The sequence below is a fragment of the Cibotium barometz genome, chromosome 31, assembly GCF_041138505.1.
Source record: "Cibotium barometz isolate CiBa-2024 chromosome 31, ASM4113850v1, whole genome shotgun sequence".
Lineage (NCBI taxonomy): Eukaryota > Viridiplantae > Streptophyta > Polypodiopsida > Cyatheales > Cibotiaceae > Cibotium > Cibotium barometz.
In genome coordinates, this window is record NC_141076.1 from 55,153,013 (window position 1) to 55,225,101 (window position 72,089).

The window sequence follows — 72,089 nt, forward strand, 5'->3', positions numbered from 1 at the left end:
TCTGGCACTGCTCTCCTAGCCACTCAGGATCATTTTTGATGCATTTATAATGAAGTTGAGTAAGCTTTAATCATGTATAAAATTACATTGTTTATCATCCAATGCATCAGAATTGCTCTTGGAGGACTGGGGGGAAGCTATGCCAGAACAGTGCGAATTTAGGCTCTGCAGCGGCGGCGGTGTAGGCTCAAAATTTACACTATTCTGGCACTGCTCCCCCAGCCACTCAAGATCATTTAATTATAAAAAACACTAATTTACAAGATAAAAATACCTTTAATCATGTGTAAAAATACATTATTTGTCATCCAATGCATCAGAATTGCTCCAGGAGGGCTGGGGAAGCTATGCAAGAACAGTGCGAATTTGGGCTCTACAGTAACGGTGCAGGCTCAAAATTTACACTGTTCTGGTACTACTCCCCCAGCCACTCAGAATCATTTCTGATGCATTTATAATGAAGTTGAGTACATTGATTATAAAAAATAGTAATTTACAAGATAAAAATACCTTTAATCATGTGTAAAAATACATTATTTGTCATCCAATGCATTAGAATTGCTCTTGAAGGGCTGGGGAAGCTGTGCCAAAACAGTGCAAATTTGGGCTCTATAACAGCGGTGCAGGCTCAAAATTCGCACTACTCCCCCAGGCTCCCAGGGTCATTTCTGATGCATTCACAAAAACATTGATGGTACAAACTAGAAAAAACAATGATATACTTGATGAAAATAAGTTTGCAAAAACTGTATTGTATTCATAATAAGAAGTGATACATCATCTTTACAAAAGATTTCTTAAATATTGAGCTTCCTTCTCTTGTTATTGGGTAGTGACCCCTATTTTTTGCCTTGCCACATCAGCCATACCCCCCTAGTTTCACTTTTTAAAGGGAATATTCTCATACACTCTCTCTCTTACTTTTTGACTTTTCGCATACTTTCTCTCTTACTTTTTGAATTTTTTATCTTCACTCTCTCTACAAATTGAATCTTTCTTATCAGTTTGAAATCTCTTTTCTCATTAACTCCCACCATATCTCCCTTCCACATCAGCAAAACATTCTTGTATTTAGATGGGCCCCAAAAAGTAAAAAAAATTATTTATTTTTTATTTTTTTATATTTTGAGGTGAAAAAAACACCACCTAACCAATATGTATGATGAAAATAAATTTTTCCCTCCAAAAAGCTTGTAATTCAAGTGTCATGTCGTCCTCAGAAGCCTGTCAGGAGCCAGTACATCCATAACTAACTGTCAAGTCCCCACAATCCCATAAACATAACTAACTGTCTCAGGAACCACTACATCCATGAGATCCCAAAATTGTGGGGACCCCAAAAATTATTTTTTTAAATTTTTCTCATAAATATAATTTATTGATGAAAAACTCCATTTTAGTATATTTGTATATCAGAAATATCATTTTCTACTTAGAAAAATGGATTTGTGTTAAACCTGCAATAGCAAAGTTTTAACGGTCTCTCTCTCTCTCTCTCTCTCTCTCTCTCTCTCTCTCTCTCTCTCTCTCTCTCTCTCTCTCTCTCTCTCTCTCTCTGAGGATCTTTCTGCTTTAGCTATGGAGCGTTTGCAAGCTGTGTAAGTAGCCCCTTGTGAAGCTAGAAAACGGAAGGTTGATTTACACATTCGTATTCCTTGCGCAAGAGGCACGCAAGGCTGCAAAAAGTCAAGCTCGGCTTGAATGGTTGCAGACCAATGCTCCCCATAGGCATGGTGCTTGGCGTGCACGAATGAGGAGACAAGGGAGGCATTGGGTTGTGCACGTACCAGCATAAATCTAGATGTAATAAGGCTAAGAAAATAAGTTTACTTAGGTTTTTTTTCCCTTAAAAAAAACTATTAATAGTTCCTTCTCTCACTTCATTTTCATTTCACTTTTTAGAGAGCTTGAGCTCAAGATCTACGTAGACACCCACGTAAGGACACCAGCACATCACAACATTAGCATAGTCGTACATGGATATGGCATGCACCAAGAACACCGCACGTGTTACCATGCCTTCACAAAACACAGTGCAAGGCACCCAACAACCACATATTGGCGACACCACGGAAGAGAGTGACCCCTTGGATTCTTGGACACGCCCAGTGGGATCACCAGAGTCCAACCCTCCTCCCACAGCAACACCAGTGCACACACATGCAGGAGTGTGAAGAAGACCCCACAATGCAGCCACCCCAGAGATCAAGATAGAGAGGCCGATGATGAGCAGTTCAACTGGGTTGGTGAAAACATTCCTACATTGCACAGCACCATAGGTGGCAAGACCCTCGCAAGACCCTACTATCAGGACAGGGTCCCCCACCTACCCGGGAGGAACTTGATACACATGTACCACAACAACAGGAGGAGGAGGATTCAGACTATGAGAGAGACCACGAGGAGGTTCCTACAAGTGCGCGCAAGCGTAGAAAGGTCAAGCTCTTCAAGCCAAGGAAGTCCCAACCTCGCCAATGCACTAACACAACACAGAGAGCTCCAAGGAGAAGGATGCATCAAGGGCAAAGGGCTCTACAAGAAATCAAGTTTTATCGGCGGAGGAACATTGAGTTGCTGATAATAAGAAGAGCCCCTTTCGCTCGCACAGTGAAGGAGATTCTCCAACGATATAGAACAGAGTTCCATGTGCAGAGGATTGCCCTTGAAGCATTGCAAGAAGCCTCCGAGGCTTACCTTGCTGCGCTTTTTGAAGACACCAACCTCCTTGCAATACATGCAAAGAGGATTACCATATCTACCACCACAAGGACATGCAACTAGCTCGGCACATTCTAGCGAGCGAGACACGATCTAGAAATCTTAGATATTAACCTTCTTTTTGAAGTAACTCTTTTGTTTCAAACCCCCCTTTTTGAAGTAACTCTTTTGTTTCAAACCCCCCTTTGTAACAAGCCTATCTGGCTTTCATTTGTAACCTTTTGATAATTAAAATTTTAAGTTTCTCTTACAATGTCTCGGTGTCATCATGTTTGTTTAACATGGAGTGTCTATCATGTGCCAGTTTGTCACCCAAGGCATTAGAAATGCTCCTGGTGGAGGACTAAGGAAGCTGTGCCAGAACAGTGCGAATTTGGCCTCTGCAAACGGATGTAGGCTCAAAATTTGCATTGTTCTGGCACTTCTCCCCTAGCCACTCAGGATCATTTTTGATGCATTTATAATAACGTTGAGAACATTAATTGTGACAAATAGTAGTTTACAAGATAAAAACACCTTTAATTATGTGTAAAAATATAGTGTTTATTATCCAATGCATTAGAATTGATCCTGGAGGACTGGGGAAGCTATGCTAGAACAGTGCAAATTTAGGCTCTGCAGGCTCAAAATTTACACTGTTCTGGCACTGCCCTCCTAGCCACTCAGGATCATTTCTGATGCATTTATAATGAAGTTGAGTATACTAATTGTGAGAAACAGTAGTTTATAAGATAAAACAGCCTATATCATGTGTAAAATTACATTGTTTGTCATCCAATGCATCAGAATTGCTCCTGGAGGACTGAGGAAGCTATGCCAGAACAGTGCGAATTTAGGTTGCTCTACAGCGACGGTGCAGGATCAAAATTTACACTATTCTAGCACTGCTCCCCCAGCCACTCAGGATCATTTCTGATGCATTTATAATGAAGTTGAGTATATCAATTATAAAAAACACTAATTTATAAGATAAAAATATCTTTAATCATGTGTAAAAATACATTATTTGTCATCCAATGCATCAGAATTGCTCCTGGAGGGCTGGGGAAGCTATGCCAGAATAGTGCGAATTTGGGCTCTACAGCAACGATGCAGGCTCAAAATTTACACAGTTCTGGCACTACTCTCCCAACCACTCAGAATCATTTCTGATGCATGTATAATGAAGTTGAGTACATTGATTATAAAAACAGTAATTTACAAGATAAAAATACCTTTAATCACGTGTAAAAATACATTATTTGTTATCCAATGCATTAGAATTGCTCTTGAAGGGCTAGGGAAGCTGTGCCAAAACAGTGCGAATTTGGGCTCTACAACAGCGGTGCAAGCTCAAAATTCGCACTGTTCTGGCACTGCTCCCCTAGGCTCCCAGGGTCATTTCTGATGCATTCACAACATACTACCTCAAGACTGTCACCATAGTAGTAACCCAACAAATCACAAAATAAATCTTAATGTAGTGTAATAAAAGTGTAACCCATTTGCTTTGTGATATTAGGTTGTCTTTCACATTGATCAAATTAGGTTGTGTTTCACACTGATCAAATTAGGTTGTGTTTCACACTGATCAAATTCATTAGGGAGAATTTGTGCATAAAAAGGGCCCTGTAAGGATCCCTAATTTTAAGAAATTAAAACTAATTTTATTGAGGCTTAAGGAGACAAACCTCATAGTGACGCCTACTTTTGGGCCTAAAAGTAGGGGATCTCTCTAATTTTTGAACTAGGATTCTCTGAAGGATTCTCTTTCTAGCTATTAAAACCCCCTACTAGGATCATTGATATCTACACTTTCAATCTTATTTTCTCCACTTTAATAGTCATATTTATAATTCGCCCCACATTTCGCTTCTTTCAATCATTACTATTATTCATCACGTTTCCTATCAACCACTGCAATAAGATTCTCTCTCTCTCTCTCTCTCTCTCTCTCTCTCTCTCTCTCTCTCTGTTTTTCCCAAGCTCTCTTCTCCTATTGAGAATACAATAGCTCTCTCTCTCTCTCTCTCTCTCTCTCTCTCTCTCTCTCTCTCTCTCTCTCTCTCCGTTTTTCCCAAGCTCTCTTCTCCTATTGCGAATACAATAGGTCTCTCTCTCTCTCTCTCTCTCTCTCTCTCTCTCTCTCTCTCTCTCTCTCTCTCTCTCTCTCTCTCTTCTCCTATTGCGAATACAATAGGTCTCTCTCTCTCTCTCTCTCTCTCTCTCTCTCTCTCTCTCTCTCTCTCTCTCTTCTCCTATTGCGAATACAATAGGTCTCTCTCTCTCTCTCTCTCTCTCTCTCTCTCTCTCTCTCTCTCTCTCTCTCTCTCTCTCTCTCTCTCTCTCTCTCTCTCTCTCTCTCTCTCTCTCTCCATCTTCACAATAGAATAGCCCTATTGTGAATACAATAGGACAGCCCTGAGTCACTTTAGAATAGTCTCTTCCATTTTTCGAACGGCAAAAATTTGAGATTCAACAAGAGTGTGGAAGGTGAACATGCATATTCGCATATTGAATGAATATGCACCACTCAAGAAAGAACGTCTGAATCCAAAGAAGCATGCAAGAAGACAATAGGGTCGGACTAATGTGGATCTTTGGGTTGATGGATATTTATATCCTAATGACCCTTCTTCGCATTGTCCTCCACCCTTCACTGATCTCCCTTCATTTATTCAGTTTGGTGGAGAGGGTGAGAATGGGCTCCTTGGGTATTGTAGAAGGTTAAGCATGAGCGATGCATGGAGAGTCCAATTTCTCCACTCACAAACACAAAGCTTAAAAAGCACTTTGAGTAGTGCGCAACATGCACTACAAGATGCACAAAATAATATTGTAGAGCTAGAGAAAAGAGACAAAGAGAAAGAGGCTCGCGTTATGAAGCTACAAGACACAATCTCTCGCATGAAGAGCCCCCCGTGTGGGAGCAAGAGAGCGAAAGAGGACAATCAACAACATTCAAAAACTCGTAGTTATGGTGGTGCTCGCAAGCGAAGAATCCATGCAACAAGGTTTATTTTTTGTTCTTTGGCTATTATTGCTGTAAGTAATTTTGATCAAGGTATTTTTGGTTGTTGTGGTTGTTATAAGCAATAGATTAAGGTGTTTTTGGTAATCTTTATTGGTTTGTGATAGGAAATTTTTAAAAGAAGCATGTGGTGATAATGGTCCTCAAGGTTTTGGAGAAATATTACGTAGTTGTGTGAGGAGGCGTGATATTCTTTCCATCAGTCAAGATTCACGCCACAAGAAGATACGTCAGGTACTCACAAATGAGAAAATGGATGACATTACCAATCTTCTAAGCATTGAGGAGGTTCAGAATGCATACGATGAGGTGGGTACGATGAGGTGGGCATTAGCACAAAAGGATATCAAACCCTCCATTAATTGCTAATAGATACACTCCGCAAACAAGGCATCACAAGGACTATTTTTCTTGTCCCCAAAAAGATAAGATTAGCAAAGAGGACATGTAATGATGATGTGTAACGCAAAATTGGAGAATACTATTGCATCAATGATACATTAACCATTGGAGCTTGGGGGAAAAAGCGAGGCACAAATGGTAAGATCATGTATCCCTACAGCGATATGTTACCAATATACATAATCTTATGTACTGTATCATCCCCAGTGGCAACAAACTCATCTGACTGTAGCTCTTGTTTTTTATCAAACCACTCACCATGATACATCATGTGGTTTGTTACACCCGAATCCAAGAACCAATCATCACTGTGATGTTGTTCTAACATGCTTCTCAGCACATGCTCCATAGCAAAGAGACAGCCACTGGACCTGTTAGCAAATACGTTTTCTCTATACCCTGAGCCACCCTCATATCCAACATAATGACCGTACTGTTATCATCCTTTGGCGACCTCTGTGACTCTAGTTCTGCTTTTGATGGTAATATCTGTCTCAAAGTTTCTGTACTTGCCGTGAAATAAGCACCCTCCGTCCCTCTGCATAGACCCTATACGGCCTCTTCCATGGGGTTGTGCTCTCCCCCTGCCTCTAGGTGCCTCTAGGCATGTAGTTGCCTCCTTTAGGCATAAACTCATGTCGAACTACATGATGCCCATATCTATGACTATCACATCCACAGCCTCTATTATAGCCTCCACATCCTTTGTGATTACCACCTTGGCCACGACTATGATAGAAAACTTGATCTCTGTTGGATCCACTACTAGATGTACCCATACCCAGCTTGACCTCCTCCTCACTCATGCACAAGGCTACTAGTTCCTCAAAATCTGGCATAGATCCACGTACAAATATGGACGTGTCTAAGGACTTGTACTGTGGCCCAAGTTCTTTCAATGTCATTGCTGACACCAAATTGTCATCTTTGACAACATAGTTTATAGACGCCAGATCCTCCACAATTTGCCTGATCTCAGCCGCCACATAGTCTACAATGCTACGCAACTGCCTCTCTACGTGCCGTGCAATCTCTGTTTTAGCTAATTTTCCTCACTTTCGTACTCATACCATACAACTTTACGATGATATCCCAGGTATCTTTAGGCATACTTGCCTTCTTTATGTGCGGTATGAGGCTCTCTAATATGCAAATAGAGATCCAATGCAACACTTTTATTGACTTTTCAACCCACATTTTGTAGGCCTTCTTTTCATCTTCTAATGGATCCTCCTCAGGCAAATTCAGGCACTTGTCATTTCCCATGACAAGCTCCAAGACTCCTTTTCCCATCAAGAAATTCTCCATCCCTACAGGACCACATGCTGAAATTGATCCACCATAGCTCATCACATTGCTGTAATTTTAACATTGTATCAGAGCCTAGCCTAGAATCCATCAATTTGTGAGCCCATTATTTTGCTAATCACCTAGCTAATTAGGATTAGTAGCTAATTAATATTTTTACCTCTTTTTTCAACTAACCTCTGCACCCCCAGCCCAGTGGAGGGGCTTTATCTCCCTCCAGGGAGCAACATTAGCTCAAGCCACTTTAGCCAATCATAGCTAACACCCTTGTGCTCCATCCCATTCAAACAATGCGCTAAACCACCACTTATAGTAGCTACATAAATTCGCGATTTAGCAGGTGCCTTTTTTTCGAGAAATTGAAATATCTGCTTCATCACATGCAATGGGTCTGATTTCTCTTGGCCCTAGGGGTTTTCAAGGGTGCTCTACAAGCTGGTGAAGTCAAAATTTGATTTGATCAAGTCTATAGTGACATCCAAGCTCTTCATCAAATCTATAGGTGACTTTGGTAAAACAGAGATTAAGCATCCAATGTTTGGTCAAATCTTGTGTTTTTTGGCTTAATCCTCTACTAGACTAATTGCTATTGATGGCCTTGAAAGCATTTGAGCTCATTTGAACTCTAAGGCCTCAGATCTGGGCTCCCCGCATACTCTATTTTTTGCACACAAAACAGAGGATTAATTTGCTAATAAATGATTATTAGTACTAATCACTATTTTTTGGTACAATTGAGGGTTTAAATTAACCATTAGGTATCTGATACAGATCTTTATAACTTCATATTGTAATTCAGAGATGGTTTGATACTCCAACCATTCCGTACAAACTGGTTACCCTTGATTTAATGTATTTTTTAGTAAATTATGCTTATAAATTTGTGGTAATCATCATTTTAAATTTAACCCTTGGCTAATGCCTGTAAAACACACTCAAATTCAAGATTATTCACAGCTAGAGTTGCATTTGGGAATGTGTATAAGAATGAATGCTATATGCATTGGGCACATTACATCAGTGGTGGGGGTAAAAATGGGATCAGACACTGCCCTTGTCCAGAATAAGGCAAGAGGTAAGACCTCCCGCATAGATTTGGGTTTGCATTGCATAATGACACAAGATAAACATCAAAGGCCTAAAAGAACTGTCAACAAAACATTAAAACATGTTGCTCACATGTTTTAATGGAGCAACATGTTTTAAACATCGGTTCTTGCTCCATGTTGCTCACATGGAGCAAGAACCGACGGTCAAGCTCATGGCCCCAGCCATGAAAGAAGAAGAAGATCTCTTTCCAAGAGGAGGATCCACACCGAGGAGAAGAGCTAGACGAAGAATTGAAGGAAGACATGGACGCGTGAAGAGAAGCTGCCACGACAAAAAGACTGAAGACAAGAGAAGATATTAGGCTCCAAGAAGTGAGGAGCCATGTGAAAATCTTTTCTGAGAGAGAGAGAGAGAGAGAGAGAGAGAGAGAGAGAGAGAGAGAGAGAGAGAGAGAGAGAGAGAGAGAACCCCACAACCCAATGTAACCTGCCCCAATAGAGTAAAACCACCTCTGAGCCACCGATGGTGTAGGCCATGTGGTAGATGTATGTGTGAGCACTTTAGTTAAGGTCATGTGCACTTGTAGTAGCCTTGGACAACACATAGAGAGAGAGAGTGTGTGTCAAGGACTATAAGTTTAGGGACTTGAGGCACTGGTTGAAGTAAGAGGGAAACCTGGTATAGGGTCTAGGTGTGCTAGGAGTATTCACTTGAGGGGAGGTGCTGAAATATACAAGTGAATAGGGTGTGTGCGGCGGGAACAAGCCCTTAGCTAGAGGCTGTAAAAGAGAATCTGTAAATATGAGAGAACCTGTGAAAAGGTGAGAAGAATCTACTGGGAGAGAATAAAGGGTAGCATGAGGAGATTTAGGAGGTGTGGAGATATTCTGGGAGAGGTGGAGAGAATCAAGCAAAAGAGGTGGAGTGAATCAAGGAGAAATCAGTGGGATTAAATGCTTGGATGTAAACTCTATAAATTGAGGTATTAGCCTAATGAGAATTTGCTGGTTTTTGATTATCCATGCCTACGTTAAGCTATCAGTTAATTGCTCACTAATCACGTCTTAATTATCATCTAATCTCTTTGTTAATGATGTTGATTCTAGCATTTGATCTACCATAGCTCATCACATTGCTCTAATTTTAACATGGTATCAGAGCCTAGCCTAGAATCCATCAATTTGTGAGCCGATTATCTTGCTAATCACCTGGCTAATTAGGATTAGTAGCTAATTAATATTTTTACCTCTTTTTTCAACTAACCTCTGCACCCCCAGCCAGTGGAGGGGCTTGATCTCCCTCCAGGAGCAACATTAGCTCAAGCCACTTTAGCCAATCAAAGCTAACACCCTTGTGCTCCAGCCCATTTACACAATGCGCTAAACCGCCACTCGTAGCTACAGAAATTTACGATTTAGCAAGCGCCGTTTTTTCTGAGGAGAAATTGAAATATCTACTTCATCACATGCAATGAGTCTAATTTGTCTTTGCCCTAGGGGTTTTCAAGGGTGCTATACAAGCTGGTGAAGTCAGAATTTGATTTGATCAAGTCTACAATGAGATCCAAGCTCTTCATCAAATCTATAGGTGACTTTGATAAAACAAAGATTAAGCATTTAATGTTTGGTCAAATCTTGTGTTTTTTGGCTTAATCCTCTACTAGACTAATTGCTATTGATGGCCTTGAAAGCATTTGAGCTCATTTGAACTCTAAGGCCTCAGATCTGGGCTCCTCACATATTCTGTTTTTTGCACACAAGATAGAGGATTAATTTGCTAATCAATGATTAATCAGTGTGCTAATCACTATTTTTTGGTGCAATTGAGGGTTCAAATTAACAATTAGGTATCTGATACATATCCTTATGACTTCAAATTGCAATTCGGAGATGGTTTGATACTCCAACCATTCCGTACAAATTGGTTACCCTTGATTTAATGTAATTTCTGGTAAAATTATGCTTATAAATTTGTGGTAATCATCATTTTGCATTTAACCCTTGGTTAATGCCTGCAAATCACACTCAAATTCTAGATTATTCACAATCAGAGTTGCATTTGGGAATGTGCATAAGAATGAATGCTATATGCATTATGTATTGGGCACATTACATCAGTGGGTAAAAATGGGATCAGACACTGCCCTTGTCCAGAGTAAGGCAAGAGGTAAGACCTCCCGCATAGATTTGGGCTTGCATTGCATAATGACACAAGATAAACCTCAAAAGCCCAAAAGAACTGTCAACAAAATATTAAAACATGTTGCTCACATGGAGCAAGAACTGACCGTCAAGCTCATGGCCCCAGCCATGAAAGAAGAAGAACATCTCTTTCTAAGAGGAGGATCCACACCGAGAAGAATAGCTAGATGAAGCATTGAAGGAAGACATGGACACGTGCAAAGAGAAGCTGCCACATGACAAAAAGACTGAAGACAAGAGAAGATGTGAGGCTCCAAGAAGTGAGGAGCCATGTGAAAATCTTTTCTGAGAGAGAGAGAGAGAGAGAGAGAGAGAGAGAGAGAGAGAGAGAGAGAGAGAGAGACCCCACAACCCAATGTAACCTGTCCCAACAGAGTAAAACCACCTCTGAGCCACCGATGATGTAGGCCATGTGTGGTAGATGTATGTGTGAGCACTTTAGTCAAGGTCACGGGCACTTGTAGTAGCCTTGGACACATAGAGAGAGAGAGTGTCAAGGACAATTAGTTTAGGGACTTGAGGCACTGGTCGCAGACTATCAAGTAAGAGGGAAACTTGGTATAGGGTCCAAGTGTGCTAGGAGTATTCACTTGAGGAGAGGTGTTGAATTGATCTCCCTCCAAGAGCAACATTAGCTCAAGCCACTTTAGCCAATCATAGCTAACACCCTTGTGCTCTAGCCAATTCAAACAATGCACCAAACCGCCACTTGTAGTAGCTACATAAATTCGTGATTAAGCAGGCGCCATTTTTTCTTAGGAGAAATTGAAATATCTTCTTGGTGATCTTGTGCTCCACCTTCTTCTATGACTAGATATACAGATGTGAAACATATGTTCACCGATTTCTCTAAGCAACTCTACTCCAAGGGGGGAGAAGTCAGTGCTACTCCAAAAAAGCTTGTGGACTTTTGTGGCCTTCCTCTTCTTAGTGCGTATGAACAGCACAATGTCAACAAACGAGGTTTTTGTAACACTTACTAAGGCTATTGCCATGATGGTGGTAGGGGAGAGGAATGGATAGAGCATTAAAGGGGGCTATAAATGTGTGGGTGATTTCTGAATAAAAATGGCAAGAGTTTAGCTAGTAGGAGAGTGAATAGTGAAAAATGAGAGGAGGGTCCCAACAAACCATATGTATGAAAAACATTCTTGGAAATGTGCATACGTAGAGCAACATATGTGCATTCGCCAACATTGAACATGCATACGTAAATCATGGAATGTGCATGTGGAGCATGGAACATACATGCATAGACTCAGATAAATGTGAGAACGTGTGTGCACATATTAGAATGTGTGTGTGCAGATTGAACATGCTTATGCAAGTTGAATGTACGTGGGGAGCATGGAACATGCATGCACAACTTAAGTAGGCAATGTTTTTTAGATTTGCATGCATCCAGACATGGTGAATTGGGTGCCAACAAGGGTGTGTGCTTGACTTTACATGTACAAAAGCCCTTAGTAAATATGTATGTGCAGTGTTAGGTCGTGCATGTGAAAGTGTGTTTAATTATGATGTTTTAATCATTAGTAATCTCGGAGATGGGCTATACCATGGACCAAGTTTTCACCCTGTCCTCAGATGTACCTAGAAAGCTAATGATGAGAGAACCACATATGTGATTAGTTTTGACTTTTGGGGAACTCTCCTTTGTAGTCCTCCGTCACTCCTCCTTTCGTCTATTTTTGCTTTCCTCCTTGCTCCATCTTCACTGCTTTCCTCCTCTTTTTACTACTTTCTTCAACATTTAATTATTGGATGGGTACCCTTCTTATCTGACAAGGGTGAGGTACTTGTGTTTGTCCTATCTAGCTAGGCGAGAGAGAGATGCCAAGTATTATGGTAGGGAAATGGATGGTTCTTGCCAACTTTCTACTCTAGCATAAGCTTCTGAGGTGGATCCTAAAGGAATCTCTTGTTCATAGTGTGTTTGGCGATAGTCTCAGGGTTCCATAATTTTTTAATCTTTTCCTTACCATTTACTAAGGTCAACCTAAGGTGCCAATAGCATTGGTAGCTTTTGCCATTTTGTCTCGATACATTTCCTTGGTGGAGCCGAAGAACTTGGGGTAGTGATGGTATGAATTTAGGTACCCACATTTTTGTGTTACGTTTGTTTTGTAACCTTGGGCCACTAGAAGGGTGTTGGGCACCCACCATCTTTGAGTATCACTCCTTCGTCGAGGTTTCTCTTTGACGTGATGGTTTTGACTATGCTGCTAATAGGTAGTAAGCTTTTTTTTTTGGACCTGCATAGTATTCTTAGGCTTCTAACTCACGAACCATATCTTTGGTTTAGGGTTTGATTCCGTTACCTTACATTGTGGTTCGCCTTATGGTATGGCCCCCCCTGTCTCACTAGCTTATGCTGCTCCTTTCTCTTAGGTATCCGGATTTTCTTTTGTCCTTTATAGTATCATTGTGCCCAAAGGATTTCCTTTAGCACCCACCATTTGTTACCTTTATTATGGAAATTTTGATGTTTTTGGGAACTCGTGGGCTTGGGTACCTATGCATCTAATTTGGAGAGATGTGAGTAGCAAGAATGTTAGAGGCCACTTGTGTTGGGGGTACATGACAATGAGGGTTGATCTGGCTTGGGTGAGCCTGGCTTGGGTGAGGCTTTTAAAGGAACTTGGTTACTTACCTCTGTGGGGTAAGTAAATAATCAAAGTCTTTTCGAGTGCGGCATGGTCGGAGTATGGGTTCCCTTTGGGGGCTTGATTGGCTTGAGGACTTCTTTACTTAGAGAATGGGTATTTGGTGTTGAGGCTTTCCAAGACATGGGCTCTTCTTCTTTATCTCATCAGAACGGCTACCTGGCTATCCCGAGGTTTGTTTTAAGAATATTCGGCTCTAGGAAATGGCTATGGAAGCTTACTAACCCTAAATTCATAAACACGATTAACTTAATCTATGGTGGGTGATACCTAGATGAACACATGGTGTGTGTGTGTGTGTGTGTGTGTGTATACTAACTAAGAATTGCACTTAAGCTAATTAGGTTGCAAGATAGACTAACTTGTATTCATAGAGAATCTTAAGATGCCTCTGTACTTCCATTGCTTGAAATGATTCCTTTTATAGGTGAGTACAACATTGGCTTTGCTAGCTCATGTGGGATAATTTAGCTTTACTCATGTGGCTTCTTGTTGGACAATGTCTTCTTTGGCTTACTTAACTCACTCCCTACCAACTCCTACGCTCAATGGCACCACATTTCTCAACACCCCCCTGGTGCCATTTTTTTTAAGGCTGCTGCAAGGTGGTCAGATGCAAGGTTTACAAATATGTCACCCCTACTTAATGTAGGTGGTAGGTGGATTGACATTTGGACTTGGACAGGGGACATCTCCCCCTGGGTGCTTGACTAGCTACTCTGAGGTGGTTAGGAGTGTTTACATTTGCATCACTTCCCCTAGGTGCTCTTTAGCTAGTCTCAATCACTTCCCCTATGTGCTCTTTGGCTACTCTCAGGTGGTCACATTTACATCATTTATGTGAAGTCAATAATTGCAGTTAATAAACTCATTAAAAAGTATCTTAGATGGGATAAGAATAATCCCATTAGTGGCATTGTAATGTGCAGAGCATTAAGACAGAAAAATATGCACACATTTCATGGTATGATAGACTATTTTATGATGAAAGTTCTTGATAAGCCTCATTATAAGAATGTGTCACATAATATTAGTGCAGACGATATTTCTATGGGAATAGAAATTTACATGCAATATGGTGCATATGATCTCAAGAACAAAGTTTGTCTTACTCCAATAAACATTTTTGATAAAGCATTGATGTTTTAGAAGCTCTATTTAAAGCATCCTTTAGGCAATAAATTCTGCACAACAATTCACATAATGATCAAGACAGGAAAGTACTACCCATCTTCTATTTGGATAATTCCATATCAAGGAAGAGGAATGGAGCTACAAAAAGTGGATGCTTTATGAAGAACAATGGTATATCCATCCAACACAACAATGAAAGATATATTTGATATTTTTATTAACAAACAAAATTTTGATGCTTCACATCCAAGATTAGATTGGTTCATGAATAGATGGAAAAGTAATGAGACTTAAGTTGACGATTTGAGCTATGCCTTTAATAAAGATGAAATAGTAGAGAATGTATATAAGACAAATAAGCAAACAATCCAAATAATGGAGGAAGAGAATGCATATAAGACAAATAAGCAAACAATAGAAATAATGGCGAAAGAGCAAACACATAGACAAGGTAAAGAGATAGTAAAAGAGAATAACATTACTATTGATACGAAAGGTGATGATAGTGACAATGAGGATAACATCCACCACAAGCTAGAATATATTCCTTTATGCCAAATAAAGAAAAAATAAATAACATTTTTAATATGTTTCTCTCAATTTTTAAACCATAGGATTTTTTGTCATGATAAATAAAAAATATCTACGGTTTTATTTTTATCTTCCTCTTTCTAAATTGAGAGTAGTGATTTTTTCCTAATAGTAGAGTAAATAAATAATGAAGATATGTGGTCATCATTTCATTACTTTTTCAAGCATCAATCATTACATACTAAAAAGAAACCTTATAAAATTCTTGAAAATCTCACATAATATATTTAATAATGGAAATGCAAAAAAACATTTTCCAACCGTACGAAATTCTGTCAAAGTCAAAGATGAAAATAGCACGGTATTTTTAATACCCGTGAGTTTTTTTTGTCTTTGACCTCCGGACTCTCAAACTGCACTCTCCCTCGTTTGCTTGCTGCGAGCGTAGGAGCAAACCCTTACAGAAGATCTCGCTCGCTCTTTCGTTTTCAGCCTGCTCACAAACTTCTCTCTCACTCTCTCTCGTTTGCTTGCAGGGGATCCTCACAAACTTCTCTCTCTCTCTCTCTCTCTCTTTCGTTTGCTTGCAGGGAGCCTGTCTAGGAGCAAACCCTAACAAACTCTCTCTTTCTCTCCAACTGCAGGCAAGAGTTTTTTTTTTCGTGCTGTGGGCTGTATATCCCAATCCGTCGAAGCACAACCATGTCAATTTCATGACTGTTCATTACTAGCCTTGGGAGCAAGGGTTTTCTGTAGGAAAAGAGTAAAATGTCCAATTGCAGGATTTGTGCGCGTCGACAAACAATGGAACAGGTGTGCTGCTGTTTTTGCATCGACCAGGCTAGCGTGGGGGTGGTGGAGGAGTGGGGCAAGTTCCTCTACGCGGCTCAGCCAGGTCTCCACTTTGTCAATCCCTTCTGTGGGCGATGGCTCGCAGGCACCCTTTCCACTCGTGTTCAGTATCTCGACGTCCGGGCTGAGACCAAGACCAAGGTAAGTGCACCAACGCCCCCATCTTAAACTGTATGCGTCTTCTTTTTGTGATGACTTCTTCCAATTAAGTTAACGTAGTGTAGATCTTTTTAAGGTGCTCGTGTTGTACCATTTTTGTTTAATTGAAAGCTTCTTTAAACAACCTACGATCAAATCAGCTGTAATGTGTTGTGATTTGAGGCTGGGAGGGCATCACCCGACTGTCCATTTCGCCCAGCTGCCCACTCTCGCCCAGCTGCTCTCTGTCCTGCACGACAGACACTTCTTCTCGAGCATCAAGGGGTTCTGTCGAGGGTCTACAAGTCTGCATCTCTTTGAATCTCTAAATTTTATGAAGCTTTCACCTTGCAACACTCTTGGGTCACAAATTTTGGGGCTTTTTTGAACAAATTGGGGCCAAAATTGTATGGAAAATTTGGGGCTTTTCTGCTTGGAGCATGCATCAGGGTTACAGAGCAGAGTTTAGAAACATGTCTGGACATTACAAAGAATCTGCAAGAATTCTCTTGCTTGAGGCTACATTTTTTTTGCAGTTAGAAAATTTCCACAGGAACATTGGGTTGCTTGGCACGGAAGTGCTTCTTGGTTTGCCTGCAGGTATTAAAGTGTGGATTCTCATGGCTCAAAATGCTACAAATGCATTTGGTGTGCTATCCCAGGAGGATAAGCTAGATGGATTGTGGAGTTTCATGATTCGGAATCTACTGGTAGGCCAAAGGGCTTTGGGGCATTGTGTGTGGTGATGACACATGCCCACCTACCTTGGAGCCAGCAACATCTCAAAGGGGAGTTGCTCAAAGAGCTCTAGGAGCTGAGGTAGAACATCTTGCTCCTACACATGAGCAGAGAAGATGGGATTCCAGGGATGCATAGGCCATGCCCTGATAGCCCTTTCTGTCAAAAGGTCTATCATTCCGCACATTCGGTGTTGCATGCATGGAAGCTTTATTGTACTGATCCACAATCCTAAGCCTGATTAAGAAAATGATGTTGATTAAACATGATTAAGATAGAGGAGAGAGAAGAAGAGAGATTGATGTCAGGGTTTTTTTGTATTAATATGGTATAAAAAGGTTACTAACTGTATGTACATGATTAGGCATTGGTCAGCCCCATAGGGGTGATCCTTGGCCCCTTCTACATATCTTCTAGTGATAACTAGACTTGATGAACGAACAATGACTTGATTATTGCTGAATTATGACTGAATGCTTATATATGTTGAGGTGTGTTGGTCATCTTGTTTCAGTAGCTGTTGGCCTGCTCTGCTGGACAATTAAATAAGCATAAAATGCCAGTAAATGCTGCGCATGTTCCAATGCTTGCCCCACTTGATGCCCTTCACTCTGATGCCTGGCCAACACTGCTTGGGTCCCCTAGAAAGCTGCAGACTGCTGGCTGGGTGCTTGAGAAGGCTGTTGATAGGGTCCAACCCTCCGTAATGATGATGTTGCTGCTGCTGAAGATGATGGTGTTGATGCTAATGATGATGATGATGCTGAAGATGTGTTGATGCTTCTACTGATGATGATTATGCTGCTACTTATGACTTAAGTGCTAACTTAATTGAAGCTTATTCAGTGATTAAGACTTTTCATTTAGATGATTAGCCATGGCACGGGCGTGCACGTGACATTCCCTTTCGCTAAACTTGATGACGGGGTGGACACCCTGTCATCCTTCCTCCTTGGAGTACTGACTTTGACCTTCTACTACTTTGACTTTAACTTACTGATATTTTTGTTTGAACACCTTCCACTCATGATCCCCACTTCCAAGTCTTGCTGAAGAATTGAGCATTTGTTCCTTTGCTGTCCCCATGCCTGCTTTCCCTTACCCTTAACACAGCGGTGGGTCACCTGTTGGAATTAATCATGCTTGTTGCTAGGCCTTTGGAACAAATCTGAGAGCTTAATGATGTACTGGTTTTGCGTACATACCCTCAGGGAATGCTTCCTCTAGCTTTGCCTGGTACAGGCCACTCCATCTGCCACCTTGTTGCGTCCTCCTGCGGGAACTGTGCACCTTCCTTGGGACTATGCTTAGTGGGCTAAGTGTGAATGCTCTGATACCAATGTTGCATGCGTGGAAGCTTTACTGTAGTGATCCATAGTCTTAAGCCAACTTGATTAAGAACAAGATTTTGATTAAACATGATTAAGACAGAGAAGAGAGAAGAAGAGAGAGATTGGTGTCAGGGTTTTTTTGTATTAATATGGTACAAAAAGGTTACTGATTGAATGTACATGATTAGGCCTTGGTCAATCCCATAGGGGTGACCCTAGGCCCCTTCTACATATCTTCTACTAATAACTAGACTTGATGAATGATGAGAATGACTTGATTATTGCTGAATTATGACTAAATGCTTATATATGTTGAGGTGTGCTAGTCGGCCTCTTCCAGTAGTTATCGGCGTGCTGTTGGTCAATTAAATAGGCATAAAATGCCATTAAATGTTGCATTTAATACTGCGCATGTTCCAATGCTTGCCCCACCTGTTGCCCTTCACTTCTTTGATGCTTGGCCGACACTACCTGGGTGCCCTAGAAAGTTCCCCTAGAAAGCTACCGACTATTGGCTGGGTGCCTGAGAAGGTTGTCGACAGGGTCGTGACCCTCCTTAATGCTGCTGAAGATGATGGTGTTGATGCTAACGAGATGATGATGATGATGTGCTGATGCTTCTGCTGATGATGATTATGCTACTACTGATGACTTAAATTCTAACTTAATTGAAGGTTAATCAGAGATTAAGACTGTTCATGGAGATGATTAGCCATGGAATAGGCGTGCACATGACATTCGGTCCTTCAAGACAACAAAGCTTGCATGGGACACTTTGGAAGCAATGTATTAGGGATGCAACGAGGCAAGGGTTGCCTACTTGAAGTGGCAATTGGATACTCTTTCTATGGATGAGGGTGACTTTATGACATATCACCTCACCAAAGTGAAAGATTTGCAGGAATAGTTGTTGAACATTGATGAGGTTATCCCAGACAAACAATTGGTCACTAATACTTTACATTCTTTGCCTTCCTTGTATTTGGGCTTTCACATCTCTCTTAGTCTCTCTATCTGAGGAGGTGTTGAACCTGTCACTTTTGAAGAGTTGGTGGGTTTGCTCTTGCAGGAAGAACAAACAAGAGCAAATCTATCAAGCAACCATGATGGTGACATGGCATTTTCAGCCAAGGACAAGGGGAAAGCAAAGAGCTTTCAGCATGGAGGACACTTGTGCAATAAGGTTGGCCATGGATAGCCCTCTTTTGGACTAAGTTGAGTAGCTGTCTCCATAGGTGTAGCCACATGTTTATAGTCTTCAAGATTAAACCTCTTCAATAGCTTATATATTTAGACTGCACTACACTGCCACAAGTGCTCTGTACTCTTTCATGTTGGTTCTACTCTTTATCTGGTTGCCTCTTCTAGATCTAGCCTTGAGAATGTCCATGGCATCTATGATGCACATGACATCCCCCTCTGCTAAACTTGATGACGGGATTCCAACCTGCTCTTGGATGACTGTCATCATCCCAATCCTGTCCCGAAGTCCCGCTGTCATCATCCATTCCTGGCAACCCTTTTTCTCTTAAAATCCGGTCTGTTCTCCAAACCACTCTGTCTCTGATGAAGATCTATGCATCTGTTTTCCTCTAGTCCACAATCCGTTCCTGCCCTGACTCTGAACACGGTCTTGGTCTTCTTTGTTGGGAACTGAGTTTGGCACTCTCACATCACCCTTGGAGGATCAACCTCCCTTGGGACCGTTACCTGAGAACCTATCTGGCTCACGGAACTGCCATCCCTATCTGGCACTGTGGAACACCACCAACTAACCTCCTGGGAGTTCTTCCCGATCTGTGTTCTTGCCTTGGGCTTTGAATCCGTGTACTTTCCTGTACCTTTGACCTGTACACCATCATATGGGACTGTGTCACGTGCACACCAGTCAGGTGTACAGTGACATGGCATCATTCTATGGCATCATTAGCAACATCAGACATTATCAGGTATTTTATTGGCATTTATGCAATTTAATAGACATTTTCAAGGCATTTATGGGGCAGCCGACAGCAAGTGGTGGACATGACATCTGGCCGACTGCATTAGTGCTGGCCGACCAGCAGCATGTTGGCCTATATATTCAGGCGCCTCTTCATTCACTGATCCAGGCTCATCAGAGTGAAGCGCATCCTCATTTGGAGCATTTGGCGTTTCAGCATATCAGCCTCAGCACCATAATCAGCAAACGCAGCCTCCTCTGGATCATCCTGCGTTTTAGCATATCATCATCAGCAGCATTCAGCTAACGCATCATCCTCAGCATTCGTAGTTAGCAAACGCATCTCCATCAGCATCTTCTTCGGCAAACGCAGCATCATTCAGCCATCAGGTCTGCGTTTCATCATCCTATCAGCATTCAGCATCTGTTCCCAAAGCCTCCCTTCAGCGTTTCCTTCCAGGAGACAAGGGAAAGAGTGGACAGCAGTTCATACCGCATTTTCAGCATATATTCAGCATATTCAACAGTACAGATCCATTTGGATCTCATTGTAACATCATTCATTCATCTAATATAGCTGCATTGCATTGACACATATCTGTCTGTCTCTTAAACATCATTAAGTGCAGTTTAGTTAGACTAAGGTTGTGTTTACGACGGTCATAAGCTCTCACATGTCACATTGGTATCAGAGCATTATAGGGTAACCAGCCTTAGAGCATGTTTAGTTCATCAGTCATTCAGTCAGTCATCATTTTTATCGCTTCCGCACAGTTAAACCCAGTTCTCAAAATTTTGCAAGCCACCCTTAGGGTTTTTCCTTAGGTCTGCATCAATAACCCATCCATCTGCATTCTTGCACAGCATATAGGGTTGCACATGGCTTGCATAGTCATCATCATAGCAGTCATCTTAGCAGTCAGTCTTGCATACATGTTACCCATGAACTCTGAGGGAAGAAGGACATCCATCATCAAAGGAGCACATAAGTTTGGACTTCAACTGGCAGCAGCAGGGGGTTTCTCTTCCACAGAAGACGGAAGTTTGCTCCAACATCGCCTCAGGAGGTTCAGAGCTTCAGGTACGACGGAGATGGTAGGTGAAAGGTTTCCACAGGCAGGTCAGGGGTGAAGGTATTTGCCATTCAGTTCCCACAGTACATAGAGTCTTGGCTCAAAGGATTTCACTCCTGCAGACGGCCTCAGTCCCAGCAGAAGACAGAAGGGGGCAGTGGTTCGGAGGAGAAGGATCACAGAGTAGTCGAAGGTTGCCAGGTTTATCACCCAGCAACAGTTTAGCAGCGGGGAATGTCACGTGCACACCAGTCAGGTGTTCAGTGACATGGCATCATTCTATGGCATCATTAGCATCATCAGACATTATCAGGTATTTTATTGGCATTTATGCAATTTAATAGACATTTTCCAGGCATTTATGGGGCAGCCGACAACAAGTGGTGGACATGACATTTGGCCGACTGCATTAGTGCTGGCCGACCAGCAGCATGTTGGCCTATATATTCAGGCGCCTCTTCATTCACTGATCCAGGCTCATCAGAGTGAAGCGCATCCTCATCTGGAGCATCTGGCGTTTCAGCATATCAGCCTCAGCACCATAATCAGCAAACGCAGCCTCCTCTGGATCATCCTGCGTTTCAGCATATCATCATCAGCAGCACTCAGCTAACGCATCATCCTCAGCATTCGTAGTCAGCAAACGCATCTCCATCAGCATCTTCTTCAGCAAACGTAGCATCATTCAGCCATCAGGTCTGCGTTTCATCATCCTATCAGCATTCAGCATCTGTTCCCAAAGCCTCCCTTCAGCGTTTCCTTCCAGGAGACAAGGGAAAGAGTGGACAGCGGTTCATACCGCATTTTCAGCATATATCCAGCATATTCAGCAGTACAGATCCATTTGGATCTCATTGTAACATCATTCATTCATCTAATATAGCTGCATTGCATTGACACATATCTGTCTGTCTCTTAAACATCATTAAGTGCAGTTTAGTTAGACTAAGGTTGTGTTTACGACGGTCATAAGCTCTCACATGTCACAGACTGAGCCAGTGTTTAGCTTGGCTAAGCCTGATGCTCTGATACCAATGTAACATGCGGAAGCTCTGGGAGTCTTCTTTCAGCCCTAAACACTCTTGAGAACCTTCTGATGCAAAAAAAGCACCATCTGATGCAAAAACGCAGGTATAGAGAGAGAGAGTAGAGAGAGAGAGAGAGAGAGAGAGAGAGAAGTGCTGGAAATTCAGTATAATCTATGGTACAAAAAGGGTACATGTCTGCAGCCATGGGCTGCCTTCATAAAAAGGTGGTTAACACCAAAATCTGTCCCCTATGGGACCTCTAGTGATCCAAACCCCTAGTGGGATTGAATGATTGAAACAATGAGCAAGTGGGCCTATTTATAGGTCCCTTGGACAATGTAGGAGCTGGCCGACTGCTGGTCGGCCAGTTCTGAATACGTTAAATGATATTTAACTCAGCCGACTTGGTCCTCCTCCTGGATCTTGATGCGCCTGATGCTGCCCTTGTTTGCTGGTTCAGCCAACCACCTCCATGAGCAGCCGACAGTCCCTTCTATGCAGCCAGCACCAATATCCTGCAGAGCCGACACACTTTTGATCTTCAGCTTGTTCTCCACGCCGGTCTCCAGTCTACACTGCCACAAGTGCTTTGTACTCTTTCATCTTGGTTCTACTCTTTATCTGGCTGCCTCTTCTGGATCTAGCCCTGAGAATGTCCATGGCATCTATGATGCACATGATATTGGAGGTGATACGTCTGAAAAAGGGGATGCCAGCAAGCCCAAAAAGAAGGGTAAATATCACTACCGTCAAAAGCCTGGCCACTACATAAATGAATGTAGAAAGCGGATGGCAAAAGAGAAGAAGAAAGCTACAGCTAATGTAGTAGCTGACACTTCTAATGACAAAGTAGAGGAGTGTGCTTATGGTCCATGAGGAGTGGACATTTTTGGTCACATGCAATAGTGACACACCAAGTGCTATAGAACAGGATGTCTTTGATTGCATCCCACAGTAAGGATGTAATTTGGTATTTCGATAGTGGTGCTTTGAGCCATATCGCTTCTTGCAAAGATGTATTTTAGCACTTGGTTTATGCAGTAAGGATGTAATTTGGTATTTCGATAGTGGTGCTTTGAGCCATATCGCTTCTTGCAAAGATGTATTTTAGCACTTGGTTTATGTTTCTGATGGCTGCATTGTATCATGTGCAAATCATTCTACTTATCTAGTGAAAGGGATAGGCAAGGTCATGCTTGTTGCAACCAATGGTGCAAATGTATGCATGACAAATGTATTGTATGTTCCAGGGGGGTAAAGAAAAATATGCTCTTTGTCTTAACCATAACTGATCAAGGTTTGGTGGTTAAAGTTGCAGATAAGACGTGTTTAGTCAAGGACCCTTAAAGGGGTTATGCTATAGTCAGTTCTGGAACACAGAGCAATGGCTTGTACAAGCGGGGCAGCTATAACAAGTGTTCACATGATGTACATAGAGTGGTTGCCCACACTCTTGCTATGCATTATGCAAAACTATGGCATGCTTGTTTTGGGCATGTAAACTTTGGGATTTTGATGCATTTGCCGAAGCATCGTATGGTTGTCAATATGCCGCTTCTCGAGTCTCCAGCAAGACATGTATTTTGGGAAAGATGCCTTGCAAACCATTTCCCAAGGATGGAGCTGTTAGAGCTGAAAATAAATCATAGCTGATACATAGTGATGTATGTGGTCCGATGTGGATACCATCCATAGGGGGGCATCTTTACTTCATCATGTGCATTGATGACTACTCAAGGTTTGCTTGGGTATATCCTCTGAAAGCAAAAGCAGATGTGTTTACATGCTTTCAACACTTTGTGATTGCATTGGCTGCACATAAAGGATGGGAAGTGCATCGGCTGGACATCAAGATTGCATTCTTGAATGTGGATTTGCAAGAGGAAGTATATGTAAGTTCCTGGCGAGGAACATAAAGTATGTAGATTACACAAAGCATTGTATGGATTGAAGCAAGCTCCAAGAGCTTGGTATGATAAGATACATGCTCATTTGACTAGCCAGGCTTATGTGAATAGTCCAATTGAAGTGAAGAAAACTAGTGCCAATTGTGAGGGCAAAAGGACTAAAGGACTAGATGTATGAGAGATCAGAGCAAAACAACACAGCATGAAATGGGTGAGTGAGTGTATATATGATGGTGAGTGAAAATATGTACAAGAGGTCCTCTGATGTGAGGTGACTTTGAGTATAAGTCTAGGGCAGAAGTAGAGATGATGTCGGAGTTGAAGCACGGTCGATGACGAAGGCTCGTGTCGATGTGAGGCAAAGCACTCCGAGAGGTGGTCGGTGTTGAAGGCTCGCGTCGGTGGATGCCGAGGCACGCCGAGGTGGTAGTGGCAGCGGAAGATGAGGTGATGCAGGCTCTGGTGACAAGGGTGCTGCGGTACCTGAGGTGGTAGATGAAGAGCAGAGAGGGCTGCCGTCCCGAGTGTAGTGGTTATAAGTTATAAGTGAGTTCACATCAAGGTGGACTATAATAATGTACCGATTCCATTTACTACTGATGGGCACCCAAGCATATGATCTAAATCCCACGAGTTGCTAAAAGAAGCTGGGGGAGATATTTTCGAAATGCACGAGTTGCTTTTCTTGCAATCCTTGTGTGTTGGACAAGGCAGGGTTACTTGCAAGGCATGTAGGTACACATGTGGGGAGGCTATGGTCGGTTGGATCTGGTCAACTCCTGCTAGAGGCACCCACACCTACCTATAAATAAATAACTCCTCATCAGCGAGAGGAGATAGGAATCCAAATGGAGGCTCAGGATATCTGGATCCGGCTCCATCCTTGGGGACCCACACCTACCTATAAACAAATAACTCCTCATCAGCCCAGGAGATAGGAATCCAAACGAAGGCTCAGGATATCCGGATCCGGCTCCATCCCCGAGCCCAGAATCAAGAAAGGCTCCAGACACTCCTGCATCGATTGGAGCTAGAAAAGAAGCACGAGGTAGCAAAGGAGTCAGTGTGAGACAGGTATGAAGAGCTGCAAAAAGAAAATGAGGACCTGCTCTGCTGACAGGAAGTCGAAGCATGGAATAAGAAATTTGCTATTCTGAAAGGAGAAGGAAAGAAGCCAGTAGTAGCAGAAGTAGATGGAAAAGGAAAGGAAATAGTGTTGGGGATCGGCTCTACATTGGATCGTATCCTAGAAAATGAGCCAAAATAACATGCATGGGTGACCACAAAGAAGCAGCACTAAGGGTCTAAGTGGAGGGAATCATTTCTTTTGGTCAAAGCTTTTCTACCATTAATCCATGCATGGCCAAAAGTTCGGTCTCTTTTAAATTTTCAAGGTCAATCCAATCGCTCAACCATAGAAATTTCAATCAACCTCTTGTTGATTGTGACCCTCAATTTACATATTAAATATTCCATAGGCATTACAACACCATCTCCATAAGTTAAGCGAAACGGTGTACCCAACAGTTGCCACTTTGTAAATGTTTGGTATATGGCAGCTCTAACCTTGTTCTCCCAATCCAAGTCCTGATCCATTCTACTGCCTTAAACGTCTTTTGTTTTTGTTAAAAAACAGCATGGTGATGGTGGGGTAGGAGACCCATGGCACTTTGGATAGGATGGTTTGGAAAGTTGACTTGGGGGGGATGTCCTCTTGATGTAGATGTTATGCTAAAGAAGATTGAGCTGGAGGCTACGATGGTGCTACAACTCAAGAAGACCATAGGGTGACTATGGTGGGATAGCAAGGTCCGTTATATGTGTGGCTGCGTCCATTAGAATATCAACCTTTTTTTGACTTCAAATGTGGGACCTACTTCTGCTCTATAGTCTAACTTTTGCTTCTATTAGTTGTTGCATCAACTAGGCAATGGTCATATGCTTGGCTTCCATGGCTCTCTTGAAATCCCTACGCTACTCAGAAAGTCTATTTTGGATTCATCCACAAGCATAAGCCTATTGTGCACCAAGGCTTCAGCCTCTCGTGTAGCGTGGTAGTGGCCTTTTGAGCTCTTCTTGGGTTTGTGCCCTAGCCGCTCTAGCTTCCTCAACCTCTATGTGCATAAGGTCTAGTTCTCACTCTCGGTAGCAGATCCTGGAGCCTATACTACCTGCAGGAAATTGTGATATGGTACCATGCCTAAGTGTCTCTAGCTAGGCACGATTGACTGGGACAATAAGGAGTGATTTGTTGGGCCACATCAGTTTACTCTTTCTATCGTGCCATAAACTTGGTCATCATGTGACCCACAAGGTTTTGAAACATAGAACTAAAAGCTGCTGGGAAATATAGGAGGTGGCCCTAAGAGTAAAGGATTGATCCTGAGAAACTGTGCGAAGGTAAGGTGGATTCATGAGAAACTGTGCTGAGGTAAGGTGGCCTTCGTGAATCCACCTATATGTCTCTATGATGTTTTGTGCATCTTTCTGAGAACTCGAGAATCTGGTGCCTAAAAAGTGGAATGTCACCTTTAGGCATCTCCTCTTAGAAATGGTAAAGGGCTAAGTCGGAGGTCCTCCTAATGGGGCGTACTCCTTAGGGTGTGCCATCAAATTGGTCTCAGCATAAAAGCTGGTGGTAGGCACCTCCTGATCTACCTTTGGCTTTTTGGGTTGAGGAGAGTCGGTGGTGGGTGAGGGAGCTTGGCAACACCTTGGTAACAATATGGTTCAAGGAGCTTTTCCAACTTACACTGTAGTAGATTTTGGTGAGAGGATCATGTGGCAGCTCCAAATTTTCCTGCAGGGTTGGTGCAAATGCTATGTAGCTCGTGTGGTGGAAGTGGTTAGCCCAGTTAACTAGCATTCCTTACTTCAAATGGGTGAGGAGAGAGAGGTTGCATTGGCCGAATCTATCTACCCATCTGATGTTTGTGAGCAAGGTGAGAGCACTCTGGCAAGGGTAACAAGTCAAGGTAAGAGATGTCCTCCCACTTCACTCCATCCTTGTTAGTAGGTCCTCTGATAATATCTTTAACCATCCCTTGGGTATACCACTAAGCTTCTGAATGGTTATGTTGGTCTGGGTAGGTGCAGGGCTTATTGGACATCATCTAGAGTAAGAGCTATGGTCAATTCCACACCCGTGGCATCTTTGATAGTGTGCCTATGCACAAATGGGTGTGTCGTACACAAAGAAATGAGTCTAAAACACGTGCTGAGGTCCAGCCTCCAAGTGCAAAGAGTTGATAGCCTTCTGAGGCTAAGTCTCTCCATATGCTCCATAACTTCGGGCCTCTTTGCTACCAAGTAGCACTCGTGGGTGTGGTAGTGGGTGAGCTTGTGCTCCACCTTCTTCTATGACTAGATATACAGATGTGAAACATATGTTCACCGATTTCTCTAAGCAACTCTACTCCAAGGGGGGAGAAGTCAGTGCTACTCCAAAAAAGCTTGTGGACTTTTGTGGCCTTCCTCTTCTTAGTGCGTATGAACAGCACAATGTCAACAAACGAGGTTTTTGTAACACTTACTAAGGCTATTGCCATGATGGTGGTAGGGGAGAGGAATGGATAGAGTATTAAAGGGGGCTATAAATGTGTGGGTGATTTTTGAATAAAAATGGCAAGAGTTTAGCTAGTAGGAGAGTGAATAGTGAAAAATGAGAGGAGGGTCCCAACAAACCATATGTATGAAAAACATTCTTGGAAATGTGCATACGTAGAGCAACATATGTGCATTCGCCAACATTGAACATGCATACGTAAATCATGGAATGTGCATGTGGAGCATGGAACATACATGCATAGACTCAGATAAATGTGAGAACGTGTGTGCACATATTAGAATGTGTGTGTGCAGATTGAACATGCTTATGCAAGTTGAATGTACGTGGGGAGCATGGAACATGCATGCACAACTTAAGTAGGCAATGTTTTTTAGATTTGCATGCATCCAGACATGGTGAATTGGGTGCCAACAAGGGTGTGTGCTTGACTTTACATGTACAAAAGCCCTTAGTAAATATGTATGTGCAGTGTTAGGTCGTGCATGTGAAAGTGTGTTTAATTATGATGTTTTAATCATTAGTAATCTCGGAGATGGGCTATACCATGGACCAAGTTTTCACCCTGTCCTCAGATGTACCTAGAAAGCTAATGATGAGAGAACCACATATGTGATTAGTTTTGACTTTTGGGGAACTCTCCTTTGTAGTCCTCCGTCACTCCTCCTTTCGTCTATTTTTGCTTTCCTCCTTGCTCCATCTTCACTGCTTTCCTCCTCTTTTTACTACTTTCTTCAACATTTAATTATTGGATGGGTACCCTTCTTATCTGACAAGGGTGAGGTACTTGTGTTTGTCCTATCTAGCTAGGCGAGAGAGAGATGCCAAGTATTATGGTAGGGAAATGGATGGTTCTTGCCAACTTTCTACTGTAGCATAAGCTTCTGAGGTGGATCCTAAAGGAATCTCTTGTTCATAGTGTGTTTGGCGATAGTCTCAGGGTTCCATAATTTTTTAATCTTTTCCTTACCATTTACTAAGGTCAACCTAAGGTGCCAATAGCATTGGTAGCTTTTGCCATTTTGTCTCGATACATTTCCTTGGTAGAGCCGAAGAACTTGGGGTAGTGATGGTATGAATTTAGGTACCCACATTTTTGTGTTACGTTTGTTTTGTAACCTTGAGCCTTGGTGCACAGCTCCCCCACAGACTCCAACTACTACCCCTAGTTCTTCAACCCCCGGTGCTTCAGTTGGAGCAATTATTAGCCGGGAGCTCGAAGATAAGCAGAAGGGCGCCCATGACCAGGAGTATGAGCGCAACGAATTGCTCAAGTCCTTTGGCTACATAGGTGGCCAGAGAGTCGTTGTCTTGTTTGACAGCGGCAGCACGGAGGATATGGTCATGGAACAGGCCGCTAGGCGTTCCCGTTTCGAGTTGACTCCGGTGGACAAACAGGTGGAGGGTTTTAGCAGAGGTATGACAACGAGCGTCAAGTATGAAGCTCTAGGTGCTAAGTTAGTGATTCAGGGCATCGAGTTTATGCGTGACTTTATGGTTGCCCCTCTTGTAGGAGCAGACATAATTTTGGGTATCCAGTGGTTTCACAAGTTTCTTCCTGATGTCAAGTGGGACAAGCACACGATTCAAATCAATCGGAATGTGTCGAACACCCCGGTGACCATTAAGGGTGAGCCAGGTATTCCAAACTTTCCGCTCATAATCCACTTGCAGGCTAAGCGAGCAATCAGAAAAGGCGCACAGTGTGCGATGATTTACATCCAGACAGCCCAGATGGTGGCTAGTGCTTCCGAGAAGTACTCGGTCCTCCATGAAAAGTTCCAGAAGATTTTTCTTCGGGACAATCTCCCTCCCCAGCTCCCCCCGTCCAGACCGGAGGATCACAGGATTGACCTCCTCCCAGGCTCGGAACCCCCGAGCAAGTTTCCGTATCGCCTTTTTATTGCAATGGAATCGGAGTTGGACCGCCAACTCCAAGAATTGTTGCAAGCTGGCTTCATCCGCCCAGCGTGTTGCCATTTGCAGCACCGATCTTGTTTGTCAAGAAGAAAGATGGGTCTTCTCGGTTGTGTGTCGATTATCGTGCACTCAACAAGCTGACTATCAAGAGCAGATTCCCGATGCCTCGAATTGACTATATTCTCGAGAGGCTGAATGGAGCTAAGGTGTTTTCCAAACTGGATTTAAAGAGTGGGTACCACCAGGTACGGATTGTAGAGGGGGACATCCCCAAAACAGCCTTTCGTACAGAACGGGTCCACTATGAATTTGTGGTCATGCCATTTGGTTTGACGAACGTCCCAGCTACATTTAACCACATGATGATGCGTGTTTTCCGGGAGTTGATTGGAGAGTGTGTGTTTATATTTTTGGACGACATACTCATATTTTCAGCTACAGTTGAGCAGCATGGCATTGATGTGGAGAAAGTCCTTAAGTTGCTGGAAAGCAACGAGCTCTACGTCAATGAAAAGAAGTCAGAATTTTATCTGTTCCAGGTACATTACTTGGGATATATAATTAGTGCTGAAGGCATTCGACTGGATCCGGCTAAAGTGGCCGAGATTGTTAACTGGGAAGTACCACAAATAGCTTATGACATTAGATCATTTGTGGGTATATGCCAGGCATATTCCACCCACATTGACAAGTTTTTTGATCTCTCGGCAGATCTCACCGATCTGCTAAAGGGAGTGAAAACAAGAAGGCAAAAGATTCGAATGACTCCACGAGCGTTGGAGGCATTCTAGAACCTCAAGGTGGCTTTGTCAGAAGCGCCTTGTTTAGCCCTTGCCTCGTGGGACGAACCATTTCAGGTGATCACCGATGCGAGTAACATCGCAATTGGAGGTGTATTGCAACAGAATGGTCATCCAGTAGCTTACATGTCTCGTAAGTTACTGCCCGCCGAAAAGAACTACTCAGTCTATGATCGTGAACTCCTAGCAGTTATACAGGCCTTGAAACATTGGAAACATTTCCTGTATGGCCGTGACTTCGAGGTTCGCACTGACCATCAGGCATTGCGTTGGATTCAGACGATGCCAAGTGCACAGTGGAGTGATCGACAACACCACTGGAGTCGGATATTCCAGCAGTTTGGTGGTATGATTGAGTACCTTCCAGGAAAGGCCAATCCAGTGGCCGATGCTTTGAGCAGGAAGGGACAAATATCTACGATTCAGACCACTAGACTTGACCTTGTGGGTATAGGACTAGAGGACATGAAGCACACGTACGCGGATTTCGAGGAATTCGGTACTCAGTGGGAACAGGCATTGGATGCCACAGGACCATGCCATTTTTTGATACACGATGGTTGGCTTTTCTACAAAGGCCGACTATGTGTCATGAAATCATTTCGGGCAGCTCTTCTCCATGATGTCCATGACGCCATTACAGGTGGTCATAGGGACATGAATTCGACTCTGGATAAATTAGAACGGCAATACTATTGGCCAAAGATGAGGCGTGATGTGTTTACATATGTACAACGCTGTGACATTTGTCAAAAGGTAAAAGCTCCTCGTGGAAAGAAGATAGGGTTGTTACAGCCTTTGCCAATTCTTGAGGGTCCTTTCCAGGGTATTTCGATAGACTTTGTCACAAATCTGCCTCCCAGTCTGAGTAAGCGTAATACGCAGTGTTTAACTATTGTTGATAGGTTCAGCAAATTTGTTATGCTTATTCCTTGCAGGGCCAATGTGACCGCCGAGGATGTTGCCCAGCTATTCATTCGGCATTGGTACCCGATTGGCGGGATTCCTAGAACCATAGTGTTAGACCGAGATGCCAAGTTTACCAGTCATTTTTGGAGGGCATTGTTTGATAATTTTGGTACTAAGTTGAATTTTTCCAGTGCATTCCACCCACAGACAGATGGCCAGACAGAGATATACAACCACTTGGCCTTTGATGTGCTGAAGTGTTATGTCCACGATCAGCAAGGTAAGTGGGAATCGTTTTTGCCTTTAGTTCAAGCTGTTTTGAATGACTCTTTTTCTTCAGCTATTGGCAGGACTCCATATGAGGCAGCATTTGGAAGGCCTTTCCAGTCGTTGTTAACCAGGACTTCGTCTTCAGTACCGGAGGCGAACAAAGTGACGGAGTCTTATTAGGAGATCCTAGAGTCCGTTAAAGACAGATTGGCTAAAGAGCAAGAGGCCTACACTCGACAGGCCAATAAAGACCGAAGGGATATGAAGTTTTCGGAAGGAGATTGGGTGTATCTTCGGATTATGAAGCAAAGATTGAAGCAGGTGGGCAAGCGATGCCCAAAGTTGTCTTTCAGGAGCTTCGGACCTTTCCCCATCCGGAAAAAGATTAATGAGGTGTCTATGCAGTTAAAGCTACCTCCGAGTTGGACTATGCACGATGTATTTCATGTCAATTGGCTAAAGCAATATGCAGGTCCACCCCCTTCAGAGGTCAAAGACGAAGCGGAACCAGACATTGTTGATGAAGCAGAAGTAATGGCTCGAGAACAGATCCTTATGCACCGTTTCAAGCATGGCTCAGGCCGAAGATTACGACAGTTCCTCACAAAGTTTCAGGACCGAGGAACTCATGAAGCGGTATGGCTCGACAAAGAATTTTTCGAAGACTATCCGGCATTATTGACGGATTATTTGGAGGCTATGCAGCTTCCGTCAAGTTAAGCAGAAGGGGATGTCACGTGCATCCCGCACTTGGATGCCACGTAGACATTTCTATACAGAAGGTGCAGGACCTGGGATGGTGAATTGGTCCCATGTGAGCCCAGTCCGGGACGAGTCAGCCAGGGATCCATCTCAGTCGTCCGAGGTCAGGTGTGCATTGTCCTGCACATGAGTCCAAGGTTAGGTGTGCACTGTCCTGCACATGAAACAGTGCCAGTCCGCGCTGTGAGTCTCCATCTAGAATGATGTCAGTGGTTCTGTGTATCTGGTATGGTACCGGACGCCAGATCACTGAGTAGATTATGTTTAGGACAAGGGGCCAGCCCATAGGGCTACCCCGGATCTGAGTGTTTGCATGGGAATGGTGTAGAATCACCCCCATGAGGGCCAGGAAGGCCCAGGCTGAACCCACCAGCCATGGAGGGGCTGTAGGACAGCCCTAGGGCACAGATAAGGCAATCTCCAGGAGATTACAGCCTTTATATGGCTGTAGGGCATGTATGGGGCAGCCCAGCCCTGGGATTGTGGACAAAAGTTGTGTCCAGTCAGTCAGAAGCAGGCGCATCACTTTCAGCCTGTTAGGAAAAAAAGGTTGTATTTTTTGAGATTTAATTCAGCATTTATTGCTGAATTTCCACCAGTCGTGGGACATAGCCTGTTTTTCAGCTGGCCGACTGCTCCTGAGGAGGAGTATAAATAGTGGAGGCCATAATCCCATCATTCATCTCAGTTTTCACCAAGTGCTTAAGCCAATCAAGGGCCAGTCAAGCCAAGGAGAATGCCAAGCAAAGCGGTGGACTTCTGAAGGTCAAGGGCAGGATTTTCCAGCCAAGAAAAGGTCAAGTTTCTTGTATTTGTTTTCAGATTTACATCATTCTAATAAAGCAAATACACCATCCGTGGTGGGGGCAAATACACCATGAGATTTACATCATTCTAATAAAGCAAATACGCCATCCATGGTGGGGGCCCTACAGAGGGTAATTGGGACCCAATACTGTGTCCTCTCCATCTCCCCCTTCTCTCTCTATTTTTTTGCACATCTCCTTTCAGTTTGTGCGTTAATTCCGTCCCGAAAAGAGTGCTGATTTCTGAGTTTTGAAGTACCGATCCTTCTCCGAAGCTTCCGCATACTACAGTTTCTTGCCCACTTCCCGTGCCATGGACTCAAAAGTTACATCTACCATTGCATCAGCCTTCCTGGCTTTAATAGCACTTTGCACATGGGGATCTTCATGCAAAAACTTTAACTCTTGCTCTTGAGCCTGCAAAAGTTTTCTCATATGTTCCATTTCAGCCCTCATTGCATCAGGCTCTTGTTCAAGCATAACTGTCTTTCCTAGAGACAGTTGACCCTTTAATTCACTATCATTAACCCTTTCAAGGGGGTTGTGTCTTCCTCGCAGGGCATCAGACCCACGAGAGGCACTAGATGGACCCCTCGAATTTGGCACTTCCAAAGGGTTGCCTTGGCTGTCCATTGTGTTTAAGTGTGCTAAAAGGGGCAAGTCCAGTATACTGGTTCGTTTCCCCACTAGAAAGAGGGAAACAACCGTGCTCTGATACCAATGAAACCGATCCCGTCAAGTGGGAAGACTCCGTTGGACACCCACACGCTTAATAGCACAACTTTAAAACCACAATTTGAAATGGACAACTTAATACAACTTGAAAATTGAAATGAAATGAAATGGAAAGATGGACACCAGCATTGGGGCCGGAACGGGCCGACCCCCCCCTCAATATATGATATATTTATTGGGAGTATTTAACAAATACAATGCTCCATGGGTTCCAAGAACCAGATGATGTCCATGTACATATGAAAATAGTACCAAACAAATAGATTTGAAGTAGACGTTCGAAGTAGACGTTCAAAGCAGAACGACCACTAGCGTTGTCCAATCTCTACGGTCCTGTGCTTTAACTAGACTCCGCGGAGAGCGCCTCACTGGTGTTCCGAGACCACGCACAAACTGGCGCTCTCGTACTAACGCCTGGCTCTCCCGATCTCAGCACCTTTGGACCGTGGTTTTCCAATAGAGCTTGGACTACCCGGCACTGAACGGGTGTTACCGTGGGGAACGAATTCCTTATCAGATTTAACACAAAGTACTTTATTTAAATCTGAAAATTCACTTACTTGTGGATAGATAGAAGACCCATACCCGAGATATCTGTCTGTGTGCAGCTATTAGTGGAGGATACCAGGGATGTAGCCGCCTGACTGTAAGAATTCACACACACAGTCGCCTGGCTATAGATGAACACCTTGGCTACAAAGAGAAGATGGAGGTGGTGTAGTCACTTGCAGCCTGTTGGACAGAAGGAGCAGCCACTTACAGTCGCCTGCTGCTGGAGATGGCGTAGAGGAGCAGCCGACTGTGGAAGAGCAGAGGGGTGGTTTGTTTGTAGAAGTCGTCTGCAGCCTGTGTTGCTTGTAGTGCAGAAAATTCAGTTACTTATATAGACTTCAGCCGCCTGGTTGTGTGCAGCCATAAACAGCCGCCTGAGATAACTGGCGCAGAGAGGGCAGCCTGCTGGGTGTGCAGTTCAGTTACGCCTGGCTGCAACCTGCGCAGCCCACCTGTAGGAGAGGAGATGGTGTAGGCGCCTGCTGTAGACAGGGCAACCTGCTGGAAAAAAACAGGCGCAGCCACCTACAGCAAACACAGCCGCCTGTACTGGAGGAAAAGCAGAAGTGCAGCATGCTCAACAGTCGCCTAGGTTGCCATGAGGAGGGGCAGCCTGAAATATGAAGCGTACCCCTGAAGCGAAGGAGATGTTTGCTTGATCATCTGCGTGGAGAGATAGTCGTGGTACTTCTTTTTATAAAATATTAAGTGAAGTAAACAAAAAGTGTTGGCTGGCTCCCCACGTTTGCATGTGGGTGGCCAGATCCAAGGGGGTGTGGGTAGGTGACCATGCACCCACCCCCCCACACACACTTAAGTGGGGCTCCCCACCTTGGCCCCTAAGTGGGTGCCCAAAGGGGGTGCCCACTTTTAAGTGTGTGAACAAGTGACCTTATAAAACAAAAGGTTAGAATATGAAATATTAAAATAACATGTGCAATATACTTACCACCTGTTCACATGCACTAAAACTCGTCAGAAGACAGAGCAGACTTCACGACTCATTGGCAGGCGTCCCCACTCAGTAAGTAACACGTCAAGTAGGCAAACACAGTTTCAAACATGCAAAACATGTGTGCATGTGCAAATAGTAACATGGACATATCTCCCGTTCATGGAACAAGTATAAAATATCTGTCGGCACAAAAATGGCACGACGTAAAATATAGAAACCTAGTCTTCCTATGGAGTGACAGTCCCATAGGTAAGACACAGTTCCAGGCACGAGTCTCCCTATGGAGTGACAGTCCCATAGGTAAGACATGGCACGAATATTGGCTCTTCCATGGCGTGACAATCCCATGGATCGAACACGGTCCAGGTCATACACGGGTGGCACCAGTCTGGCTCCCGTCCATACGACACTATCCTGCTAACACATGGGTGGCACTAGTCTGGCTCCCGTCCATGTCAGCAAAATACTGGCCTCTTCACATGAGACACTGGCCTGGCCTCAAGTGAACGAGACACAAAAACTGGAGATGGACCAAATGGTTGGCCAGTTGGTGACATCTGGATGTACATTAGCCTTGGTCTGCTTGTCCTCGTGCTTTGGTTTGCGATCTGGGCATGGTTGAAACATGTGGTCTTTGCTACCACAAGAAAAGCATTTTCCATCCTTGGCATATTGCTCTCTTTGCTCTGGAGTCAAGCCGAATTTGTTCTTCCTTGGGCCCTGATCTTTAGATGTGTTATTTTCAGCTTTACCACCCTTGTAGGTGTCCCGGAAGTCCTTTTTAGGTGGCTGTCCACCCTTTTGCTGATTTGGGACAGCCTCGTCTTTCCCCTTTGAACCTCCTCGATCCTGTTTAATCTTGAGCACCAATTGCTCCATAGCAAGAGCAGAAGCTGTGAGCTATTGCAAAGTATGTTTCGGGTGCAATTCAATGCCCGAACGATATGCTGGTTGCAGTCCAGAATGAAACTTCCTCTTTCTTTCATCCTCAGTGATTTGCATAAAGGGAGTTACTTCCAGCAACACTTTCCAGAACTTGTTAACATACTGTTGCACGCTTTCATTATCTCTTTGCTCTAGCCTGTCCCACTTTTGAGTGAGAGTTTGCTCCGCATTTGGTGGCAAAAACTGAGCATAGAATCTATCCTTAAATTCCTTCTAAGTGGAAATGGGATCCTTGGTGATCTTTTCAGTGATCCACCAATGAGCAGCTGTCCCTTTCAAAAACATGCTAGCATGGCGTACTTTAGACTTTTCAGTAAAGTCCTCATCGCTAAAAGCAATGTCGAACTGTGCCACAAATGCTAACACTTTAGAAGCATCATGTTCACCATGAAAAACATCAAATTTAACAGATTTGTCACCTGCTTTGAATTCCTTGAGCTTCTTGGCATGAGGCTCATGGTCTTCTCTTTTTCTTTTCTCCTTATCCAACGGGGCAGCTCTATCTGCATGGGCTCCATGGGCTGTCATAGAAGTTTCATGAGGCACGGTGGCATGTGCTCCACAAACTTGAAACTCAGATGCATGTGACTTACCTGCATAAGGCAATGTCTCTCCATGAGACAACTCCGAAGGCAAAATTTTTCTGGCAGCAGACCTGTCTCCCTTACGAAGAGATACATGTCTTGAATGCATGTGACTTTCATGCCCTCCATGAGCACTTGCATACATATATCTGTCAAGCTTAGTGACTTGTGGAGAAGATGCATGTTGAGAGGTGACTGTCACCTCTTCCTTTTGCATAAAAGATTTCAGTCTTTGGGATGCGGGATCTCCATGCTTTAGACGAGGTGGATTTCTGAATTTCGGCTCTCCGTCGTTCCCCTCTTTGATATCACCTTTGCGGCAAGTGCCAACTCCCTTGGTTTCTTGCCCACTTCCCGTGCCATGGACTCAAAAGTTACATCTACCATTGCATCAGCCTTCCTGGCTTCAATAGCACTTTGCACATGGGGATCTTCATGCAAAAACTTTAACTCTTGCTCTTGAGCCTGCAAAAGTTTTCTCATATGTTCCATTTCAGCCCTCATTGCATCAGGCTCTTGTTCAAACATAACTGTCTTTCCTGGAGACAGTTGACCCTTTGATTCACTATCATTAACCCTTTCAAGGGGCTTGTGTCTTCCTCGCAGGGCATCAGACCCACGAGAGGCACTAGATGGACCCCTCGAATTTGGCACTTCCAAAGGGTTGCCTTGGCTGTCCATTGTGTTTAAGTGTGCTAAAAGCGGGATGTCCAGTACACTGGTTCGTTTCCCCACTAGAAAGAGGGAAACAACCGTGCTCTGATACCAATGAAACCGATCCCGTCGAGTGGGAAGACTCCGTTGGACACCCACACGCTTAATAGCACAACTTTAAAACCACAATTTGAAATGGACAACTTAATACAACTTGAAAATTGAAATGAAATGAAATGGAAAGATGGACACCAGCACTGGGGCTGGAACGGGCCGACCCCCCCCTCAATATATGATATATTTATTGGGAGTATTTAACAAATACAATGCTCCATGGGTTCCAAGAACTAGATGATGTCCATGTACATATGAAAACAGTACCAAACAAATAGATTTGAAGTCGACGTTCAAAGTAGACGTTCGAAGCAGAACAACCACTAGCGTGGTCCAATCTCTACGGTCCTGTGCTTTCATTGGACTTCGCGGAGAGCGCCTCCCTGGTGTTTTGAGACCACGCACAAACAGGCGCTCTCGTACTAACGCGTGGCTCTCCTGATCTTAGCACCTTTGGACCGAGGTTCTCCAATAGAGCTTGGACTACCCGGCACCGAACGGGTGTTACCGTGGGGAACGAATCCCTTATCAGATTTAACACAAAGTACTTTATTTAAATCTGAAAATTCACTTACTTGTGGATAGATGGAAGACCCATACCCGAGATATCTGTCTGTGTGCAGCTATTAGTGGAGGATACCAGGGATGTAGCCGCCTGACTGTAAGAATTCTCACACACAGTCGCCTGGCTGTAGATGAACACCTTGGCTACAAAGAGAAGATGGAGGTGGTGTAGTCACTTGCAGCCTGCTGGACAGAAGGAGCAGCCACTTACAGTCGCCTGCTGCTGGAGATGGCGTAGAGGAGCAGCCGACTGTGGAAGAGCAGAGGCGTGGTTTGTTTGTAGAAGTCGTCTGCAGCCTGTGTTGCTTGTAGTGCAGAAAATTCAGCCACTTATATAGACTTCAGCCGCCTGGTTGTGTGCAGCCATAAACAGCCGCCTGAGATAACTGGCGCAGAGAGGGCAGCCTGCTGGGTGTGCAGTTCAATTACGCCTGGCTGCACCCTGCGCAGCCCACCTGTAGGAGAGGAGGTGGCGTAGGCGCCTGCTGTAGACAGGGCAACCTGCTGGAAAAAAACAGGCGCAGCCACCTACAGCAAACACAGCCGCCTGTACTGGAGGAAAAGCAGAAGTGCAGCATGCTCAGCAGTCGCCTAGGTTGCCATGAGGAGGGGCAGCCTGAAATATGAAGCGTACCCCTGAAGCGAAGGAGATGTTTGCTTGATCATCTGCGTGGAGAGATAGTCGTGGTACTTCTTTTTATAAAATATTAAGTGAAGTAAACAAAAAGTGTTGGCTGGCTCCCCACGTTTGCGTGTGGGTGGCCAGATCCAAGGGGGTGTGGGTAGGTGACCATGCACCCACCCCCACACACACACTTAAGTGGGGCTCCCCAATGTGGCCCCTAAGTGGGTGCCCAAAGGGGGTGCCCACGTTTAAGTGAGTAAACAAGTGACCTTATAAACAAAAGGTTAGAATATGAAATATTAAAATAACATGTGCAATATACTTACCACCTGTTCACATGTACTAAAACTCGTCAGAAGACAGAGCAGGCTTCACGACTTCCTGGCAGGCGTCCCCGCTGAGTAAGTAACACGTCAAGCAGGCAAACACAAAAATACATGTCATGCGAAAACAGTTTCAAACATGCAAAACATGTGTGCATGTGCAAATAGTAACATGGACATATCTCCCGTTCATGGAACAAGTACAAAATGTTTGTCGGCACAAAAATGGCACGACGTAAAATATAAAAACCTGGTCTTCCTATGGAGTGACAGTCCCATAGGTAAGACACAGTTTCAGGCACGAGTCTCCCTATGGAGTGACAGTCCCATAGGTAAGACACGGCACGAATACTGGCTCTTCCATGGCGTGACAATCCCATGGGTCGAACACGGTCCAGGTCATACACGGGTGGCACCAGTCTGGCTCCTGTCCATACGATACCATCCTGCTAACACACGGGTGGCAACAGTCTGGCTCGCGTCCATGTCAGCAAAATACTGGCCTCTTCACATGAGACACTGGCCTGGCCTCAAGTGAACGAGACACAAAAACTGGAGATGGACCAAATGGTCGGCCAAGTGGTGACATTGGCCAATGGCATATTGCATGTAATCTTTGTGCCGATAAAGATTGAGTGTTGATGGAGAGCTTTGCTTGTTGTTGATGAAGAGCTTTGTTTGCTAATCTCTTAGCTAAGCCTTCCCACCCTCTTACCAAAGTTTAAAATCCAATGGCAAGAGTTGAGGCTATGTCTTCACTCCATGTACCTAATCCTCCGATGTACCACTTTTCCAAGGCACTCATGGCACACTGGATTCAAGACATGCTCCCCTTGGCTTCTCCACCAATTGCCAAGGTACCCTCACACATTCTAGATTCAATTGCATGAAATGTGGGGTACAAAGTGATGTGATAGGTGTGATTTGAACTTCAAAGATGTAGGTAGGATTACTTACACTGCTTTGCATGAACTCATGCACAATCCATTATTTCATTAGCATGTACTCATGCTATACTTTCCTTTCCCAAGCTCCATCATCCAAACAGTATCAACACCAATGCAACAATCAAGGTGAAGCAAATAGCATGTGGATTGGCATGTATCTTGATATTCCTAAGCATAAAGATGGCTTGAATGCCACTCCAATGATTGAAGAAGCATTAAATGATTCCAATGGTATATGGAATTGATCAAGAACTCCCAAACTTGAGAAGCATGGCTTGATTATTGGTCCATTTGAAGCATTAGCTTGCTTAATGGCACCATTAGTGAACCTAATGACGATTAGACAAGGGTAATGGCAAGTTGAAGTGGGCAATACCAAGGAATTAGGGTTTCCAAATCTCAAACCCTAAATCCCTTCCCAAATCAAGGAGAAATGTGGAAGATGAAGAGCTAATGTCAATAGACACTCACCCTTCGTCTCTTGAAATCTTGTATGCTTGTCAATGGTTGAAGTAGAAGCTAGCGTGGTGTGCTTGGCGGTGGTGCTTGGCTCTGGTTGGCGGCTCAGGCACGGTCCAACCATCCGCTACTCACCGTCCGCCGAGCCACCTGGAGTCGGGGCCTGGTGCTCTGCTGCGTGAGGGCTTGTCTCTCTCTCTACCCCCTAGTGAGGGTCAGCACGAGAACTGGGGGGAGGAACCATTGAAGGCGGTCTCCTGGATTGCCGTTGAGGGCAATCTCTAGCTAAGTGACCCATCTGTTTGCAAATGAAGCATTGGCCTGGGAGGCTAGCATACTGTACCGCTGTTGTATGGGGTCCCCACGGAGGCTAGGAATAGAAATACAATGCGGTACTGAATCCGGCGAGGCCACACAGATGCAGAGGGATGTGACTCCTACCCCCGTGAGGGCCGAGGCAGCGGTGGGGGAGGGACTCCATCACACTCCCAATGGCACCACCAATCACTAGGAGAGGAGGAAGGTACTCCTTGGCTTGGGAAGCAAATTGTCATTGGGAAGCCCGAAACGCCAGTCAATGGGTCAGACGCAGGATTGAAGCCGTGCTGCCACCAAGCAAAGAAGGCGCCATACGCAGTGCTAGGGGACTCAGCTGCATGACTCGGTTTGACGCCAATGGCGAGTTGAACTCCACGTGGTAGTATCATCGCCCTAGAGGGTGAATATATGTGAACTTTGCAGGTTCGCCAATGAGGCTGGCCCGAAAAGATCCCTGAGCTGTCCGCGCGTGGGGTGGCTACCAAAAATTTTGTAGACTAGGGTGGAGGCCTCACGTGAGGCAACAACCGTGGCAAGAACGTGTAGATCCGTTTCAAAGAAGGATTGAATTGAAAAAGCCCCAAATTTGATAAACCCTAAATTTTTTGAATCTACAAGTTTGTGATACGTTGAATAGACGGGTTGTTGGAGTGGAAGGCCAGCAAGGTTGGTGGTCGAAGGAGAGCATCAATTGAATTTGTGAAAGACACACAACCTCAAGCACAGAGAAAACGTGAAAGTGTTGGAAAAGATTGATGATATGAAATGGTAGTACAAGTGAGTACTAAAAAGCTTAGGGCTAAGTGCCCAACACACAAAGGTGTGTTCACACGAGGAAAAAACCTGTGTCCAGTCACAGGGAAAAAGTGCCCGTGAGTAAGCTAGGTTCACACCTGAACTAGCCGGGAGTGGACATGACCAACAAACCCCCTCAAGTGAACGGTGTGAACGGGTAGCAACAGGGTGATAAAGCTGTGAATGCTGCCCTGCACTGTGCTCCACAGTAAGAGTGATCAAGAGAGACCATGAACTGCAGTGCCAATGGGAAAAGCAAGCGCTATATGACGGGAAAAAGGAGAATCCCCAATGTCACAGCGCTAATGCTAGAGCACAGTAGTATATAAATGCATCGCCTGAAATGCATGTCAAAGATCATGTGGACATCAACTGCATGAAATCAAGAGGCATCGCATAATACCCCCCTGAAGGCAAGCATCCAAATGCCAAGGTGAATTGCATCCAAATCCACATCAATGACAACAAGAGAGCAAAGCATAGCTTTGTAATTGCACCAGTGATAAGCATAAAAAGAGGTAGCAGATATACACATGTGTAAAGGCAACATGATCTAGAAGTCATGCCTGTGAGAGATGCAAAATAAGCTGCAAGATAGAAACTCATCAATGGAGGATCCGATGAGGAAAAATCAGCAATAGTAGGGCTGATAAAAGTAAAAATTCAGCAATGGGAAAAGCTGAAAATCGGGAGAAAAAGTGGGGGCTCAGGGCAGGCATCAGCCAATGCTATGAGAGGATGGGTAAACTCTCAGTGATGCCATGATAGTGGCATGTATGGCAAGTGTAAAGATGCATAATCCCACAATGAATAATATACATGTGACATGTCAAAACCATGAGGGTAAGCCAACACTGGCCAAGTGTGTAAAAGGCACTACCAGTAAACATCACATGTGAGAGAGTGACAGTGTCAACACTGTAGAAACAATCTCGCTGCAAGGGAAAATAGCATAAAAGGCATCTCCAGTAGACATTAAGAGAAAGCGCCTAGCATAGACAAGCATAAGGGTCAACAAGCATAAGTGACCATGAGGCATCACCAATGCATGTGGACAAATAAAATCCTCCCCCCTGAAATGCATTTGCTAGACAATGCATACCAAGTAGTACTGACTAAAGGGCATAGTCATCAAAAGCAACGGCATTTGAAGACATCTCTGCAGGTGATGAAGATGTAGGGTCAAGGCTGATACATGTGTAGCCAAATTGGCCTGATCTGCACCTGTGGAAGAAGATGCCAGCTTCATCTTTTTTTCACTCTCAATACGCTTCCTGCATTCCTCTATGGTGTGCCTTGTTTTCCTGCAATAATTACAACTCTTTTTCTTTTCAGGCTTGTCCTTTGTCTTGGGAGGGTCCTGTCAGAATACGCAGCGGAGATGATGAGCAGATCTGGGAACACAAGAGCAAAAGCAAAAACGCAGGCAGAAAAACAGCACAAGAGAGAGAGAGATGTAGGGGTGTAACTGTGCTCTGATATACACAAGAAGATTCCGAATATGATACAAATAGTGGTATGGGGCTGGGGGCCTATATATATGCCCCCACATCAACAGTCGGCCTGCTGTAGGGCAGCCGACTGGACACAGAAATCCTCCACGACTGATAAATACAGTCGGCCAGCATCACAATAGGTCGGCCAGCAGCAGCAGAGGAGTCCCACGACTCATACAGTGCAGTCGGCCATGTCACAGATGCAGTCGGCCAGGCTCTGGGTCCACCTGCCACTACTAGACTGCCTCCCAAGTCACATAAAAAATGGGAAAAATAGGGAAAAAATACGGAGAGTGGGAAAAAATGATAAAACACCTCGAGCACACCCACAACAAAGGCCCTGGTGTATAAATCTAGATAGGAGATGACTTCTAACACCCCCTCTCAGCTCCTGGCTGTGTAACCAACCACTGGGAGCTGGGGTGCCGCCTGAGCAAATCCTGAGAGAGCGACTTCGTGAAGAGGTCCACCGTACTGTCCTCCGTCGAACAGAACTCTAGCAAGGTGTCATCAGCAACGATCTGTTCACGAACAAAGTGCCTCTGGATGACCATGGGTTCCTCCAGTGGAAGCCCAAACCTGCAATGTAACCTCCTGCTGCTCCGTAAAACTGCTCCTGGGCCATAAGTAGATCCCCTCGTGTCCGAATCTCCTCCCCAAACTGAGTCACTCCAACCGTGGAGTCGGACTCCATCCAACAATCCCCCTCCTGTGTACAAGAGTCCATGATCCTTCGCATGCCGCAGAAACCACATGAAACGCAATCGTGCCTCCCAAAGAGTCATCCGCAACCATGAGCTCAACCGCCTCATCAGGAAGCTCCCGTCCAATCTGGTGTCCCTCAACCAGATCAATGAACCATACAGCTTCTAAGTCACAGAAGCATCACAGTGCTCACAAGGATCAACACCTGTTACGGTGCACAAACAAGTCCTGGAAACCTGATGAAACCTGTCAACCACCCCCTCTGAATCCGGAACCACAAAGCTTGGAGAAACTACCTCCTTCTGCAAGTAATCACCTGCCACCTGCCTGGCTTTCCGAAAGGTACCCGTGGAAAGAACATCCTCATCTACTGGAGGTTCTATGTCCCGAACACTACGAGACATCAGAGCATAAGTGACCTGTTCAGCTTCCTTTGACTGACGAACACAAGAACTACCAACATTAGTACTGGAAAGTTCCTGCCAACTGCTACCATCTACTGGCAAGCTATCCACCACCTGGTCCTGGAAAGCCCGCACCTGCAGCGTATCCACACTTAAGTGGCCATTATCAGACTGCCACTCATCACAAACCTGAGAACCTGGGAGAGAGAGTGCTGAAAGCGTGTAAACTCCATTCTCCACTCCGCCTTCCCAAACCACTTGGCTTGTTGCTTTGTCCCGGAGAGCAACAAAATGCTCATCAAACTCCACCCGTACGCCAGTCTTGCAAACCTGATGCATTGACAACAGATGAAAGCCAAGTGCCGGAACATACAACACCTGGGAGGAGTGCTTTCTCCCTCTGCCATCGGGAACTATCTCCATCCTGCCCTCACTGTGAACTGGGATAGTGGACGTATCCCCAGTAAGAATGTGACCAAAAAGCTTGCAGAGATCTTGTAAACCGGAACGGGAAGGAGTCATGTGCCTGGAAGCACCACTATCGAGAATCCACTCCCGAGTATCCGTTGCGGAGAGTCCTCCAATCTCCTCCCTGCCTGAAGAAAATGAAGCATCGGTGTCCATCACCTCCAGGTGCACAAAAGCCGGAGTCCTCATGATTGCTGCTGAGGAATCTTCACCCTTCTCGGTCTTCCGCTTGGGACACTGCCTCCAATAGTGGCCTTTCTCGCCACAATCATTACAGGTCCTCTCTGCCTTCAGTTTCTCGCGGTCAGCGTCGGACTTCTTCTCAGAAGACTTCTCCGATGAAGCCTTCCCTTTGCCCGAGTTACGGCCTTTCGACCGTTGGCCAGTTAAGGCCTCCGAACCTCCACCCTGAGGAGGGTTCGTGAATCGTTCCTCGTGGTCCAAGACCATGGGCACAAGCTCCTCCCACGTGATGGTGCTGAGGCCGCACTGGTAATCAAAGAGGAGTAAAATGCTGAGTACGAAAAGGGCAAATGTGACAGCAACGTGATGGCCATGTCCTCTGACGATATCTCCTTCCTTCTGAAGAGCCTGCAGCTTGTTAATATGCTCCCGCATCGTCGACGACTTTGCAGGGCTCATAACCCGCATCTGTACTTCCAAGGAAATCCTCTTCATGGGCGATACCCTGTTGTAAAGTGAGGCCAAATGCTGCCATATACCTCTGGCCAGCGTCATGTGCTTTACATGATTGATTACCTGTGGTGTGCAGTTGAGGAAAATAAACGAACGGACCCTCTCGTTGACACGATCCCACATCTGTGTCTGGGCCTCCCGGTCCTTTCGGGTTGACGGTAACTCCCCTTCCTCTACTTCGGGCCGTGGAACACCAACAATGACGAAATCGGCGAGATCGTAGGACTCCAGAACAGAGTCCATCATCACCTTCCTTATGCCGTAGTTGCTCCCGTCCAACTGACGGTCCACCGGGAACGTGGGGAGTGTCGGGATCTTCACATGTCTCTCGGCCATCTCAAACAAATCTGCCATTGCGGGGATGTACTCTGAAAAGGGTGTGTGGGTGGGAACAAAGAAGAACTAAAACCTGCAAGTGGCTGTCCAGCAAATCAGCCCGCCTTCCTCTTGCTTCTCCTCTTCCCGAACAGTCCAAAACAGTCCACCAATCAGCCACAAAACAGTCCCCCTCTTGCTCACACAAATCCCAAGACCTATCTAGAGCCTAGGCTCTGATACCATGTTAGAATACGTAGCGGAGATGATGAGCAGAGCTGGGAACACGAGCAAAAGCAAAAACGCAGGCAGAAAAACAGCACAAGAGAGAGAGAGATGTAGGCGTGTAACTCTGCTCTGATATACACAAGAAGATCCCGAATATGATACAAATAGTGGTATGGGGCTGGGGGCCTATATATATGCCCCCGCATCAGCAGTCGGCCTGCTGTAGGGCAGCCGACTGGACACAGAAATCCTCCACGACTGATAAATACAGTCGGCCAGCATCACAATAGGTCGGCCAGCAGCAGAGGAGTCCCACGACTCATACAGTGCAGTCGGCCATGTCACAGATGCAGTCGGCCAGGCTCTGGGTCCACCTGCCACTACTAGACTGCCTCCCAAGCCACATAAAAAATGGGAAAAATAGGGGAAAAATACGGAGAGTGGGGAAAAATGATAAAACACCTCATAAGGGCGGGCACACCCACAACAAAGGCCCTGGTGTATAAATCTAGACAGGAGATGACTTCTAACAGGTCCGATGGGCTAGGTTTAGGCCCAGATCTATTCCCTCGAAAGGGAGCAGCCATTGCTGACTCAGCAGACATCATGTTGTTCCTGTTGGAACGAGATTGCTCTTCACTGAGCAAGAGAGTCACAAGGTTGTTAGAAGTGACGGCATTAGGTGCATTGCCAGCCAACAACCGTAGAGTGGTGCCAAATGTCTGATAAGAGTCAGGCAAATTACGCAAAACTGTCTGAACAAGATAGCCATCTGTCAAGACCTCATCAATGTTAATGAGCTGCTCTCGTAGGTCTTTCACATGCGTAAGGTACTGATTGATAGAGTCACCTTCAAGCATGTGGTCAGTCTCAAGCTTGCCCCGAGGTGCATTGCCAGTCAACAACCGTAGAGTGGTGCCAAATGTCTAATAAGAGTCAGGTAAATTACGCAAAACTGTCTGAACAAGATAGCCATCTGTCAAGACCTCATCAATGAAAATGAGCTGCTCTCATAGGTCTTTCACATGCGTAAGGTACTGATCGATAGAGTCACCTTCAAGCATGCGGTTAGTCTCAAGCTTGCTCCGAGGGTAAGCTACACGAGCCTCATTGCGACCTGAATACAACGCCGCCAAGGTATCCCAAACACCCTTTGCAGTGGTGCAAACGAATGTGTGGAATGATATGCCTGCGACACGAGAGAGCAATCAACGCATGGGCCTGAGCATCCCTAGCATCCCAAGTACGCTGCTGCTGAGTAGAAGGAGGAGTGAAATGAATGTATAAGTGAGTACTAAAAAGCCTAGGGCTAAGTGCCCAACACACAAAAGTGTGTTCACACGGGGAAAAAACCTGTGTCCAGTCGCAGGGAAAAAGTGCCTGTGAGTAAGCTGGGTTCACACCTGAACTAGCCGGGAGTGGACATGACCAACAGGTGTTGTGGCTGAGCAACCCAAGCTCGAGGTAGCGGCCCATACGCGGGGGGGCAGCTTGCAGGTCAACTTGCAGGTTTGTGATGCGTTGAGGAGATGGGTTGTTGGAGTGGAAGGCTAGTAGGGTTGGCTATTGAAGGAGAGCGGCAATGGGCGAAAGTTGTGGTGAACAGCTCTAGGCGAGACGGTGGGCAGCTGAGGTGGACACACAAGTGGCATAGGACAGCGTTGGCGGTGTTGGTGGTGATGATGTGGCTGGCTGAGCAAGCCGGGATGGAGGTAGTGGCGCATGCGGCTGGCTCACAGGTTGACCAGCTGACATGGCTGCTTAGGGTTTATAAAAATATTTTAAAAAAAGTATGACGAAGACATGGTGATTGAAAAGAGGCGTTCAATGTCGAGTTCCAAGGCGACTGCGTGGCAAGTGACTACAACAACAGTAGTAGGTTGGCGACTAGTAGCAAAACAGGCCAAGAGTAGGTGTTAGAAACGAGACCAGTAGGCAAGCAGGTTTTGACACCAATTGAAGGAGCTAGTGCTGCAAGGCCTAGGTTAGGGTTTTGGGCAGCCCATGGCTATGGGGTGGGTGAAACTCCATGGTGGAGAGAGAAAGAGAGTAAGGTGAACTGTAGAGAGAGAAAGAGAATCGATAGTGGCAAGAGAGAGAGGTAATTGCAGGGCACAATGATTATTGATTTGATTGATATGTTAATCACCAAGTACAATGCCTTTTGGTAGGTTTACAATCTTATCTTTTGACCCAAACAAATCACACTCACAAACACACACATGACACATGTCACACTTACCTTATCTAGATATAAGGGGATATTCACACCTAAACAGGTGTTCACACACATTCACATGAAAAAGTTTACACATGTACATACATAACCCTTTTAGGGGCTGTTCACACACAAATACAAGTGGGTACACAAACAGGATGGACACGTGTGAGACGGTACACACATGAGGTCTCCGAGTATCCAATAGTCACATCGCGATACGTAAATCTCCAGTGTTTTTCGCTTTGAACTGATGACATCATTTTATTGAAGGTTGCGGGTGCATTGGTAAGCCCAAAAGGCATTACTACGAACTCGTAGTGACCACGCTCTGTCCGGAAAGCTGTTTTTGGAATGATGGTAACCACTCTTTAGTGAAAAATTTTGCACTATCTAAACGCTCCAAAATGTACTCAATCCTTGGCATAGGAAACTTATTCTTAATGGTGAGTTTGTTCAATGCTCTATAGTCTACACAAAGGCATGCATACTTATCCTTGTTTTGGACAAATAGGATGGGTGCAGCAAATGGTGAGGAAGAAGGCCGAACGAATCTCTTGTGGATAAGAAATCAATGGGATGTCAAGAATGCTTCTATCCCCACGAATCATGACAGGCTTAGGAAAACCTTTACAGATAGTAAAAGTATCCTGGTCCCCAATCGGGAATAGGCTCATACTGATGATCACACCCCAAAAGAGGCGAGACGATGAACTCTCATTAGAATGGGGCCTTTTGAACTACAAAGGCAAACTGCTGTGCCTTCTGAGATATGTGGGTGCGGAGACCAGGTGTGAATCCATACACATCCAAATGATATGACACTAATGTACAACTCATTTTGTTAACCAACTGGGGAGAGATGGCGTCCTCAGAATTGCCCATGTCAAATAGGACTACAAACTGTTGGCCCTTGGCAGAGCCATAAGCTTGGATGAGGCTTTTCTGTGCAGCATCGTTGTCACTCTCCTACTTAGCATCAAATACCACGGATGGCATAGCATGCGTAGAAGGTAAAAGCTGAACTGCGTTTGTGGTAGAGGCGGGGCTGGAGGAGTTGGAGATGCTGTGGCAATTGTGGCAGAAGGAGCTTTGGAGGCTTGCTCTGCTTGCCATTTCTGGCAATCCTTCTTACCATGCCCGATGGTATGACAGAAAAAACATCTATTTTCTTACTGGTATTTCCGTTGCTTCTCTGGAGGAAGATAGCCTCCAGTGATGCCTGCTTTAGCCTTTTCCTAAGGGGTTTTCTTAGGCTTGGATTCCTTATCCTTCTTATCCCCTGAACTAGAGCTATCACTGCCGTCCTTCTTAGCATCTTTAGAAGATGCATTACCTTTTCTTGGCTGCGCAGCAGATTGTTGCTGCTGGGGTTTGGTACTAGACTGCGATGACTGCTTAGGCTTGCCTCCGTTCATCTTCATTTCTTCATTTTGAGCCAGTGTCAAAGCCCAGTCATATGTACTGGGTTCAAAGTTATGAACTGTGAACCGGGTATTAGGATCTAATCCACGAATGAATTGATCCATCTTGGTTTGCTCACATAACCCTAACCGTTGTGCTAAAGTCATAACCTTTCTGGAAAACTGAGCGCGGGTGACCCGTTCTTTTTGAGTCCATAGAACTCATCTGCCAGGTTGGTCATATACTTGGGGGGGGGGGGGGGGAGGGGGGGGGAAATCTGGTCTTTAGGTCATGGACAAATGTATCCCAACTAAAAGCTGTGACACTTGTGGTTTGGTCTGTATGAAGACTAGTCCAATGCTGCCACCAAGGGACTGCCTCACCTATAAGGTGGGGAGCCGCTACGTGGACTCTATCCTGAGGGTCTGTGATCCTAGCTAAAGGAAAATGAGCATTAAATTGATGAATGAATTGATTAACTGCTAAATGATCACACTTACCATCATACTTAGTAAAATTTGGTTGAGTTTGAATGACGGTAGTTGATGTCGCGGGTTGCTGGCTGGTGGCACCTATGGTTGGGGAAATTGAAGAGAGGTGTTGATATCTCAGATGTATGGCCTCCTTTTCCCTTTTCTCTTTGGTACTCCCGAGCGGCGAGTTTAGCTTGACACCGGTGTTCTTCAATTTTGCGTTGGGCTTCCTCATAGTCGTGTCTATTTGCTTTTTCTTCAGCTTCAGCTTTTTCTTCTCTCTGTCGAATCTCGTCTTCTCTTCTTTGTTGTTCCATTTGAAAGAAGAGGGAGATGTAGTTGGGGGTTGGAGAAGGTCGTGCTGCTGTTGTCTCCAAGAGTTGGAGACGCTCCATAAGCTGGTTCTAAGCTCTGAGTAGAGCTATGGAATCTGCGGTAGGCGGAAGAGAAAGATCTCCTTAGGGGGAGACATCTTCCTGCTGATGTGCTCTCTACCTCTGTAGACATGATGCTGAAGTTGGTGGTCGTGCCGGAACGCAATCTGACCATCCAAGGATGCCCTCACACTAGGATGCGGTGTGTGTGGACAAGCTGAATTTGATACCAATGTAACATGCAGCGGGAGTATTCGTAATTAAGGATCCTATCACACAAGTCTCACACCGGCTTCTGTATCCTGAGTTTCGCGAGTTTAGCAATCCACTTTTATGACTTCAAACCTTAAACAATTTAGAGAGAGATAGAAACTGTACACCAGATTGCGTTCCAAATTACCCACTGAAGGGCCTCCTATCCCGTTACTAGAATAGTATTTGCTTTTATTACTTTGAAGAGAATGACTTTGGATTGACGATAAGCCAAACACAAGATCTCGGAGGACCAAGAGTCGGGCTGAATTGTACACGGCTGTGGAAGCAACAATAATGACCGATCTCGAGCCTATTCACTCTTCCCAATGGAATGAGGGAAGGCTGCAAATCTGAGGCTGAGGTATGGTCTGTTTGGGACTGCTCTAAGCTATTTATGAATGCTGAAAATGAATGCATGCATGTGTGTTACCTTCTCCCAAGGGGCTGTAGCAAAACACTGATGTTATGCAATGCTGAAAAACTGCTTCAAGGCTGAAAACGCAAGGATGATGAAGCCTTAGGCTGGCCGGCTGCTGGGTATGCTGAAAAACGCAAGGATGATGAAGCTCTGATGCGGGCCGGCTGCTGTGTATACTGCGTTTTGGTTGTATGCTCCTAGATACTCAAGCGTTGATGCTCCAGTAGGCTGATGGCTGAATCGCTTGATGATGGATGATGGAATGGTGCAAAGCAAGCCTATTTATACTAACTATGAGCTGGTCGGCTGGCATTTAATGCTGGCCGTCTGTAGCATAAATTGCTACACGACTTGTTCATCATGGATAATGGTATTAAATGCTAGAAAATATGGAAATTTCAAGGCTTTTGCAATGGTCTATGTGCAATGGGTGAATGACATGCAATATGCAGAGTGCTTTTTGATGCAAACCCTAGGGTTTCTAATATTGTACAATGTTGCACTGATGATGATGAGCCATCTTGTCACCATGCACTATAGTGCAGAGTGCATGTGACAAACCCTCTCTTCAGAGTGCTTAGTGGCCACCCCCTCGGTGCTCGATCTCACATTGCTTGGGGGCTCCTTTGTAGGGGCCCAACTTAGTCTTTGGGAGAGTGGGCTAGCGTTATGAGCCCAACGACGCCCCCCCCCCCCCCCCCTTGGAGACATAGGACAGATGCCTTGCGGGGATCATGGGCAGAGACAAGATTACCCTGAACATTGATTCAGTCATCCCCCCTGACTGGCAAACCCCTCTTCAGGATCCCGCACTCCCTTTGTGGCTCGGAGTCTTCACTCCCCATGATCAGCTGCTCAGTCACTCGCCATCAGTGCCACGTACAGACAGTCGCCTTCAGCTGCACAGACAGCTGTTCCGTACACTGCTCCGTACAAGTTCGCTTGCCCTGCCCGTACAGTTCCACGCCATCAGCTGCCTTCGCCTGTTCTGTTCTGTACCCTGAAGCTGTCCGTGCCAGTTCGCCACTAGCTGTCCGTGCAAGTTCGCCACAAGCTGTCCGTACTGGTTCGCCTTCTCTGTCCGTACTGTTCGCCATAAGACTGCCCTGCTCCGAACAAGCGCCTGCTCTGCTCAGTACACTGCTTCGTACAGCAGACAGCAGGGCGACTAGCACCTGCTGCCTATACTTGCAGCTCCGTACAGTTCTTGCAGCTCCGTACAGTCGACTAGTACCTGCTCTGCTGCTGTTCCGTACAGCGTACAGCCGAGTGTACCTGCAAAATCTCTTGGGTAAAAATTTACAGCTTTACATGTTTTGAAATTTGGGCATTTTCTCTGTGAGAGTTTTTCTGGCAGATACAAGGAGGTTTTCTTGCAAAGAAACCTCTACAGGCTTTTTGCAAGGCTTTGGGGTGCAGAAATTTTGGGCATTTTGGCACAGTGTGAGCCACTTTTGTTGCTCTACTCAGTCAGTGGTGCATTGTTTTGCACATTCAGAGGATTGAGAGTGCAAGCATATTTGGGTCAGTTGTACTCAGTGGAGTACAGTTGCTTTCAGGGTTGTTGCTTTTGGGTTTTTTTGATACACAGGTACAACATTGTGCACTGGCATAATGGCAAATCAACAGCAGAGTGATGTGTTCACGTACTTGTCTAAGGAAGACAAGCTGGATGGTATGAATTACTCCTTGTGGAGTTTTATGCTAAGAAATGTGCTCGTGGCAAAAGGTCTTTGGGATTTTGTTAGTAGTGATGAACCATGTCCAGCTCCATTGGCTCTAGATAGTAGTAGACTCCTCCCCAAGGGGGTGCTCGTGGAAGAGGACAATAGGCACAGGCACCAGGTCAGCCACTGCCTGTTCAAAGAACAAATGCCCAAAAGACATGGGATGCCAAGGATGCACAAGCCTTATCACTTATTGCATTGTCAGTACAGAGGTCTATTACACCTCATATTCGTTCAGCTGGCTCTTCACGGAATGCATTGGTGACTTTGGAGCAAATGTATGCTGCTCGTAATGAGGCACGGATCTCATTTTTGAAAAGAGAGCTGGAAAATCAGAAGATGCATGAAGGAGATGATATGTCTAGCCACTTGAACAAGCTGCAGGATTTGAGAGAGCAACTCATCAATGTGGATGAGATTATTCTTGAGACACAGCTTGTATCCACCTTCTTAAACTCTTTGCCAAGATCCTACTTGGCTTTTCATACCTCTTTGAACCTCAGCATGAGGAATGCTATTGAGCCCCTAAAGTATCATGAACTTGTTGCTCTCTTGTTACAAGAAGAGCAAATCAGGAAGAACATGAACATGAACACAAGTGCTGAACAAGCATTTGTGATAGGTCAAAAAGGGAAAGGCAAATCTCAGCCAAAGAGTTCAAATCAGAATTCAGGTGATGGTGGTTCATCTCAGGATACCAAGAAAGGTGATGGACAGCCCAAGAAGAAGGGCAAATGCCATTACTGTAAGAAGTCAGGTCACTACATCACAGTGTAGGAAGAGGATTGCCAAAGAGAAAGCGAAGGAATTTGGGATGTTTGTAAACGATGCCTCTAAAGCTCCTCCGGAGACTGCTTCCTTTGTTGAAGACAGGGATTACTGTTTCTACACATGCAGTTATGATGCCTCTTGGTCTTCACAGGCACTCAGTGTGACTGAGCATGCATGTACTTGGTATTTTGATAGTGGTGCTTCAAAGCATATTACATCTCGCAAGGATTTGTTTTGTAATGTATGCCCTGCCCCTGTTGGCAAGACCGTGCAGTGTGCTAATAATGCTTCATATCCAGTTCGTGGCATTGGGGAGATTCAGCTCACAGCCATTGATGGCTCTATTCTTCGCGTTACAGATGCCTTATATGTACCAGGGATAAAGAAGAATCTGTTGTCCATTTCTTCTTTAGCACTGTGTGGTATGCAAGTCAACTTTGATGATGACAAATGCATGGTCAGAGACAAAGCTAATGCCTTGACCTTGATGCTTACTGGTACATTATGTCATGGACTCTATCAGTTGGATGCATTTCAGCCAGTGGATCAGTCTGCTTATAATGCATTCACTCTTACTCCAGCTATGGTTGATGCGGAGTTATGGCATGCTCGCATGGGACATGTAAATTTTGGTAGTCTTATGCTTATGCAGCGACATAACATGTTGACAGACCTACCTCTTATGGAGAAGCCTCCAGATCACATATGTGAAGGATGTATTTTGGGAAAAATGCATCGGTTTTCCTTTCCTCGTGATCAGGCTCTACGAGCAACTGCAAAGTTGCAGCTTATACACAGTGATCTTTGTGGTCCCATGCAGACGAAGTCATTAGGAGGTTGCTTCTATTTTGCTACATTTATTGATGACTTCTCTTGTATATGCTGGGTCTATCTGTTGACACAGAAATCACAGGTATATGATGCATTTTTGGCCTTTGTAAGTTAAGACCCTCCGTTCTGACCCGGGGAGGGGGGGGGGGGATATGTGTCACACTTGTTGAATTCCTTTCTTGAGAGTAGAGGTATCAAGCATCAGTATACTACTCCTTATACTCCACAACAAAATGGGGTTGCAGAAAGGAAGAATCGGTCACTCATGGAGATGGCCAGATGTATGTTAAAGGCTAAGAAGCTACCACATGTCTTTTGGGTGGAAGCTGTTACGGGTGCTTGTCATATTTTGAATTGATGTCCCACAAAGGCATTGGTTTCCATTACTTCTTTTGAGGGTTGGCATGGCCGCAAGCCTTCGATATCACATTTTCGTACTTTTGGGTGTCTTGCATATGCACACATACCCAAAGAGTTGAGGAGGAAGTTGGATGATAAAGCCACAAAATGTATTTTTGTTGGGTATAGCCGTGAGAGCAAGGGCTACCGGTTATATGACCCACTATCCAAGAAGATATTCACTAGTCGGGATGTGATTTTTGATGAAAAATCAGAATTATCCATGGCTAATTATGATGCAAATCAGGCTGAAAATGATGTGTTTGAAGGCTTACTACCTATGGAGTTTCATTCCACAGTTGGTGATCCAACCCATGAGGGTGCAGGGCAGCCAGCTAATCATGAAGGTGGTGCAGAAATTCAGCAGGAGATTGAGCCAGAAGTTGAGCCACATATGGGACAATAGGCTCCACAGGTCAGACATATACCTAGATGGTATTTGAGGACATTACAGGACAGCCATCTAGAGACTCCTCTTGCTAGCCGTACTCGTAGGGAGACACGGACCAATGAGCATGCACACATCATGGATTTAAATATGGTTATGGCAGCAAGTTTACAGGATGATGATGAGCCTGATTCAGTTGTGGATGCATGAGACAATGTGCATTGGAACAAAGCCATGCAGGATGAAATTGATTCTATTAAAAAGAATCAAACATGGGATTTGGTTGATCTGCCCAAAGGCAAGAAAGCCATTGGTACTAAGTGGGTCTATAAGTTGAAAAGACATGCAGATGGATCCATTGATAGGTACAAAGCCCGTCTAGTTGCAAAGGGCTATGCACAGAAGAAGGGCATTGATTATGAGGAGACATTTGCTCCTACATCCCGTATGTCAACACTTAGGAGTGTCATTGCATTGGCTGCACATCGTGGTTGGGTTGTTCATCAGTTGGACATTAAGACTTCTATCCTACATGGGGACCTCGAGGAGGAAGTTTATGTACATCAGCCCATAGGTTTTGCAGAACATGGTCATGAAGGGAAAGTATGCAGGCTGAAAAAGGCCTTGTATGGTTTGAAACAAGCTCCACGAGCTTGGTATGCAAAGATAGATGCTTTTCTGCTCACTCAAGGCTTTGTGAACAGTCCATCAGAAGCCACTTTGTATGTAAAGAAAGAAGAGAAAGATCTGCTGGTCATTAGTCTTTATGTAGATGATCTTTTGCTCATGGGATCAAATGATGACAAAATTGCAGCTTTTAAAGAGATACTGCAACAGACATTTGCCATGTCTGATTTGGGGCTCGTACACTACTATTTGGGCATACAGTTTGTGTAGGATAACAGAGGCATTGGGTTGTTGCAATCTCGGTATGTTGCTAAACTTCTGGAGAAGTTCAAATTTCAGGATTGTAAGCCTATCAGCACTCCTATGGAGCATGGGATGAAACTGTCACTACAAGATGAGAGTATTTTATTTGATGCCACTACATATGCTCAGGTTGTTGGATGCCTTATTTACTTGTGTACTACACGGCCAGATATTCAGTATGCCGTATCTCAGTTGAGCAGATTTATGCACAGCCCGCGATTGTCACATTGGCAAGCTGTGAAGCGTGTATTTCGGTATTTGCAGGGTACCTTGTCTCTTGGATTGCTTTATCTTGAGGGGGGTGACATGCAGCTATATGCTTACAGCGATTCAGATTGGGGTTGGTGATTTTGATACCAGACATTTCACTAGTGGAAATTGTTTCTTTCTTGGCTCTTCATGTATTTCTTGGCTAAGCAAGAAACAGACCACAGTGGCCACTTCGTCTTGTGAGGCAGAGTACAGAGCAGCCTACACTACTACCGTTGAGTGTGTCTGGCTACGTCGTCTTATGACTGATATGGATATTTCAGTGGAGGAGCCTACACCTATCTATACTGATAGTCAGAGTGCCATTGCCGTGGCCAGGAATCCTGTGTTTCATGCTCGCACGAAACACATTTAGATTCACTATCACTTTGTTCGGGAGAGACTCCAGGCAGGTGATATCAGTCTGATTTACTGCCCTACAGATCAGAATGTGGCAGACATCTTCACCAAGACATTACCACGTCCGAAATTCGAAGCATTCCGCATTGCTTTGAATTTGTTTCCTTTTGGTGGATGATGTATAGTGATCACATATCACTCCAAGGGGGTTTGTTGGGTTTTATGCTGTGTATGCACCCAAGGGAGTGCTAGTGATCATCAGTAGGTTACTGGGGCACTTTTTACTTCAATTAGTGGAGGTTTTTCCCCCCAGTTTAGCTTAGTTTCACTTATAGTGATTTATAAGTGATTTGGTTCACCTGGCACTATTTATGGCCAGACCATGTGAACACACTATTAGGTCACATCTTTTATGTGGCTATCAATATATGAGCAGTCGTGTTCCTCTCTCTCACTCTCACGTTTCCTGTTAGTGTGCCTTTCAAACCCTAACCCTAACAACTCAAACCCTACAATATATGGTGGGCTTGTTGCAGCGAAGCCATTGAGGGCGTCCCCCTCCCCCCCTGATTCCATCAGAGCTATTTGGACTGATGACACATGGTGCCAGGGACCCTTTCTTTCTGAGTGGGATGGCGGGAACGTTCGGCACTACAGGCCTGCTTGTTTGGCTCCCCCACCCAAAAAAAAAATCCCGTTGTGTGTCCCTCCGAGAGTGGCCAGCCAAGGAGAGATTACCCTCCCCCAGATTGTCCCCACCTCATTTGAGGGTTCTGAGCTTACGTAGCCTATGGCTGTTTGATCATAACTAATAGAAGGGTCTTTTCTCTGGAAAAAAAGAAACGAAAAAAAGAAAGGCCCCTCTCCCCTTTTCTTTTCCACCATCTATGCCATTAACCTTCTTATGCAGTATATTCAAACGGTTGACCATTGCTGCAGGACAATGTTTTTGTTCACCTGCTATGTTCCATACAGTATCGCATCCTGCGGGAAAATGCTGATGATGCTTTTTATGAGCTTCAGAATCCGAAAGAACAAATCCAGGCATATGTGTTTGATGGTGAGTTTTGATTTCATGGACTTGTTTAGAAACTTTCATGTAGGCTCTCTTAGGTGTATAATTAATCTTGACAATGTGTCTTTGTGCAGTTATCAGAGCTTCTGTGCCCAAACTGGATCTGGACGAATTGTTTGAACAAAAAGGCGAGGTGGCAAAAGCTGTATCAGAAGAGCTTGAAAAGGTCTTTGGCCAAACTGAATTCTCTCTCTTTCTCTCTCTCACACACACACACACACACACACCCACACCCACCCACACACACCCTCACACACACCCACACACAGAAACAAAGAATGTTATTAAATGCCCACGAAGGACCCGAAGGGTATATGAGACCAAAAAGCTGTTACAACTATATGAAGTCATTTGTGTTGATGTATGCTTGTCTATTTGCAGGTATAAAGTCATTTAGAACGTGTTTGATGTATCCTTTGTCTATTTGCAGGTAATGAGTGCATATGGCTATAGCATTGAACAAACTTTGATAGTTGATATCATACCAGATGATGCTGTGCGGACCGCTATGAATGAAATCAATGCTGGTACAGATTACACTTTTCATCTCGATTCTCTATGCAGGTCTCTTTGTTTCTTAGTTCTGAAGTATGAATTATTGACGGTTTCCCCAGCCCAAAGATTAAGAGTGGCATCTGAGGCGAAAGGAGACGCAGAGAAGATCCTTCAAGTTAAACGTGCAGAAGGAGAGGCAGAGTCAAAGTATCTAGCTGGTGTTGGAGTTGCCCGTCAACGTCAAGCTATAACAGATGGACTGCGAGAGAGTGTTGTTACCTTTGCTAACGGCGTTCATGGGGCTACTCCGAAAGATATAATGGATATGGTGATGCTTACGCAATATTTTGATACCATGAAGGACATTGGAGCCTCTTCAAAGAATACAACCCTTTTCATACCCCATGGACCTGGTCATGTGAATAATGTTGCTGAGGAAGTTCGCTATGGATTATTACAAGCAAAAAATGCAAATAAGTAATTAACCACTAGTTATAGCTACCATCTTAGGTAAATATGAAATGTAATTGGGAATGCTCCTAGTTGACCCTTTCTTTGACAAACTAAAATGTAGTGAGAAAGAAAGAAAGAAAGCTATATTTACGTCTTATAAAAGGCCTGATGGGCCTATGAGACAAAAGATGATTACAAGTATCCATGGAATATCATCGTCATGGAAAACTGAAACAAAACTGAAATTGAAACTGGAAACCTAGTAACTGAAGCTGAGTCCTAGGTAAATGCTCAGAACAAATGGGGGAGCATGCTATGAAGTATACAAGAATGATCATAATGCACTCTATCCCAAATCTATGGAGGAGGGGTCCATGGAGGAGATCCATCATCAGGCAGGAGAGGATGACCACAAGATCTGAAATAGTGAAGAGAGGCTAAGAAGAAGAGGCATCCATCATATCGGTGACATGTAAGGATCACATCGATCTGGGCCAGATGGACTGGTGGTGGTCGTGGTCCAGGGGGCCGAGGTCGTCTCGCAGCTCGGAGCATTGTGGCTCGCGGAAGAGTGACCCCTATGCTCCTGGATACTGTCCTGGTATGATAAATTGTTGGATCTGCTGGTGGAGAAGTTACAGTGTGTTGGGGCTGGAAGAAGCTGGTGATCTTGAGCTGGGCTGAACTAGCTCTTGAGATCTGTGCTTTGAGGTGGTTTATAGCTCCAGCAAGAGCCCTTTATCTATGGTCTGGATAATCCATGATACGGCTAGTATGACCGAACCCCTCTTTGAGAAGGCAATGGCACCCCGACTGAGCATTGGCATGCATGATGGTCCTCGGACTCCACTTCTCTGTTGCATAATGTTCAAATCCTGTCCTCTCTGGGTACCCTCATTGCTTTGCCGGCCTCGATCTCTAGGATGAAACTTGGAGCTGGCCAGTGGCAATCCTCATGGCATCTTGACAGGGAAGGGCCGCCCCGGGTTAATCCAAGTGTCCCGAGTATGACCCAGACTCACCATACCTCTTGCAGCAGTCACCTGTGAAGACTCCAGGGCTAGGCGAGAGAGTCATGTGGGGTCTGTGCTCCGAGGTATTCTTGCCTGGCCATCGCCTATGTATCACATATTACACCCCCATTATGGTACTGGTTGGAGCTAGACAGATCTGCATTGCATTCTTGTATACCCTACGCATATAGGTTGCATTCTGAGCCTCTAGCAGTAGTGCTCCATCCATCACACCCCCCCACTAGCTCAGTACTTTCATACTTTATTTCATGTTCATTTTGTCCTTTTTTTTCTGGACATCCAGAAGACATTGACAGTTGTACAATGATTTCTCATAGGTCGAGTTCGGCCTCTAGTAGACATAAATACAGCTTTCTTTCTTCTTTCTCTTTGTGTTTGTATATAGGTAACTGTCTGGAAGAGTGTCTCTATAACCATGGGAGATGTAGCAAACTCCCCTTGAACGATACGGTGTGGGACAGATTGTTTGTTTTGCAAATCATCTGTGATGGCATGAGGATTAGAGGCCGCTCAATCTGCTGCCAGACTGCTGAGGATAATCCCGGTGCCCAAATACATCATCGTTGGAGTGACCAAGGTGTCAAAGAGCCACCCCTTCGTCTAGGGTTCCTGGAAGGCACTGGCGCTTGTGGAGGGTTAGTGCTGCATATGCTCTAGTCAACCTATCTGCCACATGGAGAAACGTCCCCCCATACTGGTGAAGGTAACCCCAAGGTAGACATAAGACCTAGTCACCTCCACTCTACTGCCTCTGTATGTGATCACTATATCCTTCATCACTTTGCGGGAAGTGTGAAGGACCATCACCTTGGTTTTCCCAAGGTTAACTGAGAGCCTCTGCTGTGTACAAAGATCTTGCAGTGCATCCATATGACATTGTAGTCCGGCCTGAGAATTTGAGATAAGCACTATGTCATCAGCATAGAGGAGTATAGCAATGAGAGTGCTTGCCAAAGATGCACCTCTCTTGCCTACCTGGTCAATAAAGGTTGAGATCTCCTCAATATGGATACCAAAGAGTGGGGGGGCATAGGGGGATTCTGTGTTTCACCTCAATGGTGCTGGTGATCTCCTTTGAAGGGCCCCCTGGGCATCTAACTCTCCCCACCACTAGCTCATATAATGAAATGATCCCCCAAATCATGTCCGATGGAACCCCAGTAAGTGAAACCTTTGGAGCAAGCGGTCATGTGGCACTGCTTTGTGAGAATCCACAAAGCAGCATTACTTGTAGTTGTATGGATCCATGGTATTCCCTACAACCTTGTGGATAGGGGCAATAGTATGAAGAGACCAGGTGTGTGGAAAGCCCTCCGAAAGTGCTTTGTTAAACATGTGAGCTATAAGCGGGGCAAGGGTTTTGGAGACGTAGGAGAGGTGCTCTCCTCTAATCCTTGTGTGATCCTGGGAGCAACCATGGTGGAGTCTCCTCATAGCTTTCTCCACCATGACTGGTGGAAAAGCTAGATGTAGTGGGGCAAGACTCTGGTGGGTGTGGAAGGAGGGTCTAATCAGGAATGTGATATAATAAGTGCGCGTATATCCTCTGTAATAGCCCCATGATCCTTAGAGAAGCGCTGGCCTCCTGTGTTCGCCTGGTTGACGGTGCAGAGCTGGATGGGACCCTCAAAATCATCTCTGACACTGCTTGCTCCTGGTCCTAGTGTCGAAGTCTTCGAGTAGGAGAACTTCACCTAGCCACGTAAACTTGACAATCTCATCAGAGAGATGTATATGGTGAAATACCTCTCCTCTTCTGCTCCTCCTCTTGCTCATGGGCCACCTGAGTGTGCTGTTGAGCATATCGTTGGGCATCTGGTGGAAAGTAGCATACAGCTACATAAAGTGGCATGGTGGGTGTGAGCTGGAGTTGAATTCACATGTATCTTGCCACCTGGTCTCTTCATACTATACTGATCATCCCCTGTAACTGGTCTCAAAAAAGGATTGCTACACCTCCAGATCCTCGATCTTCCCTAGATGTGTGCGGTATGTAGACTCCCACTGATCTATGTGATGATGACTCTCATTCAGTAAACTGCCCATTTTCCCTCCTTACAAGGAGCCATAACTATCTCCATGGAGCTGTTTCGATGAGCCACCTGTGTGGGTGTAAGATCATCCGAGAGGTAAATGATCTCTCTCTTACGGGCTCTGTGGGTATCCATGAATGCGTGGCGACTTGAAAGATACGGGAAGCGAATGAGAAGAGGGCGTGGTCGTGTAGTGTTTGTTCCAGCTCTCCATGCCTTCACAAAGGGTGTCCGGCAACCTTGAGCTTCTTGCAAAGCTCTAGAACATCGGCCTTAGGGGAGCTCCCCTGGGGCATGCCGGTGACTCGCACATGAAGCATGCAAATCCTCCTTTTTTCTTCCTCTAAGGTCTCATTGATAATCTCCGAAGAGGGTGTAGACTTGTGCTTCTTCTTTACCTCTATCCACTCCTTAGTGGCCTCTCTTTGGCCCACCCTTTGGTGAGGTTAGCTTGAATGTGTGCTTCCATGTCCTTCATTATCTCCTCCTTGACCTACGTAATATTGGGGATCTCACCATCCCCTTTCATGTGGGCTCTGCATTCGACAAGCTCTTCTTTGACCTTCTCGATTTCCTCTCGTTTAGTGAAGCTCCTTGAGCTCCATCTCTTGGGCTTCGTGTTCTTGTAAGACAAGAATGTCTTGCATGTATTTCAACCCTTCCTTGGACACGGTGCTGAGTTGGTGTTTGTTAGTGGAGGCGGCGGTGTGTTTTTCCATCTTCCCAATTACTATGTTGAGAGAGGCGTACAACCACTCCCATTTGGTGGATCTTGTTATCTTAGGTGTTTTGGGCATGGAGGAAAAGGGGAGGAAAGGAGAGGGACTCGGAGGATTATGAGAGAGAGAGAGAGAGAGAGAGAGAAAGAGAGAAATGAAATGATATATTAACGTCTTCAGAAGGCCAAAATGACCTATGAGACCAAAAAGGTTACAACAATTAGTGGATCTGATACAATGTCTGTGTAAGAAAAGCTAAAAACAACTAAACAACTAATTGAAACTGAAACAACTATGAGGAAAAGTACGGTACTAGGAGCTCCTAATGGATAACATCTGGGAGGAAAACTCCAGCAACAAAGGTAAGCATCATACACATCACTATCTAAAGATGTCTCTCATCGGTCGATGGCGGATATCCTCAATGTCCTCCATGGTGAGTACTCTTGAGTGGACGTCTCCCGTGCCGTGCTAGTATGGTCTTGATCCTCTGTTGTAGTCTCTGCCGGTGTCGAGATGGGCCTCTCAGCTTGGGGCGCCTGGACCACCCCAGCTCTATAGCCCGATCAATCAGTGTACCTCTGGTGCGGCTATACTCTGTGGCTAGCTCCAATGCCTGCTAGCTTGACTGCTCAATCTCTGGTCGAAAGAAGTCTGTAATCTGTCTCTGTAGGTGTCTCTCCCTCTCTGATCCCCTCCCTCTCAAGAGACCCTCTCTATGTCTACGCAGCTCCAGCAAGTACAATCCGAGGCATCTCTGATCCTAGTATCTCATGACTCTAGAAAGTGGTCCGAAACCCTCTCTGAACAGGCAGTGAAAACGGCCTCGTATCTCATAATATACTGGACAGTGACATATGTAATGTAACTCTGTCTCTGGCTCGATCTGGCACAACTGACAAATCCTGGCCTCAGCCGGTACTCCTCTGAATCTGCCAGTCTCAATCTCTAGCTGGTGTGAGGATGTGCACATTTGACCAATAGCACACCGTACCCCATGAGAAAGATGAGTATCCATGTAGTTAGGTCTAATCACAAACCCATCCTCCGTGAGCTGGAGAAGATGATCTCTATAGAAAGCCATCTTTGTACCAAGCTCGTGTGTCGGCTGTATCCATGTCCTCCTAGTGTCTAGCTGATAAGTCTGGTAATCTTTGCCCGTGTGAGAGAGAGGGAGGGTGCATCCAGGGAGTACTGAAATGGAGGTAGCCTATCCATACTAAAGCCATGCAGTTGGAACCAAGCTGTCATCTGTGCATACCAACATGATCCGTCTCCCTGTGATGCCAACTCTCGTGAAGACTCCAGGGCTAAGCGAGCATATTTGTCTCTAGGGAGAGCCCAAGTGCTACGTATAAAGGAGACTGATCGAGTGAGTGCCTCTACTACCAATGGGGGGGCTCTGCACGGATAATATCATGTGGTACGGAGGCCTTGGCCCTAATCATCTGGGAAATCATAGAAACCAAGGGCCTCTCCATACGTTTCCATCCATCAGTGCTACCAGCTCGTCTGTGGTGATTCACTGAGGGACCCCATATCTCCACTCCATACAGCATGGCTGAAGTGACCAAAGTGTCAAAGAGCCAGAGCTTTGTTCGAGGTTCCTGAAACTGAACCTGCGAACACATCCTCTCGTCTCCCCAATGTTGCATAAGCTCTAGTCAATCTGGTCTCCGCTGCTCTCCTCAAGGAAAATAGTGGGCCACTAAAAACCACACCAAGGTAAGTATATGCATTTGTATACTCCACTGTCTCTTGACCATATGTAAAGGTGGGTACGGACCTCCTAAGCCACTGTGCTGTGGTGTTAAACACCATCACCTTGGTTCTACCAAGGTTAACTGACAATCCACTGTCCTGTGCAAACGTGTGCAATGCATCCAAATGACACTGCATCCCCTCTGGAGAATCTGAGATCAACACAATATCATCAGCATACAATAACAGCGGAATCCATGTCCCTGCTAGCTGTGCTCCTCTGTCACCCTCCCGCTCTACATAGTCCGAAACCTCATCCACATACATCCCAAATAAGGTAGGAGAAAGGGGGCAGCCCTGTTTCACCCCAATAGTGGAGTGAACCATCTCAGATATACCGAGTAGTACGTACTTGCCCCACAATTGTCCTGTATAAAGCCATGATTCCCTCTCTCTGCACATCTACTCAACTCGTGCTCAAGAATATATGCATATAATCTAGCCAATGTGTGACCAATCGTGATGGTACGATAATTCCTAGGAAGCATGGGATTCCCTGACTTGAAGATAGGCACAACCGTGGACATATTCCAAGTCTCAGGAAAACCCTCACACATGGCTCGGTTAAACATCATAGCAATAAGCTTTGCAAGCATATCTCTGGCATGAATAAAGTGCTGTGCTACCAAACCATCATGGTCATATGCTCTCCCAGTCCTCATCGTGTCAATAGCTTTCCTTACCATCTCAGCAGTAAAGAAAGCACGTGTCTCTGGGCATGGCTCCGATGGGTCTGGCAGGGGCGGTTGTCCTGGTGCTGTGTACAGGGATGCTGCATACTCACCCCAAATCTCTGTGGAGGTAATGGCTGGTGATGGTGAATGCTCATGGAATAGTCTCCATGCCTCTCTTGAGTCCTGACTCATAAATAACTGATACAAATCCCTCTCTAACTGAGTAAGATAAGCCCTCTTCGCGTCGCACTAGGCGCCGGAAGGTAATCCGTGACTGTCTGTGAGTGGTAACACCCATGAGCACCTCTCTCTCTAATCTGATCCTTATCTCTTTGCACTCCTCATCATACCTGCTGTTCTGGGGCATGTTCCTAGATCGTCTCCGTGTAGGCTGACTATGGGGATATGCCTCTGATGCTGCAGCATGAAGCGTGTCTATCAATATCTGAGTGAGCTCATCTAATGGCTGTCCCGGCTCCTCGGCACATAAGCGTCTGTATATCTCATCCGTGTACACGGTACGGTGTCAATCTCCCTCGTAAAGGTATAAGGAGTGTGTGGAGACCTTTCCCAATGGAGCTGTGCTGAACTGAAATGTGAGAGTGATGGACAAGATAGCATGATCCACTGCTACTCCAACAGGCCTAGTGCCTACCACAAAATCCTGAAAAGAGGGAATGAGACTGGGCTAAGCCATAACATAGTCCACTGTACTAGCCAAAGTGAAATGTTATATTAACGTATTCAAAAGGCCAAAGTGACCTATGAGAGAGAGAGAGAGAGAGAGAGAGAGAGAGAGAGAGAGAGAGAGAGAGATGAAATAAAATGAAATGATATATTAACGTCTTCAGAAGGCCAAAATGACCTATGAGACCAAAAAGGTTACAACAATTGGTGGATCTGATACAATGTCTGTGTAAGAAAAGCTAAAAACAACTAAATAACTAACTGAAACTGAAACAACTATGAGGAAAAGTACGGTACTAATGGATAACATCTGGGAGGAAAACTCCAGCAACAAAGGTAAGCATCATACACATCACTATCCAAAGATGTCTCTCATCGGTCGATGGCGGATATCCTCAATGTCCTCCATGGTGAGTACTCTGACTGGACGTCTCCCATGCCGTGCTAGTATGGTCTTGATCCTCTGTTGTAGTCTCCGTCGGTGTCGAGATGGGCCTCTCATCTTGGGGCGCCTGGACCGCCCCAGCTCTATAGTTCGATCAATCAGTATACCTCTGGTGCGGCTATACTCTGGGGCTCGCTGCAATGCCTGCTGGCAGCAAAAGTAATATCCAAGTCTCTTACATACTCATCAGCTGCAAATATCTCATCCTTTGTGTGAAGGATGGGTGGCAAAACCACCTTACCATAAACAATCTCAAACAGGGCCTATCCCGTAGATGCATGCACTGTGGTGTTGTATGAAAATTCCACAAGCGGTAAGTACTTCTCTCAAGAAGACTTCTGATCTGCCTTATAATATTTCAAGAGATCCAACACGGTTGAATTTGCAGCCTCAATTTGCTCATCTGTTTGAGGATGATAAGCTGATGAGAAGTCCAATTTGGTGCCCATATTATCAAATAAGGCCCACCAAAAGAGACTTGTTGTCCTAGGATCTCTATCCCCCACAATGGACCTCGGCATTCCATGATGCTTGAACACTTGTGCAAGATATATTTTAACCATATGCTCAGCTTTGTGATGGTCTTTTTGACCAAAAAGAAGTAAGCTTACTTGCTAAACCTGTCCACAATTGTCCAAATTGCATCATTACCCTGTTGGGTCTATGGCAAGTCCATAGTGAAATCCATTGTAATACTTTTCCATGGCTGCATGGGAATAAGCAATGGCTGAAGCAAACCTGGTGCCTTTTGCCCATCAAATTTCACCTTTTGACACGTGATACATGCACGCACATGTGCCTCTAAAAGAAATACGTGATACATGCACGCACATTTGCATACTTGGCCAAAAGAAATACTGCTCAATCACGTGCGAGTAGGCATTATGCCTCTACTACCAGCATATGGAGAAACATGGCACTCATTCAAAACCTTTTGCCTCAAGTCAGGTACCACACAGGCAATTATCTTTGATCACATATGAGGCATGTGCATGACTAGCCATCAAATCAGTCCAAATACTGACAAAATCAGCATCCGTATGATACAAATCACGCATGGCAGACAAGTCCCCATGAGAGGCAACCGAGATAGCTGCTACAAACGGCTTTCGTGTGACAATGCATCTGCCATTACATTCTTCTTTCTGGGGTGTGCGAGATCTGAAAATGAAACATAGAGAGGAAATTGGCCATCCTCATATGCTTCTCTGACAACTTAGTTTGGGTAAGAAAATACTTGAAACTCTAGTGATCTATCTTCACAGTGAAATCAACCCCAAGAAGATAATGTTTCCATATAGTAAGTGCATGAATTACAGCCAAGAGCTCTTTCTCATAAATGCCAACAGATAGCTCTGCGTCATGCAGTCTACGACTCGTAAGCCACGGCATGTCCCTCTTGATTAAGGATAGCTTCTATGCAATTTCCAGATGCATCACATTCCACACTAAAAGGCTTTTGAAAATCTAGAGAGGAATGATCAACACTGAGGACCATGAGTAGTTGCATCTTTTAATTTGACGAATGCATCCCTCTCTACATTAGTCCATGTGAATGTGGCTTTCTTCTTTGTCAAATCATGCAAAGGAGAAGCAATCCATTCAAAGTGTCGAATGAACCTGTGGTAGTAAGAGCATAATCCAAGAAAACTACGGATTTCATGCACTGAACTCAATTCAGGCCAATTTCGAATTGCATCAATTTTTGCAGGATCCATCGCAAGTCCATCTTTGGACACAATATGCCCAAGATAATGTATCTCTGATAAGAAGAACTCACTCTTCTTTGCATTTATGAAGAGTTTATGCTTACGGAGTTCTTCAAAAACAATGGCCAAATGAGCTCTATGCTCGTCTTCGGTCTTCGAGAAGACTAGGATGTCATCAAAGAAGACACCTGTAAATTTTCTATACCCACGGAATATGACATCCATCATTCTATTGAACGTAGCTGGGGAATTCGTAAGACCAAAAGGCATAACAAAATACTCATAAAGCCCAAATGCTGTTCTAAAAGTAGTTTCATGTACATTCTTAGGCACTACACGCACTTGATGATACCCACTTTTGAGATCAATTCGGCCAAAGCATGCCGATCCATCCAACTTGTCATCAAGGATGTCGTCCATGCGTGGAATTAGAAATCGATTTTTGATGGTAAGCTTATTCAAAGCTCTATAATCTACACACATACGAAATGATCCGTCCTTCTTTTGAACCAAGAGGACGGGTGAACAATATGGGAAAGAGCTTGGCTGAACCAAACTCTTCTCAAGAGGCTCATTCACCAGCTTCATGATCTCCTCTTTTTGGGATGCACTTACACAATAGGCTGGCCTATTAGGTGGTGAGCTACCCGGCACAAGATCAATGCAATGATCTTCCGGTCGTATGGGTGGCAACTCATTTGGTAACTCATTAGCAAAACAATCATTGTGCTCTTGCAAAAATTTCAGCCTATCTTTACTAAGAGTGTTTACATGTACATTATTTTCCTCAACATGATCTCGTACAAAAATCAAGGATGCAAAAACACTCTTTTTCATTACTTTCTTAATTTGTACATGAGATACAAGGGGAATGGTATCATCCTCTTCACCAACATCAATTACATGCTCTCGGTCTTTATGCATGAAGGTGATCCTTTTGGTCTCGTAAGCCTTGCACGGATCAATACGTGTATGCCAAGGCTTTCCAAGCAATACATCACAGCCATACAAAGGCGCCACAAGAAAATCCTCATGATCCACATAGCCTTGAATGTGTATGCACAACTTGCAAAAAATAGGCATGACCTGCACTTCTCTACCAACAAAGGTAGCCCCTGCTTCAATTTGAGGACCCATGTCCTTCACTTCAATACCCAAAGCAAATCCCATCTGTGTGGATTTGGAATTCTCAGATGCATAATCATCAAACATGAACAAAGCGGTCTGATCCTTGAGCTGTCCGCAAGCTTTACATCATACAACCCTGTCTTTGGTATCATGTGAAGTATTGCCTTGCACATTCGGAAACATATGAACATTAGGCTTTGATGCATTTGCATTATCACGCTTCTTTTTGTTTGGACATGTCTTTGCAATATGCTCAGTGCTATCACAAGTAAAGCATTTTTCCTCACTCATATATTGCTTTTCTGCTCCAGAGTGAGACCATAGTCTCTCAGTTTGAAGGGACGCTTCTTGGTAGTGTTATTTTCAACCTTTGGATCATTTTTATCTTGGTTTTGGTCTTTTTTAGGTGGTTGTTCATTATTTTGCAGGTCTGGACAGTTCTCGCTTTACCTTGAAATGAGGCTTTAGCCTTATTGGATCGACTCAATTTGAGTTCCAATTGCTCGGTGGCGGTGGCAGCGGCGGCGGCTGCGATTAATTGGTATAAGGTGTGACCAGGATACATTTGTGGTTCCGCTTTGTACACGGGTTGCAATCCCAATTGAAACCTTCTCTTCCTCTCCACCTCGGCGACATGCATAAAAATGGAGATACCTCCAAAAGCACTTTCCAAAACTTTTGTTTATATGCATTCACTGATTCTCTCTCATTTTTCTTCACCTAATCCCACTTCATTGTTATCTCATTCAATGCATTGGGAGGAAAGAATGGAGCATAGAACCTCTCTTTGAACTCTTCCCATGATCTAACGTGATTCGGTCTTCTTGAGCCACCAATGGGTAGTAGTGCCTTTCATAAACATGCTTACATGTCGGATCATGGATTTTTGAGTGAAATCCTCATCACTGAAAGCAATATCAAAATGGACAATAAAAGCAAGTGCATTTGATGCATCATATTTCCCATGATATGCGTCAAACTTCATAGATATGTCTCTGACTTTGAAGTTACGAGACTTTGATGCATGTGGTTGCATCTCAACATGTTTTCCCCCATGTTTGTCCATTGGGACAACCCCTGTGAACTAGCATCATTTTAGGACCAAAAGGTGATGCATAAGTCATAGATACATGTGCCCTGTAAGCATGAGGCATGGCTGGTCCCTCAACATGCACTGGTACATTTTCAGCTGGCAATGGCATTTGACATACATTTCAACCACTACTATAAACATTATGTCCTGCATGGACTACATAAGATATTCCTGCGCATGGCGTGAAGTCACTGATTGTTCCTCTCCCATAGCATGGAGATTCATCCTCTTAGACATAAGTTCTTGTTCGGGCACCTGTGGGGATTCTAAGAGATGTGGGATGGTTGCCTTTTTTGCATAGGCATCCTCGGGTATGAGCCAAGTATGCACATGCTGCATCCCTCGGTTGCATATGCAACTCTTGAGCAATCATTGCCATTGCATGATCCATATAAGATTCGGCTTTCTTGGCCTTCAAACGGTTATGTACCAATGGATCCTCGTGGCGGTGGAGATTCAATTCTTCTTGTTGTGCATGGAGAAGAGCTTGCATACGAGTAAGTTCAACCCTCAAAACTATGGACTCTTCTTCCTGCATCTTCTCTTTACCACCACGGGACAGTTGTCCCACATATTCATGTTCCCTATCATGTAACACTTGAGATTGCTCATCCTCTAAAGCATTAGATAGCTAGTGTTAACGGCGGTGATCTTCTCTCACGATAGAAGCGTATGCTCTGATACCAATGTAACTTGGTTGAACACAATGTTGCTAATCGATACACTTAAATACACTAAGATTTGATGGACACTTGCTCAAATACAAGAAGTAATTTGTTGAATTGACAAGAGACACACAATGAGCCGGAACGGCCGATCCCTCCCTCAAATAAAGAATATTGATCTTGGGAGATGCAAGTACATAGTGTCATGGGCATTTCTGACTAGATTTCCATACCAATGCATATGAATACAACATTACAAACAAGGGGTTGTCGAAGTAGACTTGCAATCCACACTACCCTCTCAAGTCTACCATCTGCTCTCTTTGTTCCACCAACACATGGTAGCAACCGGTTTAGGGTTTAGGGTTTAGGACAGGAGAACACTACATAGGGTATGTGATCTTTTAATCCGGTTCCTCCCTCCTGCTACTTGCTTTCATATTTAAGCATAAAAGCTTACCAATTGCAAGTAGAGTCGATGACAGCGGAAGTCTTCGTGAGATGGAAGTCCTTGGAATGATGAGATCTTCGATTTGTCACATTTCTTTACGAGACAAAAGTCTTCAGGAGGCTGAAGGTAACCTTGGGATAGCTTTTCCTAAGGTTCAACTTGGAAAAGGAGGGCTGAAATTAGGGTTTTCAGCAAATAGACCAAAAATTACAGCAATAAAGAGAGTTGTTTTGCAGAATTTCAGTCATTGGGAGTGTGTAGGAGAGTGATTAGCATCTGGAAACACTCTTGGAAGCTTGAGAAACACCTTAGCAAGTTCAGAAATGGAGTTGGGAAGGAGAAAGTGGAGGCCTAGGGTTGATGTGTAGCTGATCTATAGGTATATTATCTATTGAATGTACTTAGGTGTTATAAATGAGAATGTAAATGGTTATTTTTTGCCAAATATGGAACCATGTTATCTTTTGTGTTTAAAAACCCATTTTTCTGGTGCGTGACATTTCTTTAAAAACTAGGGTTTGGTGTAATGATTATGTTGGTCACTACTATAAATGAGCACCCTCTCTCTTTTTGTCCATTTTATACAAGCACTTTGAGAGCACACAACTCCACAATCACTGCTTCCAAATTCACACGATACTTATTCTCTATTGACGTCCCCATCCAACCTGATGAGGATGCCCTCTCAGCCCACGAGCTAGAAGCTAGGGATTTGTACAACCAATTGCTCGGATCGATAATTTTGTTTTTGCATGAAATATCAATAGGGCTCAGTTTTCCATGCTGACGGGCGGGAGGCCACATAATGACCCCTCCATACCACAAGCGGACCACACAAGGGTGTTGCGGTTTGCTAGGAACATTACAGAGCACCGGTAGTTGCCCCATGCGGCTCAACATGAATTTAGCATGTGTACAATTTGTTTG

The 72,089-nt window shown here is 44.7% G+C and overlaps 1 protein-coding gene across 4 annotated transcripts; it reads left to right on the forward strand.

The window, feature by feature from the left end:
• The first annotated feature begins 15,413 nt into the window (after nucleotides 1–15,413).
• On the forward strand, nucleotides 15,414–58,873 carry LOC147621063 (hypersensitive-induced response protein 4-like). 4 transcript variants are annotated; one of them, XM_086825315.1, is made up of 6 exons: nucleotides 15,416–15,664; nucleotides 15,803–16,013; nucleotides 57,680–57,800; nucleotides 57,890–57,981; nucleotides 58,246–58,342; nucleotides 58,430–58,873. In XM_086825315.1, the coding sequence occupies exons 2-6, from the start codon at nucleotides 15,825–15,827 to the stop codon at nucleotides 58,789–58,791; spliced, it is 861 nt and encodes a 286-aa protein (XP_086681441.1). In that variant the 5' UTR covers nucleotides 15,416–15,664; nucleotides 15,803–15,824; the 3' UTR covers nucleotides 58,792–58,873. The 4 variants fall into 4 exon arrangements, with proteins under 4 accessions (XP_086681442.1, XP_086681441.1, XP_086681444.1 ...); XM_086825318.1 differs by having other exon boundaries at nucleotides 15,521–15,664; nucleotides 57,716–57,800; XM_086825316.1 differs by having other exon boundaries at nucleotides 15,414–16,013.
• Nucleotides 58,874–72,089: the final 13,216 nt, after the last annotated feature.

Bases quoted from the DNA above. Each gene is read 5' to 3' on its own strand.
- LOC147621063 (XM_086825316.1), top strand. From the start codon at position 15,789: ATGTCCAATTGCAGGATTTGTGCGCGTCGACAAACAATGGAACAGGTG. The intron at 16,014-57,679 runs GTAAGTGCACCA...CCATTGCTGCAG, and splicing joins GGGCTGAGACCAAGACCAAG to GACAATGTTTTTGTTCACCT. The intron at 58,343-58,429 runs GTACAGATTACA...CGGTTTCCCCAG, and splicing joins TATGAATGAAATCAATGCTG to CCCAAAGATTAAGAGTGGCA.